The 72089-nt window shown below is 36.3% G+C and overlaps 4 protein-coding genes across 5 annotated transcripts in view; 3 read left to right on the top strand and 1 right to left on the bottom strand.

The window, feature by feature from the left end:
* The window catches only part of ube2z (ubiquitin-conjugating enzyme E2Z), a 12123-nt gene extending 7975 nt beyond the window's left edge, over nt 1-4148 (top strand). Inside the window, exons 6-7 of the mRNA XM_060892607.1 lie at nt 1867-1957; nt 2752-4148. Coding sequence (XP_060748590.1) covers nt 1867-1957; nt 2752-2928 — 268 coding nt within the window. The 3' untranslated portion in view covers nt 2929-4148. The remainder of the gene's footprint in view (nt 1-1866; nt 1958-2751) is intronic.
* A 10831-nt stretch (nt 4149-14979) lies between these two features.
* Nucleotides 14980-51800, top strand: igf2bp1 (insulin-like growth factor 2 mRNA binding protein 1). Its single transcript, XM_060892606.1, has 15 exons — nt 14980-15798; nt 16938-16998; nt 40504-40552; nt 41728-41779; nt 41916-41979; nt 42512-42802; nt 43079-43213; nt 43578-43700; nt 43791-43926; nt 44011-44133; nt 44737-44853; nt 44948-45022; nt 45281-45412; nt 45532-45645; nt 46179-51800. Exons 1-15 carry the CDS (start codon nt 15624-15626, stop codon nt 46323-46325), a joined length of 1794 nt encoding a protein of 597 aa, XP_060748589.1. The 5' UTR covers nt 14980-15623; the 3' UTR covers nt 46326-51800.
* Nucleotides 51801-54657: 2857 nt separating this feature from the next.
* Nucleotides 54658-60919, top strand: si:dkey-225f5.4 (uncharacterized). 2 transcript variants are annotated; one of them, XM_060893250.1, is made up of 10 exons: nt 54658-54723; nt 55854-55950; nt 56268-56391; nt 56521-56678; nt 56865-56912; nt 57623-57771; nt 58882-59047; nt 59186-59325; nt 59452-59614; nt 60523-60919. In XM_060893250.1, the coding sequence occupies exons 1-10, from the start codon at nt 54701-54703 to the stop codon at nt 60586-60588; spliced, it is 1134 nt and encodes a 377-aa protein (XP_060749233.1). In that variant the 5' UTR covers nt 54658-54700; the 3' UTR covers nt 60589-60919. The 2 variants fall into 2 exon arrangements, with proteins under 2 accessions (XP_060749233.1, XP_060749234.1); XM_060893251.1 differs by lacking the exon at nt 54658-54723 and adding an exon at nt 54743-54880.
* Nucleotides 60920-63827: 2908 nt separating this feature from the next.
* Nucleotides 63828-71215, bottom strand: nr1d1 (nuclear receptor subfamily 1, group d, member 1). The gene is made up of 8 exons (XM_060892470.1): nt 70861-71215; nt 68710-69015; nt 68521-68609; nt 68283-68427; nt 67501-68177; nt 67103-67288; nt 65686-65896; nt 63828-65162 (listed from the first exon to the last, which is right to left on the bottom strand). The coding sequence occupies exons 1-8, from the start codon at nt 70886-70888 to the stop codon at nt 64966-64968; spliced, it is 1839 nt and encodes a 612-aa protein (XP_060748453.1). The 5' UTR covers nt 70889-71215; the 3' UTR covers nt 63828-64965.
* Nucleotides 71216-72089: the final 874 nt, after the last annotated feature.

Below are 72089 nucleotides of genomic sequence, written 5' to 3'. Positions count from 1 at the left end.
AAAATCTTGTCAGAACATTTCTACCCTCACTGTGAAATCACAACATGTACAAATTAACTGAAAAAGAGAACCAGAATCACCTGGTTGCAAAATGTACACCATTTTAGAATTGGGCATGTGGCTGTTTTCAAATTGAACAAATCACAGTCAATCAAATTAAATGATCAAGATCAGCCATTTCTGTAGGATGTTCTTCAAATCTTCTTGGTTTCTTCTGACTGTTTCTAGCTACGGTCTGCAAAGATCTCACAAATCATGTGTGGTGCCTCACTACTTGAAAGGTATAAATCAGGACAGAGGTATTAAAGAATTTCAAAAACATTAGCAGAACCATAATCATAAAGACTGTCATCAACAAATAGAGAATATGGAGCACCACAATGACATCACCAAGAACAGGATGTTCTTCCAAAATAAGAACAAGAAAAAGTTTACCAGGAAAGATGGCAAGAGAACTACAGAAATATTAAAGGAGCCACAGGAATATCTCTCAATATTTCTGGTCTTCAGATGGATGGAGTAGAGTGGCTAGACAGAAGCACTTTTTCAAAAAAATAAAAACAAAAAGTGCAACACCATGTGGCAAAATGTGTCATGGTCTAATGAAAATAATTAAAAAAGGTACAGTATTTCATAATTCCACTTGATATATAAAAAAGACACCTCAGCATACCCATGGAGCATCCTGATGGTGGTAGCATCATGCTTTAGGGCTCGTTGTTCACCAATAACCGGGGCTTTTATCAAGGTGGAAGGAATCATGAACAGTTACAAATACCAGTCAATTTTAGTGCACAGCCTTCAAGGTGTCAGCTAGTAAGCTAAATCTAAAAAGGATTTAAAAGAAATTTTACCTTTTAGCATAACAATTACCCAAAGGATACATCCAAATCAACAAGGGGAATGGCTTAAACAAAAGAATCTCAATGTTTCTGAACAGTCTATCCAGAGCCCAAACCTATATCTAACACAACTGTGAGGTGACTTGAAGCAGGCTGTGTTTATAAGATGCCATTACAATTTGATGGATTTTGAATGTTTTGCAAGACAATAAGAAAATAAAAGAAAGAATAGATAAACACAGCCTTGTCTGATTAATCTCGATTTCTGCTGAGGGACACAGATGGTAGGATCAGACTTAGGCGACGTCATGATTCCATGATGTGTCAACAGTTCAGGCTGGTGGAGGTGGTGTGATAGAGAGGGGAATGTTTTCTTGGCAGACATTGAGGCCGTTAATAACAATCATCACTTGAATGCCACAGCCTAGCTGAGTATTTTTGCTGATCTTGTGAATCCCTTCATGGCCAGAATTTACCATCTTTTAATGGCTACCTCCAGCATGATAATGTTCACTGATTTTCAGTGGCTTCCCAAGTAACCAGATCTGAATCCACTAAGACATCTTTAGGATGTGGCACAACAGGAGATTCACACCATAAAGGTGCACTTGGAAAGTTTGCAGGAATTGTGTAATGCAATCATGTCAACATGGACCAAAATCTCATGTAGCAGTGTTTCCAACATCATGTAGAATCCAGGCCATGAAGTATTGAGGCTGTTTTGAGAGCAAATAGAGGCTCTAAGCTATTATTTTGAACACTGTATATATTGTTCATAATAAAGGCATGTGTATGTGTGTTTACATGTGGGTTTATATTGATAATGATCTATAGTGTTGAAAGTAACATTGTGAAAGGAAGTGTTAATTTCTCAGGGATACAGATCAGAAAGTCTGGGGTTCAAAACCCAGCACTGTTGAGCGCCCATTTTTTTGGTACTTAAGCAAGCCCTTTAACCCTCTCTACTCCACTGCATCTTGGCTGACCATGTAATCTTACCCCAATTTCTATTTCTATTTTTCAGGAGTGTGATGGAAAAGTCTTTTTTGGAGTACTATGACTTCTACGAAAGTGTTTGCAAAGAACGTCTTCACCTTCAAGGGCAAAACATGCAGGTATTGGTATATGAGTAAATACAATGATCAGTTTTCTGCATAAAGGAAGACATTTTAAATACATATTTTGCATACCAAGAAACACAGGAAAGAAGGAGCAAAGATTCACTGAAGCAAACTCAGCTGGAATAAAGCTAAATAAAGAACACACATCTTGACATATATTTAAACAGTTAGCTGCCCTAAGATTTATTGCAGCTCATAAATGTCACCCATCATCTCTTAAATTTTGCATTTGTTTACATACATAGCTTAACATCCTTAAAACACGTTGGTCAATTCCTTGCCAGTCTATTTTTTCACATCATCTTCACATAAAATAAAATCAATGTTTGCATGTCCTGTAGTGTTTTGCTGCCCCCAAACAAGCTACAAATGAAATTAATGTAAATGTTGTCTTTCAACACAAGAATCAAGAAGTCAATAAATAAAAGGTTTTTTGCTGTGATTTATACTGATTTGTAGAAGGCAGTGTATGACTTCTGGGAGCATTAAAGCAGAAATCTCAGGAAGAATCTTGGAAATATTTCAACTTAGACGACACAAAACAAGGTTGCAGATGTAAAGGCAATGGATAGCTAAACAATATTATATCCGATTTAGATGATAATCACATGCAAACCTGGCATCTTATCGTTTCTTTATAAAACATATACTATTTAATCATTAATCTGTAAGAGTTAAGGAACATCTAAAAAAAGTAACAGAATGTTTTGTTGGTACAAGCATCTTCATTTTGTCTTAAAGGTATGCAAACTTTTGCATATAACAATTCTGGCTTTTGCTCTTCCCAGGATCCTTTTGGAGAGAAGAGAGGCCGTTTTGATTACCAGGGTCTGTTGGCACGTCTCAGTGCCACACAGAGGCGATTGCGGGAAAAATGCCCTCCTGAGGACAATGACGGAGACTCAGATTCAGACACCAGCTCATCTGGAACAGACCCAGATAGCCAGGGCAGCTCCCAGCCATAGCATGGCACAAGGAGAATATGAGAAAGCACTTGTCTTTCCTCCACCTCTGGACGCTTTTTAATAAGCAAAACGCACAGAGCATTGAGAAAAGTTTTGAAGTCTGCTGATTAGCACAGGATTAGTCTAGTTCCTGTTTCTTTTGAATGGTTTGTTTTCCTCTCTTTCTCTGCTAGCCAGTGGTTGCCTCTTTTCCTCACTGAGGAAGAGATGTCAAGTCATTTATAGGAATGGGACTAGAAGATGCAATGTGTATGAGTGTAAGAGAGATGCTATGCGTGTCAGCAGTTCAGCACACACTCCACTTATCGGAGCACATATTTACTTACCCCATTATTCATTTCATCTGTTGGTCATTCTCTCACACACACACAGGTAGAATAAAAGCTACTGAACAGGACACCATACTGTGTAGTGCCCTGGTACCAATCCAGCACTCTGTTTCCTGAGCATATTTCTGTTCACTTAATGTCTTCATGGTAATCTCAACATTTATCCATTAAATCATTAAAAATATTTTGAATATTATGAATGGGGTCATAATTTTGACATGAATTCATAATAAATTGCTTTACCTGATCTAAGAAAAAAGTCTGATGCAACTAAATGTAAATACCTAAATATTGTGCATAGAAAAATCTTTATTTTACTGTTAATTGTGCATTAAATGCTTTTGGAGAGACTTAGTGTGTTGGTATATTTTGGTCAGTAGGCTCAGCAGCTCTTAATTTGGGTTATGTGTGTTGTTGGGGAGAGTCATCATATTTGTATTTTGTTTGTACAGTCAAAGAACCTTATTCATGTTTAGCCTGATTAAATATGTTGATTGAATAAGAAATTAAGGGCTCTCTTTCCTTTCTATAAAATGTTTAAACTCGCACGTTTTTGAGACCGCTAGTACATAATCTGTCTTATTGACCTGAAATACATGCTTTATTGGTAAAGTCTAACTCTATCCTTGTTTAAAGTTGTCTGTGGTCTTTTGTCTTGCACTGTACAAATTTCTAATGTAGAGAAATTCCTGTAAGAAATGCAAGATCTTTGAGATTTCCCGCATGTAATTTTGTATCGGGATTGTAATTATGGTTTTAAACCCAAGAGATCAGCTTTAAGGTGTTGTCTTTTAAACAAGCTTTTAAACAATATTCAATGTGATTGTTTAAAAATAAACAGTTTGGTTTGAGGGTGATGAAAATAGGAACAATAAATTGTTGGTTATTAAATCTGTCCAGCAGATGGTGCTACAAAACAACTGTTCCGTAACAGACCACTTTATTAAGAACATCATACTAATACTGTATAGGACCTTCCTAATCTGTTCTTTGTCACGTGGAATCCACACGTATGATTTTGGATATATTCATTTGAGATTCAACATATGAACATGATTTAAAAAGAGTCCAAATGTGAACCAAGAAAACATTCCCCACACCATTACACCACCAGCAGTGATCCAGAACTGTGGACACAAAGCAGATGGGGTCCATGAATTCATGTATTGGAGTAATGCCAAATTCTGACCCTACCATCTGCATGTCACAGCAGAAATCAGCATTCATCAGACCAGGTGATATTTTTCTAATCGTCACCTGTTCATGATCAGAGAGCCTGTGCCCACTGTAGCTGTCAGGAGTGGAGCCCATTTACTTCAAACATTCATGTGTGTTGTACCCTTCTGCTCAACATTGTTAGAATGTATGTTTGTAGAAAGAAACCATTTCTGCAGTTAGAGAATTGCCTTTAAATGATTTTTTTTTTGTTTGTTTGGTTAGGTTTTTTTTTTTTTTTTGTAAACTCCTTTTATGTAAACTCTACTAAATGTCAAAATAGCCCATCTGGTACAAGAAACCATGCTACATTCAAAGTCACTGACATCATATTTTTTCTCATCATAATCTTGCATTTTAACTAAAGCAAATGACTAGTTTGTTAGCTTTTATACGGTGCACTTCTGTCATTTTGAAACTTAACAGTACACATATTCCTAATAATGTTGCCATGAATTTGCCCATGGGGCTTGGAAAAAAAGGAAATGAATGTTTAGTGGATCTTAAGTGGTTTTGCACATACTAGTTGAATCCAGTTCTAACCAGACAATATTTTTTTAACAAATGGATCTTTTTTCCTGTCCTAACTTCAAAGAAAGCAGACATTAAAATCTATTTAAACAGTAAATGCTTATGTAATTGTAAATACTAAATTTTCCCATGTTTGATAATGAGACAATACATTTGTAAATAGTTTAATATATGCACTAATTACATATATATTCATTTAGTCAAATTAATTCTAGCTATCCAGACTTTCTTTTCATGGCACACAGAAGGAATCTTCGTAGATTTTGTTTTACTTAAGATACATGAGTAGAACCAATACAATTAGTATTTAGAAATAAATTTAGACATTTGTTAACTATAAAATATAAAGAAAAATGTTCTGTTTGACACTAACAGTTTTATTAATTGCATATATACATTTACTTATTTATATATTGAAGTATATATATATACTAACATATAGAAATAAAAATCAATCGTGTTTTGTATAATTTGAATTTTGAAACACCTTAAACTTTAATTTTCAAACAGGATACTGAATTATTTCTTCTTCTTCTTCTTCTTCTTCTTCTTATTATTATTATTATTATTATTATTATTAAATTGTTATATAGCTCTAATAAAAAGAAAAGCAAAGTCTTTAGAAGAAGTTAAATGTTACAGAAGTTACCATTCTAAAGAAGTTAATGTTGGAAACAAGTGTAAAAGTCATATAATGATAATGTTACAGCTGATAGCATTCTATAGTTCTAAAGTTTATTTAGATCAAATTCAGGTTCACTATTGAGATCTTGCTTTCCTAATAGAAAACCAGCTCTTGTTTATTATTATCATAAAACAAAATACAAGAATATTATTATAATCTGTCACTGTGGAATTTCATTACCAGTTATTTCAAACAATTTTAAATGAACTAACATTATGGTTAAAATGTTAGACTCACTTCATAGAATCTTACCAAATAATAATATTATTATTATAATAATATATAATCTACAGTATTTACTCATATTACTTATATACACTCATGGCAAAAAACAAGCAAACAAATAAATAAATGATTGCTATCAGCCATTAATAATAACAAGACCTATTGGTCTAAACAGAGAAATGTACACAACAATAAAGTTGTATTGAAATTGTATAAATAAGTGTATTACAATATAAAATACAAAACAACAGAATCAGAAACAAAACAACAGAAACAGACTTTAGCCTGTTGTGACACCACAGAAAATGTCAGAAACATGAATCTATGCTTACTTTGATGGAATAAGAACAGGGTTTGGAGCCCCATCAATTAACATGCTTTCTAAATATCATAATCTTATACATAAACATAAACATAAACAACAGAAGAAGAAGAAGAAGAAGAAGAAGAAGAAGAAGAAGAAGAAGAAGAAGAAGAAGAAGAAGAAGAAACACAAATAACTTAGAATAAGTAAAGAAAGTTTACATATTTTGTATATACTCAGATTAATCTATCAAGCTAGCAGATATCAATAATCATTCTGGACGATGTAGTGCAAGATATTACAGATTGATATTTGTTTTCTTTTCTCTTCGAAGACCAGGCTGAATGTGTAGTTGACTTTTATGATGTCAGTTTACCCTGAACAACAAAAGGATCATCAAATCATCAGATGTATTCTGCATACTGTGAAGTTAGTCCCAATTATATTTGCTTGTTTGAGGATGTAGTCACCCAGCAAATAGCATAAAACAATACTAGGTCAAAATCATGACTCTTTAAGCTTTAAAAACTCTTTAATGCTTTAAGCTATGTAGATGTTCACTTGTGATTATGAACTGGTGAGAATTGCGCTCAGTGCGGAGGAGGAGCGTCTTGACAATCGATCTGAACTGGAACTTAGCCTGTTTTTGTTGATTCACTACAGATTAACTCACTGCACAGAATAAAAATAAAAAAAAACAACAACACTGTGACAGAGACGCGATCACAACCGTCTAAGCCACAAAACAGAAGTTACAAATAAATGAATGGTTTTACAGCTAAACTGATTAAAGTATGTCGAACAATGTATTACACCATTTTAAGCATTGAGAGGCAACAAACTGGACTACAAGCTAATGGTTCCACTCCTAACCAGGCTGAGCTCATTAATAGTAGTAGTATTTCCGATTTCCATTTATAAACGTTTAACTAAATACTCTCATATTTATATATATACAGCCAAATAACGCGCATTAATTACAGTTTAATAGGCGTTTTATTAGTTTCCTTAACATGTATATACATTTAATTCATCGCGTCGTTGAATTACGATAATTGTGCATGGGTGATTAGATCATTCACGTCTTCGTGTAACTATTTAACCTGTTAGTTCTCTGAAAATACGTCACCTAACGACCCCTTTTACGTCTTACATTCAAGTTTTTTGTCATTTCCAAACGACGCTTGCGCTTAATTCGTTTGAATAGCATGCGTAAAGGTATAAGGTTATTTTTCTAGACATGTATTCGAAATATCTCTATTTACACAAGAAATGAAAAACATGAACTCGTTTATAGCCAGTGGCGTTACTGCTATAGTCCAGTGAAAAGGGTTTAACTAGCACAAACGAAATGTAAAACTAAGACACGAAGAGATGTGTGGTTTAAACACATTAACCTTTTACAGAATTGTGCTGGAACAGCATCGTTTTGGGGGAAAGATTTAGCTAAAACTTCAGTTTTGGTACGTGTTTACTTTCGAACACACTAGTACTATTGGCACACATGAAATGCAGCTGGGAAGAAACGGATTAGCAGCATGTCCATGTACGTGTGTGTTCATGTATGTAGGCTTTTGTATGTTCTTTATCCTCTGGCTTGAGCTGCTGAAGTTGCATTATCTTTGCGCGCCCGCTTGGTGGGAGCAGCTACTTCACTTTCTCCAGGTTACCAACGCGTGCTACAAATGATTACTGCCAAAATTCTCCAAGTAGTTTATGCGTTTGCAGTAGATAGAGATACATATTAACGACCCTTCAATACAATACAACGTTACAACGTGACTCTGGTCAGTTTGAACGACTTTATAAATTTGTTCATAATCTAATCATAATCTGAAATATAGGTGTGTGTGATGGTGTGGTGTCATCTAAAGAATACTGAAATGCTAGAATCAGTCAAGCACAAAAGTTTAATTTTCTAGCAAGATAATTCTAGCAAGATATTTGGTGATGTTTCTCAGATGTTTCTTTGTTACTTCTTTGTTAACATGTAGACCAAATATTGTTAAATTATATATGTTAAGACACATAAGCCTACTAATAAATAATATCACAAATGCTATAATAGTTCTCCATAAATTGGACATGGGTTAGCTGTAGATATAGACACAAACTATCAACTTTAAATTACAACAATTTTTAGATTTAGAATGCACCAAAATTTCAATTAGACTGTATTTGTCTATTTATAAGTGTATTCATAGTCTATGGTAATCTGTAGAAGTGTGTGGTAGGGTGCAAATGTTTTGACATTAGCACATAATAAAATGGTCCATTAATGCATGTTAAGATATTAATACTGTTAATAAATAACAAATACTATTAGTTTTCCATTAAATTTTCTAAACACAATTTTACATTAACAGTTCAAAACACTGGTAAGCAGTACATGTACACATACACTTAAATGAATCAATTTATAAGTTTGTTTCTAATCTCCAGTAACCTGTGGAGGTGCGGTATTCAAATGTTAAATGGAGCTGACAGCTCCTTATCACATATAACAACTAATGCTATAAATAACATCTCTAACAAATATTATTGAAGTTTTACAAAAACAGGACAACCGGACAGGCTGAAAATACATTTAAAAAATTTCAAAAATGAAATCTATCAATTTATCTATAAAAAAAATCAGTTTAATATAGCACGCTCAATATGTAGACTGTAGACAAATGTGGCTGGAGGTGACAGTAACTTCTTAGTAACACTAAGTTCAAATGTTTTATACAAGAAGTAAAGAGGTTAAAGTTATTTCAGCAACATTTGGTGTGTTAGGATTTATTTAATTCCAAATTAGGTTATGTAACAATGCAGAAGTGAGAGATGTGTAAGCTGTAAATATGTTTTCTAAACGAAATTTCAACAATGCAGCATTGTGGCAAACCCCTGGATAGTTGGAACAGTTAAGAATAAATGTTTAATTATACAAGTAGGACATTTGGCATGTTAGGTTACACAAATGTTTGATCATTTTTAAATAAATGGTCTAATGGTGTGTATTAAGATTCTATTAATGAAACCAAATAAAGCATATCAGTTCAATTTGTTTTTCCCTGTAAATATGCTCTAACAACTAATATGTCCACATTTATACATGACTTCAACTTATCTACATATCCTCTGAAAAGCTTTTGGAACCACTGGTTTTAATATTAATCCTGCCATTTGTCCAAAACTGTGCCACATTTGCTTTGGCAATCAGGAAGCCCATTCTTCCTGACAATTCAGTTATATATGCTGCTAGATATCATACACTGCCTTGTTCACATAAACTCTGCAGACCAAGAGGGAGAAAAAATCATTTTTTAGAATATGTGAAATCTAATTTTCATGTAAATCTTTTTTTTTTTTAACAAAAAACCCCTGTGCAAGCACACATTTGTACTTAAATGTTTGGTATATAGCCTGAAATTGGCTAGAGTGCTCCTACTTAGCAAAGCATGTTGTGTCTATAGTGTATAGTTTATTGTATGATTTATTATTATTTTTAATGTATGTATATTGTCTGTTTTTATTGTATGTATTTAATTTTGCACCTCTCTGTCTCCTTGTTATCTATCATCTTGTGTGAAATTGTTTCGTGTAGCACTGTAATTTGGGGGGAACTACATTTCGTTCCTAACGTTGCATCAGTCTGTGCTGAGAGGAACAACAATAAAGCTGACATGGCTTGACATGAGCAAGTTTAAACACAAAGTGTTCTCATTGTTTATCAAAAAACCTGATCCCCGAACTTTGCTGGTACATATTTACTTAAACAGTTCTCTTCACGAATGCATAATAATTACTATTAAACATTGATCAAGAAGAGTTACAGCTGAACGATTTTACCTCTTCGAATCAAAATGGGGGAAAGAGACTTTTAAATGGGAGGCGAGCCGTGAGATCGGGGGTGTGTTTATTACGTCTTAAGATTTTAAAGGAGAGCGCGTTTCTGATTGGCTCCTAAACACCCCGCCCCCGTCCCCAACCTCTCTCCATTTTGGGAGCAGTAAATGGGAGATGAAACAGTTTTGCAGTTGATCGTCGGAAAACTATATCGTTTATGATTTAAAATGAATTAACTTTATGCAACACTGGACCAGAGGAATTGGTCTGGATTGGTCAGGTAGTGCAGAATTACCCCGTGTACAGCATTACATATTATAATTTATTCTTTCCTTTTTCAATCGTTTCTTTTTTAGATATTAGTAATTTATCAGTTTAATTAGAATTAAATGCTGTTCAGGGTTCAGAGAGCTTTTATTTTTGAATGTATCACATGCATGTTATCTTTTCCTGCTTGCTTGTTTATAATAAATAAACAAGCTATAAATACAATCATATTTTTTTAATGTGATCTAAACTTCTCTTTCAATAAACTTTCTTTTTGGAAGACACTGTGAACTGTAGACAAAATGTTTTTGTTTTATTAAGTTTCAAGAGCTTTAAGTTTAATTCAACAAAAGCTCAGATTGTTGTGCATGCTTACATGTTTAAAAAGTGTTCATCAGGGAGTGATGTGGTTAAAAATCTCTGAATGTATTTGCACAGTCATGTCAATTGTGATTTATCTCCATATTTCAAAGATTATATTTTCCTGTATTCCTATTTTCTGAACCCCATCCATGCTACTATAATTGAACTGTCAAGAAGTATGACATTTAAATTCTGTTTAACCCAATTCTTTCTGGTAAAATTATATAAATCTAATTGATGTAGGATTTTTTAAAGCTTCTATTGTGAAATGGTGTATATGCTCATGTTAAATTAATGCAAAGTACTGGTTTATGTTCATGCTTAAACTAAAAGCTGCATTAGGAAATTATTTATACTGTACAAGTAACAAAAGAAAGATTAATGCTAATAGTTTTTACACAGGATTAAACAAATTGTCATTATTTCAATTATTTCAGTGTCTTTAAAACATAATTGTGTCTATGTATGTGCAATATAAAACTGTAGACTAAATGTCCCTGAAATGTACAATAGAAAATTAAAACAACAATTAAAATGAATTATTTATATTTGAAAGAAAAGTGGAAATATGAATGATTTTTCCCACATCTTATTTGTTTAATTTCTATACTACTGCACTGAACTGCATTTGCTTCAGCTGCTGTTAGTCCACTAATGTCACCAATACTAAAATACCAGCATTTCCCCTTTAACTTAGGCAGCACTCCTAACACTCCATTCTTTGGTCTCTGTAATCTGTGTCATGGTCTCTGAACATTTAAGTGAATATTAGATATACATAATTTGCTCAATCATTTTTTTTACTGAAATTTTTATTCCTGTAATGCACAAACTTAAACCATTGCATTGTTATCATTGTATATATTGTATTTCCAAGTCTTTAAAATTGCAGAAGAGTAATATGTTACATATGTAGTCTAAGCTTTAATGTAACCATGTAACCAGCCTTGTTTTTTTCCCCCAAGCAATGTTGGTTTTTATGTATTGTTATGAGTCCTTCATTTTAGTTTTGTTGCATTAATATTTATTTAAAGCAGAAAGATCTGAAAAATCTGTAAGATGTATATACTCTCCCACCCAATAAAAATTAGACATTCCCTTTGCCATTCAGTTATGCTATTCCCAACCCCCTTCCAGTATGTGGTCAGGTCACACCCACAAAGCTAATAAGAGCTGTTTTGGAGCTCTGGGGGCTGTAATGTCATGGTGATATCTTCAATAGGTTAAATAACTAAGTTTATAAAGTTTTTCACATTACACAATTCTATTCTTCAAAAAGAAGCATTTAAGTTTGATGTGACTTTATAGCAAAGGTCATTATGCTATATATATATATACCATAGTAATGTTAATTATGTTCATGCAATCAGAGTCCTTTCTGAAGTGCTTATATCAAGTTTTTATATCAGTTTTATTAGTTTTCTGATGTTACTCTGATATTTTAAAAAACAATTAACAATTACAGATTGCTTACACATTATTGTATAACTATAGCACTTATGACCCTCTGCCCGATTGATCCAAGTCCACCAGTGCATGCACTGTGCTATGAACTATGAAACCAAATCTATATGTATACTGAACAAGGGCCATTAAAGAACACACATATCATACATGAGTACACCATCCAATAGACACATAAAAGAATACAAGTGTATTACAGATAAAAACAAATTCTAACTGTACAGTATCCATGACTACACTTTAAGAAAAAGTTTGCATCTTTTTGTTTGTCATTTTAGAAGACACCCATAAAAAAATAAAGAACATTACAACACATGGTCCTATTCCCTTTCAAAGAGAAATCCATGTAGAACCCTTAGTTATTAAAAAAACATTTTTTAATAGATTTTCACTTCAATTCAGAAAATATAGAAAACATCATTGAATGAGTAGATTCTAAGAAGAGTGTATGAACTTCCATTTAACCTAAAGGCCAAAGTTTGTGCTTTTAATATTTAACTTTCTTGCTTAAACATAGTTATACTTACTGTACTTAATGTTCACAAAAGTGGGGCGTTCCTTCACTGCTGTTTTCACCTTTTAATTTTCAGTTGAAAACTCTGAGACTAATACTGGGGCACAGGTGACAGAATTCATTCCTAGAGGCCCTTCTAGTGGAGTTTAGTATTCCACCTCATTTATCATGATTTGCTCAATATGGTGTGTCAGAGCAGAAAGAATAGTTGTACATGGCCATAATTTTTCGCTCCTGTTTTAAAACAAAAAAATGCATGGGTTATCTGGTAGTGAAATTATCACCAACCCTTTAAAAGTTGCTTTGTTACAGAATTCACTACCATCCCTAATCCATCAGAGCTTATCAAACTAATAAAGTAGAATTATTAGCTGCAGTATGTGTGCGATATTAGGTTTGGAAAGTCAATCTGTAACACAGTCAATTTGCTGGTCACATTGCTGGTGATCGCTGTGTGCATTGATGTTAAATCACGTTACACCGTTGGTAGAAGTATTGCTTACTAGCACGGAAATTCAACAGTGTGAAATGCCGTAGCATTCACAGTCTGCTATGTAGTGGAAGGGGAAGAGGCATCAAAAGGCACCGTAGTCCTAAATTTTCCAAATGACATCAAGCCACAAAACTATCACTACTGCAAATACAATTAGTAGCAATTTTCTGGTGGTGTTCTCAGTTTAGGACAAAACAGTCATTTGTCATTTCTGCTTAGAACAAAGGGTCTGTATTTGATATGAGACATTAATGACCAAAAAATCCAGGAAGGCAAGTACACTATGTGTGATTAACTCATTTAACTAAGTATTCATGCACTCAAAAACTTTATTTTAAACAGCTGTATATTTAATTATATATTTGTTTCATCCACCTGTCCATAGGTAACCATCTGCTGAAGGGGTGGGGCAGGCATGAAAGTAATCGATCTGGGCATTTTTGATTGGCATATGAAACCATATTTCATATGCAAGATCTCTGCATTCTAGTTTACACTAAAGTTGTGTAAAGTTGTAGAGATGTACATACGCACACCCCCACGTGTGTGGGAGAGAGGGAGAGAGAGAGAGAGAGAGAGAGAGATCACTCGTATCATATCATCATGTATATCATGTATATGTATCATGATAATTCTATTCTGTTTATCAACACCTAACAGTAGGTGTAGAAGTCAAAACTGTAGGTAAAATACGCGCTGTGGCTAAACAAATTCACCTCGTTAGCAGTGTAATCTGAATACCAATTTAACAAGAATTTTGCTTTCAGTAAATAAGATATCTCGGCTGCATCACGACACAGGACGGGGTGGTGGGAGTGGCAACTACAGCGGACTATGAAAATGTATGAAGCTCGTGTTTTCATAGTATGTACAAGCGGTGAAGCAGCGTGCTTCATGGAGCACGAGAGGCCATTTTCTTTCAAACGAGGCTGGGGTGCTGCCGCCACGTGTACAAGTCCTCCAAGAACTATACTAAAGCGTCCCAGTGTTGTTTACTGACTCATAGCTTTGCCACGTGAGTTAATGATCACTTTTTGTGTCATATCACGGAAAGTAGCATAGAGAAACTACAGAACACACAGTTCGTATGTTGAAGGTCTTGTGCAACAGTTGATTCGCTCACTTCCTGAGGGTAGGCGGGATGCAGTAGCAGCAGGCCGTGCACTTTCACAGCCCTCCATTTTGACTCGATTGTCAAAGCCTATGGGCTATGGTATGTTGCTGGAAAGCTCCAGAAGAGCCGCTTAAACTCTCCATTACATGCAGAAAGCACGTTGAATTGTGCAGCACAGATCAAACAGCTGAAGGTTACTTATGTATCATATTTAACTGTAGTGCGAGATACATTGCTTCCGTTCAGTGTTTCAATGGAAGTTCAAAAATGTTACAGATTTTCACAGATATAGAAACTTTTACTACTTAAATGGACTTTTACCAATTCAATAAGAAGATAAAAATACAGTAAATATTTCATTTATTAAACAACATGTAGCCTATAAAAGATTCCACAGACGGCTCATGGAGCGCGCCCAAGACCAAATCTGGAGAGACCCACGCGTGTACAGCTATATAAGCTATACGACATATGAATGGGGAGAATTTTTTTATTATAAAAATACATTGATAGTATTTTAACACATTATGGCCTCATGTTCCTGTACAGCAGCTTGCATTTCGCTGTAATCCGAAAAAAAAAATTTCAACAGCGACTGGGCTATACAAAAGAAATCTGACTTTCAACCATTAGCCTACATGCAAATGCAATACCCATAGATATGTTGACTTCGTGATAGGGCACAAGCTTACTACTGCACGCTAGTGAAGAAAGCCCATTGCACAGAAGGACTAGCTGGCCCAACACACGCCCATCTGCTGCTGTGCTCTATACACACACATACACTCACACACGTCGATGAGGGCCGGCCCCTTCGCCAGCTACTCCGACAGACCACGTGGTTTCCTCTTTGCAAACAAAAAATTAGTAAATTCGAGTCGCTTTAGAGGCGGTGCCGTCGCCAGGCAGTAGGATCTGTATGACAGTGCAAGGGTACAGCTCTACGCTGAGGGGCAGATAGAGAGAAAAGAAATTCTCGCGATCCCGCCATACTTCTCTACCACTATTCAACCATAACCACCATCACATTAATACGGAGCAATACCGTTTGCTACACGGAGCAGGAAATTCGCCAGGATTGCTACAATCAAGGATCCTCCACTCGCTACCGGACTTCATCGGGCTGCAACGTTACAGTTGGGCGAACTTTCCCCGTATTCTTTTAAGATTTTTTTTTTCGAAATTCTTTCATTTTCAGTTGCAACTCGATCAAATTTACACGTGATTTTCATTTTTTATCAGCAGTCTCGGTATATATATTTTTTGACAAATAGCCCCCGGTTTGTAGAAAAGTTTTTTTTTTTTTTTTTTTGAGTTCTATTTTTTTTTTCGGGAGGAAGCATTGAATTGTTTTTCCACAATGAACAAGCTATATATTGGAAATCTGAATGAAAATGTGACCGCAGAGGACTTGGTTAAAACCTTTGAAGACTACAAGATTCCTTACTCTGGGCAGTTTCTTGTGAAAACGGGATACGCGTTTGTTGATTGCCCGGACGACCAATGGGCTATGAAAGCAATTGAAACATTTTCTGGTAAGTAATTTAGTCTAAAAGAATTACTGTTCCAGTTTTTTTTCTTTCCTTGTGTTGCTCCATGCATCAACTATTTCTAAATCTTTCCAAAAGTGCTATTCACGGGAGTCAAGTGAAATGTGCTAAACGGTGCGGGCTGTGACTCGTTAACCTATACATTTCTGCTCTTTGCGGTGTAAAGGAATGAAGTGGGCATTTCTTTGAGTCAAGGAGTGCAAAATAACTTTTATACTCCTAGGCTAGCCAAGACCTTTTAATATGAGCTACATCAACCTACTTTTCTTGGTCCTACTACCCGTATAGTGTTGTCTGAGTAGGAGCCTTACGATAATAACAGCAGTAATATGAATTTAAATGTACTTGCGAGAAGCTCTGAAACCTGTCTTCATATTCAGTAGAATTCACCAAGTCCAGCTACAGAGTGAAATCTCACCCCTCCCCCTTTTGGCTAATAGGCCGCTATAGTAAGATGAACCACGTTTCATGTAGCCTATAGGCCTGTTGTAGAACCACGTAAAAGAAATGGCTATGGAGTCCCCCTTCGAAGATAACAAAGCTAAATGCAACACTGATTTCTACATGTATACTTCTTGTCCATGTATAAAATATCTCTACACATATGTTGCATTTGATTGATATGTGGGTTCTCTACGCTGTGCGTTAGCAGTCTTACAATCTATAGACTAAGAAGGCGTATTTAACTATAATCTCCAGTGTCTGTAAAGTTTTTGTATACAGGTTCATTAAACATCGAGTCTAAAATCTCTGACGTCCATGACACAAATGGCGAGAACAGCCTATAGAGCCCATGTGTCCAGTGAAATGTGGACGTATAACACAAATGTTGCATGTTACAATGTGCTTTAACCAGAGTAACTCTGTCAAAAGTGTTTATTACTAACTTTTTATCCCAGTTCAAAGAAAATCATGTGAACCTATAGCCCTTCAATAGCTGTGTAGAGTATTTCTTTTTTTTTTCTTTAAATTATTGACACTGAAAGTGAACTAGGTTGTAATGCATCCAATTACTAGCATTAAAAATGTTAAATATAGCCAACATATGCAGTGAGGACCAATGAATGGATTCGGTGGCCTCATTTTGTGATTTTTTTTTTTTAATTATTATTATTTTTTTTTAGGCAAAGTGGAACTTCACGGCAAACGAATTGAAGTAGAACATTCTGTCCCTAAGAAACAAAGGTATTTGGTTTTACTTTAAATCCTTGCTCTGTTCCTGCAAACATGAATGTATGCATTGTATTGTATATGGTTTACATACGAGAGATATGTTTCGTTCATTTGCTTTATTCTTCATGGCTGTCAAATTTGTTGATTTGTTGGATTTAAAAAAAAAAATAGAAAAATAGCTTACTGCATTTAACTTTTGTTTCATTGCACCTTACTGATTTCCTCCATATCGACAAGAAATGATTCGTCTGCTTTGTGACATTGCAGCGTTTGATAGTTGAAGCACAAAAGACGGTAGGCTCTGAAAGGCGCATCACGTGATTTTACAGGAATATTTTCTTTAAGTTTGGATGCTATTTTTGGGTTTGTATTTGTTACATAAAATAATCTCGATGTTGTTGCTGCCGTTTACTGCAGTGCTTTCATTACTCCTGTTTCATACATTCAGAAAGGCCTTGGTCTGAAGTAAGGCCTAGGCTTCGAAGGATCTTTTGTTGAGTCATAAACTCTGATCTGTTGTGCATTAAGTATCGATGGAATAATAGCCTGTCGTTTTGCTTTAAAAAGCAATTATTAAGTTGATACGGCTCAAATATTGAATTGGGTGCATTGTGTTAGTAAATTTGACATTTCTTCGTATTGTTCCTTATATTTGTGATAGCATATGTTTAGCAGTTTGTTTACTACGAGAATCTAAAAGTGTTCAATAAATTAATTGAATGTATACGCGTTGTGTTCAGAGCTCGTAGAATAAGGTTAATGTGTGGCTGTTAATATGGTGGTGAGTTTGTGAAGATACATAGTTGGGATCTTTTAGAAGCTAGAACTGGGTCTACCATGGGTTTAATAGTAATAGCGAAAGGACTTTCCAACAGCCTATCGGACTGTTTACTAAAAACGAAAAAAAAAAAAAATCCGCCATACCCACTTTTTCTCACCACACTCGCAACCTGTTAAAAACTGGCATAGCCATTAAAAAAATTGATTAACTTAATAAATTAAGCCAGTGTGGAACATGCAGAACCACAGTTAGGAGACCAATAGACCATTGTGACTTAAAGCAGACCGTCTATAAAATGTGAGTCACAGCAGGTTATTATTATTATTTTGCCTTATTATTCAATCAAATCTAGTGGGTGCCAATGAACAGGTAGTCCTAAAAGCTTGATAGTGGCCACTGAATTAATTAATGAATTTATTTATTTGCATGCTGTTGAAGGTCTGCTATAAGCACGCGCCCACAATTTTCAACACGTGTCGGTGAATTGAATCAATTTGTTACTGAATATGTTCTTGTTTAATATTCAAGTTACCTGGGCATCTAAACACTGATGCTAATAGTTACATGTGGTGCTGTATAAAGTATTTTTGTACCGTTGAAAAAGTACCGTTTGTCGTCGTGCTCTGTCTTGGCTTCAATTTTTTTTATTTTATTTAATTAAAAGCCAGATTGAAATGACACGTGGTCGCCATCATTGCGAATAAGCAATCTAACGTCAGCAAATAAGAAAATGGCGGCCAATGCAGCCCTGTGTGGCGAAACCCACATGAATGGCTCATGCCTGTCTAGAGAGGACTATGTGGGAATGTCTAGAAATCCATTTATATTGATGCACGCACGTACGGGGGGAAAAAATCAGGTCGAATGAATGTTCTTTTTCTTATTCATCTTACTATCATTAATAGTAGTAGTGGAAAAGACGTTTTGCTGTGCTCGCTATCTGATAGACCCTATGTATTATAACTGATGGGGGGAAAAAGATTTCAGGTTTCCGTTTTTTATGGATTTCTTCTAAAACACATACGCTTCATCCCTAATTTTTGAAATAAACGTGGTCCAAAAAAAGACACAAGAAACTCATATGAGGGAGAAGAGGAATGATAATTAGGTCAAAGGTATCGTCGCTCTTTCGCCGCCATTTTGGCTTAGGTTTGAGCCTGAAACGAAAATTTATATCAAAATTAGCATTAAGATGTACTTGTGCATGCTGCTTAATACCATCTATTATATACCCTGTATATTTATATATATCTAACACATAGGTTTGGTCTAAATACAATATCAATTTAAAGAAAACTTTATCCTTAAAACAACAAAAGGGAAAATTGGACTCAACCGTTAGCGTATTTACCTGTGTGTGTGTGTGTGTGTGTGTGTGTGTATATATATATATATATATATATATATACACACGTGTGTGTGTATGTATGTGTATATATAAATACACACACATACATACACACTATATATATATATATGTGTGTGTATTTATATATACACACACATTATATATATATATATATATATGTGTGTGTAATATATATAAAATAAAATGCATGTGTGTAAGACTGAGAGAGAGTGTGAAGGCCATTGAAGCAGTAGAGATTATTCCTATTGTGTGTCTCTTCTGTATGCAAACATGGGTCTTCTATGAGTATTCTGAAGTGGGAAGAGAAATAAGCATGGGCATGGGTAAATTGAGCCTTTAACATTAAAATGATGGCAAACACACGTTCAGTTGGACCAAAAAGTTGAGCCTACTAATCATTGTGTCTTACAGCCAAAAGTAGACTAGAACAAAATATTTTGAGGAATTAATGTGGATATGCACACTATGTACAGGAGTGTAAGGCAGCGGGCACATGCTCTTACGTGGTGCCTTCCTATGTTTTGTTTTATGTTGAAACTACATGAACCGTTTTACATTTAAGGCTTCTATAATGAAATAAGTTTAGGGGTTGTCTCACATCTCCTGTTGAATGCCATTTACTTAGTGTATTGAGATCAGCCCGTATAGTTATACAATATAATTTCAAAAATTTTAAAAGTTTTAAAAGTCACTAATGCATTCTTCTAGTCTACTGATTTTTAAGTCTACTGATTTGACAAAATAATTGGGCTGATTATATATATATATATATATATATATATGTATATGTATGTATGTGTGTATGTATGTATGTATGTATGTATGTGTGTATGTATGTATGTATGTATGTATATGTGAGTATAGAAGTATGTTGACTTTAGGTAGTGAATTGAGTATTAGTAATTGAACCTCTACTAAAATGTTTGCATTCATACACAGCAAGAAATCTGCTTTACAAGTATGATGTGCACTTAGGACTTGTTATACTTTGTCTGTACTAAACCAGAATTTTTTTTGGAAGAAACCTTGCATATTGCTACATGACTTTATTCTTGGATAAGTATTGAATGAATACTTTTTGAATAAGTGTAGGAAAAAGTCCTGCTGCAGTGCTTATAGAAGAAAAAGGTAATCAATGATGCTTCAGTCAGTGCAGGAATGTGTGATTTGCTATGTTAGTCCATATAAGTTTCTTTATGGGGGTGTGTCATTAATTATATGATAATTGTTTTTGTAAAGCCATTTTGTACTTCTGAGCATTTCATTCCTAGGTCTCCATAAAGTGTTATCTGTCTTTTAGTCTTTGTAGTTCTAGACTGCCCTTTATGATGGAGAGTAGCAGGAAAGGTGTTGTTTTAGGGGCAGAAACTATTTTTTTTAAGATTGTGATTGGTCTGTTTTCTTTAAAGAGGAATTTAATGTTTAAGTAACAGTTTTGATATGCAATAAAATGAAAGCTTGTATCACAGTGTAACTATGGTATTTTTGGCTATATTGACCTTGTACCCCATTCCAATGAAGATTCTGCTTGAATCGTTGGTTGCATATTGTCCCCATATTGTATTTTCCTATCCACTGCATATTTCAGATTTTATCTGAAAGATGTGCAGTGAACATGGGTAATGGCAGTCTTAAACCATAGCATTTGCCTGCCTGCTCCCCCTCCCTTTTTTACTCTCGATCACCCTTCTTCCTCTCCATCTCCATTCGTGATCATAGTACTACAGAAGGCAGGGGGAGGAGCTAAAGCAAGAGGGGGAGCGACCAATCAGGAACCACGAACACCTGTGTGCACATTCTGAGAAGCAGTGTACTGTGTTGCATGAGAGGCCACCCCTCTCTTGCTCTCATACACATACATACATACATACATATTTGCACTCTTTCTTTCCTTCCCTGGTTCTCTTGCTCTCACATAATGAAGCTAGAACATCAGGCACAAACCCACACAAAATAAATGCATTTATTTTTCTAGGAATTTAGTTTAGCAATTTTATCATTTAGTTCCATGTGGTAGCTATAAGTATACCAGGCTAGTAGATTGTACATGTAGGCGTGTTTTCAGCTGGGTCATTTGGCCAGTGTGACTCTGAGGGCTTGCTTGTTCTGGGGAGGAGAAGAACTGCAAGAGCAAGGGAAGAGGAGAGGGGGAGGGGTATAGGGATTGTAGGGGTGTTGTACAATGACACTTCCTCCAGGGCTTCCCTTCTCTGCCATTGTGGATTGTCTCAAAATGAGGACTGGAGCTTTGGGTGTGGATATGAAAGCAATTAAAGATTGTAGGCATGAAAGACATATGTTTCATACTTGTATTTAGATGCTGTTAGTGCAGAAGGGTTAAATATAGGGTAAATATATGCTTCTGACTGTCCCCCCGTTAACCCCCTTCCCCATTTTTTTTCATCTGTCCTGTTTTGTATGTGGGGTGAACATGGCACCAGCATGTAGCCTACAAACAAGCAGGCCTTTTGGGAGGAAAAAATAGCATGAAACAAGGTAAATGGGTATATAGAGAAAGAGTGTGTAGAAGCATTGATAGTAAAGAAAGAAAAAACCTAGTGTGGTGATTTTTAGGCATTTGTTCGTGTCTAAACGTCAAGGAAGCAGTGAGAAACAGTAATGGAGAACTTTTCACTTCTCTAAATCTTTGGATTGTATGCAAGTGCCTACCTAAATGTGCATTTCACATATTCAAGCACTAAAATAATTGAATAATAGTCTGCACACTATCTGTAATCCTTAACTAGAGCTTTAAGTCATATATAAACTAGAGCACTATATGTAGTCAAATATACACACTATAATGAGGTCAAAGCTGTTGTGAAATAAAATTTACAGCTTCTCTACCTACTAAGAGAAATTTCAGGTTGGTGCAGAATGGCCAGAGAAATTTTTTTTCAGAGAACACGTCAAACAGGTGCTCCTGGGGGGAAAAATATTGCCACAAATATGAGGGTAAATGTTGTACAGAATTTGTAAACTGTGGGTAAGCCTTGTGAGAGAGTTTTAGAAAAGGCTTGTTGAAAAATGTTTGTTTATTTATGGTTTTTATACCTGTGAATATGTTGTTAATTAATTGTTTATATCTTTAAAAAACTGTTTTGGTCCAATTGTTTTATTTGCATTGTGTTGCTGCAGGTAGAAAATTGATAATACATTTTGGAGATCATAAAAACAGAACTTGGCTGTTCTGACAAATATATAGAAATTTAAATAAATGCTTTTAGTTAGAGTTATTACGCTGTTATGTTTCATAATTGATTTTGCTCATGGAACTGGTTAGAGGAGATGATATCTCAAATGATTTAAAATAATATCTATATATTTTTTTCCCTCTGATTTAAGGATTTTAGCATCTTGATAGGACACCCCCCTACAAACACACACACACACACCACGCACACACACCAGCTCTCATTGTGCTGCTGCTGAACTGGGTTCTCTGAAAGCATAGGCACGGTAAATACTTGCCAAGGAGGGGGAGGGCAAACACTGAACTTTAAAATTCTGTAACTTCTGTTTCTCAGACTGAGTGGCTGACAGTTCTACCATGTACCTATAGGCGAGAGAAAAGATGCCAGTGGCAGGAAGTCTCTGAAGGGTATAGAAACGGGATGGAAGGGTCACATTTTATACTGTTACCAGACAATGCTGGATTTAAATGTTTTGCCTATTCTAGTATTCAGTCATATCATGGTCCTAGTATGTGTTACTGTTCTCTACTAGCTACTATGTGGTACTTGCCTTCCTCCTATCTGAGAATGCAAACTTGGCATTCTGGCTAACAAATCAAAGCATCTACTGATGCAGATACTGAAACTAAAAGGAAATGATGACCTAAAGCAGAGAACAACTTATTATGATTGTAGAATCTTAACCATGAAATGTTAAAATGGTATAAACCTAACATGATTTCTTGGTTAATATGTTTATTATGACCTGGAGTGAACATTTAGTCAGGTTAGTAATGTAGAGAGCACAGTTTGCAATCTCTGCTGCTGCAGGTTTATCTTTTCTGCTTTGTGGAATTTGTACCTCAATGTAGTACATTTACTGATTAATCCAATAGATTTAAACAATTGCAATCTCAGTTCTATAGAAAGTGGGTGATCTTGTGGGATTTGCATTTATCAAATAGACAAAGATTACTGAATTCTTGAACTTTGAGCTGGCTGTTTGTTTCATCATGGACAAATTTTGGTGTCAACGCACTGCATTGATAAATATTAATTCATTTTTAAAAAATGTCTTGGGACGTGTGAAATAGTAGTTGTACCAGTTAGAGTGCCTTGCATAAGTTTGTAGTCCAATTTTGTTAATAGAAAACTGTATGTTTCAAAATGCAACACTTATATGGCCATTAGCAAGTGATTAAAATTATTTGTGTTGCTGACATGAGATTAGAATTGCGATGGTATTCTGAAATTAGACCTGGAGCTTTTGTTTACAGACCAAGACGGTCAGGATAAAATTGTGCAAACAGTCCAGTTTGAACACGCCTCAGGTGTCTTTCTGGTACGTTATGGCTGATGTCAAGATATTCAAATGACATTTTGCTTTGCTTTGTTCTATTATATTCCTAAATCTCTGCTTCACCTATTTTCTGCAGCCCAAAATTCTGCATTGTTTTTTAATTGAGGCAGCATGATGTCAGATATTCTAGTTAAAATTTGTCTTTGTACCATGCTACAAAAATGTACTTAGTACATTTTATTTGCCTAATACATAATGCATTATATTTTAATGCATAATTCTTTGTGTCAAGGACAGTTTATCAATCAATGACAGTAAATCAGTTATATTACTAAGCAAATATTTGTTAGATTCTTTATTCTTTAATAATGGCGATCTTTATGCGCATGATGTGAACAAAGTCAGCTGTCTTGTTAAAATATATTGTTATATAATGTAGACAGACATCCTTATTATTAGCTGTGAATTTTTGTATTGTTCTACTGTGATTTCTTTTTTTAATTATTGTACTTCTATTTATTGAAATTATGTACTTATTCTGCACATATAATTTCAACAACAGTGCAATTTGAATACATAATACATGTAACTTCAAGTAAAGGTTGTACTGTTAAGTGTGGAGCTTATAGGGTTTACTTATTTTTATTTATTTATTTTGTAATAATTATAAACTATTTTGGATTTCCTTATGATTGTATGTAATAGTGGTACATTGATTTGTTCAGCGTGTGTTGTCAAACTGGCATAAGATGGTGGAAGGATCGCCATATATGAACTGAATCAAGGATGTGTATGGAGACACACTTTGCATTAATGTCTAAGAAGTATAAGTGTAGCTTTATGCAGATTTTGCTTTTGCAGTTTCATGCATGCTGTTGACTCTTGATGAATCTGAAGTTTCCAGGAAAAGATGCTTTTCTAGACATAGCTTGAGAATTCATGATGGACAATAGAAAGGTAAAAGGTAATTAATTATTTAATCTTGACTGAGACTTTCACTTTCTCTTACTTTGATATGTGGGCTACTCATTCAGGGAAAAACAGATCATTCACATAATCATTTTCAGATGTTAATTTGAGTTCCTCTTAAGGGTATTTGTTAAGAACTTTAGTAAGGTGCTTTTGGACATATTGTTCATCTTTTAAATACACTTTAAAAGACCTGAAAAGATCTTTTTATGTAGATCGTTTGTATCCTTTTGGAACAGATCATGTAACTTGGCTAGAAATGTGTGTTGAGTTAGATGTTTGAATTGTGAGAATTTGTTGATTTTAAGTCAATTGGATTTTTGTTGTCATTCCTTACTTAACTCATAAACATAGGAATAAAATATAATTTCATCAAGAACCTGGTGCAATACATGGAAATACAGTAGCTCAGCACACAAGACTAACACATAACTACATGAAAGTCTGAAACGCATGCTAAATGTATAATATACATTACAGTGTATTCTAATTTTTATTTTCTTTCTATCATCCAATTGCTGTTGTAAAGCCAAGCTGATGTATAATTTTAATTGGATATAAGGTAAAATTGCTATTAAAACTTATCCACATATGAATTTGACTTTTTTGGCCATGCCATATGTACAACAATATGAGGAAGGGAGTGAAATTGAAGCAGAAACCCAAAATTCGAAATAGTTCTATTTGTATTTTCTATTTAATTTATCTAATGTATCTAATTTTTTTTAAATTGATACCAGATCAAATTGATCTGGTTTTTTTGGTATAATAGCAAATTGACAGGGTATTTTGTAAAAATGTGAAGCTATGAATTAGCATAGTGTTGCATTAAATTGATGTGATTTTATATTGATGTTTTTGTATTTATTTTTTTCATTTATTGCAATGCTTGTATAATTAATTTGAGGAAAAGTTTCATTAATTACCTTTTTAATTTTTATTTTATTTGCCAGAGACAGGACAGAGATTGTTTAGCAGTATTTGAATAGTATGTGAATTTTAAATGTTTGGGATAAATGTTCAAAGATCAGGGTGTGTGTGGTGCAAATATTCTTAATTTTCATTTTTGTGTGTAGTTTTTATACATCACACAGATTTCATTCTGCATTTGCTCAACAGCTTCTGTACTGGTTTGTCACAATTATACTGTTTGCATTTTTTGTAGATATCAAATAGCATTTTGTTGCTTTGTACCTGTGTAGATCTATGGATCTATCTCTACCTGCTTTTTGTTCAAAGAAATCACCCGATGACTGTTAAATTATAATAATGAATTGTTTTTTATTTCTCCAAGTTGTGTTCAGTCATCAGTGATGTGTGGCATGATTTTAGTGTTCTTAACAAAACCTGAGAACTAATACAAGTTACTTCAGTCCCTACTGTAGATTTGAAAGCTTAAAACTAAAGGTTCAGTCGTTTTATTTGATTTTAATTTTTTTACATTTTTTTTTTTTTTTAAATGTGTGGTGGTTTAAAAAATGCTTTAGTGAGAAGTATTATTTTGTTCACTTATGCTTTAAAATGTTCCTATTAACACAAGCCATAAGACCCTATAGGACCATATATCACCCATGGAAAGCGGTTATTTTTCTTCCTTCTACAATTCTTCTTTTTACCCTTACATCTTTGCAGCACCCTCCCACTCGGCCTCAATCAGTTAAAATGGAGCCGTTGTGTCACATGGCTTCCAAACAGGCATGTGCTGGTCTGATCATGCTATGTCCTCCTTCTGCACACACACTCCATCATGCTAAACCCACAGAGAGAGGGGGAAGGGCCAGCAAACCTCCACCCATGCTGCAAATCTCCCTCCTTCCAACCCAAACCTATATAACATCATGAGTTCCCCTCACATGATCACTGCATGAGCTTAAAACATGGCGCCTGCTAAGTTATAGGACCCTTTTGCATGTGTGCATGAGTTTGATGCATATAATGTCAAATAACGGTGCTTGGAGAATAGGATTGAGAAGTAATTTGCTATGTACAACAAGGAAATTTAAGGACTACCTAAAATGCAGACTACTAAAAATTTGTGTGCGTGTACAACTTGTGCCTCAAATTTGGAAACAATTGTAGGTGATTTGAAACTGTGTTTTGTCATTTTAAATAAATTTTAAAAAATCATTAATGTATGGAATTTTGTCATCTGCATTATACATTCTCAGATTCTCATGCTGACCAAAGGACGATTAAGTAATATCACTGTGATCTCAAGCGCCTTATTTATTTATTTATTTTTTAATACAGTCCAATGTTCAGTTTCCTTTTCAGCATATTTGACAAGTTATTACACACATCATTCATTTAAAAAGTTGAACACACCACAACCAGTTAAACAGAATACCTGTATAACCAGTGTAGTGTAAGTAGATACATTGCCAGACAGTGCTAGACAGTGATCTTTAACATGCAGGAATGAGCTGTAATATGAGCATATAAAAATGAGAGATGTCGGAGTGCAGTAGAGGCAGATAGGTTGGTGTTCCCAAGCTCTTGGCTACATATAACATTTGAAGTCCCTGCTGTTCTAAGCATTTGCTAATGTACAAGAATGAGGGTTTACTCCATGATGTCATGAAGATTGTTTTACCTCTCATAAAATACACATTGAGATTTAACATATAAATGTATGTATAACTTTAGGGAACTGTGTACATTTCAAGTGAACATGGGAAATGCGGACACTATTTATATACGCATTTTTCTATTTCCTTTATCCTAAACATTTAGAGGTGAATTGTGCTAAAAAATTGTTTTTTTAATCTAATTAAATCCATGCTATTTGTTTGGCTAATGTTGGAAATTACATATATTATGGATCTGTTTTTTTCCAGCATATACCTGTAACAAGTATGCTATATAAAGTGAAGAGTGCTATTTGAGTCTTGAAGTCTTCTTTTCCCTGTTACGTCTATTTTAAACAGAAAATAGTGATCTGATTAAAGATTCTCAAGTGGAGGTAATGTTTTTTATATTTTTGTGATGTTTTTTTAAAGGCAAGTGTGTGTGTCAGGCTTGTTTATAATATAATTATTGGAGTTTCATATATTCTTAAACTTTATTCAGCAGAGGAATACAGCAGATATGTATTGTGTTAAAGAGTCTGAAATATATATATAATATTTAAACTGAATAAATCCATTTTTTTGATACATTTTGTATTGTTGTTGGTGTGTGATTTAATCACTTGGTATCAAGATCTCCCCCCCCCAATGTCTTCATTCAGGGCACTTGCTTTTCGAAAAGGGTTAAGGGTTTCACTGCGAAAAACCCTTTTATCTTTGTTTTCATGCTCTTACTCAGTTACTAAGTTCAGGAATATTATATATAATATTATTAGAAATATATATTATAGTCTGGCTACTCTCTCAGATTTGTAAGACTCTTAAAGTGGGGGTGATCTATTTGAAGTAAAAGTATTTTTGGAGGAGATTTAATCAGATCTCGCCCAATATTTAAATGTTTTTTTTTATTATTTGTTAAATCTCATGTTAAGGCTGTAACACTGGGTTACCATCTTGTTTGGGGGAATCTTATTCAAATGGTTAGTGGTGATTATACCATTTAATAAAGAGATGACATGTATTTTTTTTCTAGAAAGCAAACCAGCCGTAACCACCGATTTACTTAAATAACTTTTCCAGAAGTGCTTGTTTTTTGTATTTAAAAAAAGGCGCACATTTCCTCTGTTCTTGTTATGTTAGGAATCACTTGGGTTTAGACATAACCTAGAATCTGTAGGGGTGTTTGCATTTACATATTGCTACATGATCATTAAAACTACATTGCAGTTTTTAGAAGCTCCTTGATTTGTGAGAGTGGAAAAAAGGCGGCGTATTTTTATTCGGTAGTACATGGAGCGTGGATGCACACGTTTCTATAGCGCTCTACTTTTACACACACACCCCTCCTGTGTGGGGGAGTGGGCGGGTCCGTGATTGCGCGCGCCGCCTCTTTCACGCTGCTGTAGTATTCTCGAGTAGCTCTGTGACTTTATGAATGAAGGCAGGTCTCCCCTTCTCCTCTGTGCCTGAACAGCGCTGCGTAAACGGTGGAGCATTGCAGAGACACGGGATTAAACAACACATTTTCTTCTTATGCTTTTCCCCTAGCACTCACTGCTGCCTTGTGGAATTTCCTCAACAGTTTGAAAATCATCTTGATTTAGCATAACTGGATCAGCGATTACTAATATAATCCTTTAATAATATCGAAAAATGGAACGACAAATGTACTAATAAAATCTTAGTCTATCAGACTAGTAGTAGTGTTTTGATAGTGTGTGTCTGGATACCATGTTTTTACAATTGATTCTTTAAAAATACCTACATTCAATCACAATCCAATGCAGCAGCTTTCAAATTTCACACACACACACAACAAAAAACCCCACAAAGGACGTAATGCACACATTTACATGTTGAATGTAATTACAGCAGTACTGACATGGTTGCTAAACAAAGTCTTCATGGTGTATGTGCCTGGAATAGTAGCTTGCGCGCGCGCATGTAAGCGCGATTCATTGTGGGTAATTGGGCGTTGTCATGAGAATATGGCTGCTTACACTCTAAAATGGCTGAGTGGATATTCGCTTGCTGTTATCCTCTCTGCTTGCAAGACTACTGAACAGAACAGATAGTGGATTTACCTTGGTGTTGGCGAGGTTGACCATTTAACCCCAAAATTTGGTTTATTTGCCCGAATGCTGGTTTAATTTGAAATTATACGATGCGTTTTTTTCTTATTGATTTACAGTAGGCCTGTTGTCTTATAAAAACATCTTATTTAGCCAAATACACCTGCTCTACTTATAAAGACTGTCCTCTTTTACTATTACTAAATAAATTGCTGTCTTTTACATTATACATTCTGATAAACACCTTTAAGTCAAGACCCTACAGGTAGAAGCAACAATTTTGGTCTCGCCAATGAGGTTTATTTATTTTTTTATTTTTTTAATGTAATACATTGTATATCTATAAGATATCTTCTTACTGTAATGTTAAACATCAAATGTCTCGGACCTCGTTCTTTAACTCATTTTGTCCACTCGCGGGCCACACCATCGTATTTAAATTTGCTCTATTAAATTAAAGTCCCGCCCAATATTCCTAAAACCTGAGGACATGTATCCCAGATGTGGTTTATAAACAGAAAACATTCGGTTTTCTATCATGCTCGTGTATGTGACGTGTGACATACATGTTAGTTTCCTTTATAAAGCGAATAAAAAACAATAGAGTGGAAACCCATGAAGTCACGTTGTGGTTTAAAACTGTTTCCTCAAATCCTTTTTTCCCTTGGATTTGTTTTGCATTGAATAATATTTGTACACGTTTGAACCATTGAAATTACATTGAAATTAGTGAAAAGGCAGAAATATTTTTTTATCTTTATTTTAATTTAACAGCCTGTAGCATTGTACTGGTTAAAGAAATTCCAGTAACCTTCATAGTGTGTGTGTGTGTGTGTGTGTGTGTGTGTGTGTGTGTAAATACACTATTCATATGTAGTGTCTTGCTTTTAAGGAAAAAGGCTTCTTGTTTCAGAAAACCGTAATTTATTTTGAAACTTTTGAATTAATATTTAATTTAAGAAATACATTTTAACAACAAGCTCATATAAAGTTACCGGAAGATTGTGGCTATTTATTTATTTATTCATTCATTCATTCATTCATTCATTCATTCTTTGCTTGCTTGTTTGTTCGTTTTTGTTCTATTAACATGGGGAAGATCAACTTTAACTACTTAGTTATTTTTTTCTGTTATTTAATGTAACGCAAGTCAGTGACGCCAATTAATATATGGCAGATTGAATCATGTTCATTTGCGGCCACTTAAGCCTGGAAAGGCGACATTACTCGTTAGCTTGTTGCTCCATATATATATATTGCTAGTGACTAGTAGTTAGTAAAGTTGATACTGCTATGATGTCTTATTTTTGCTACTATATTGCTTATGCAAGTTGACACAAGCCAATACTTTTAAACGTTACAAATTTAAAAGAGAAATCTTGTATGTGGTTAAGACTATGTTCTTCTGCACCTGTGCGCGAGACGATTCAGGGGAAAAACACGTCGTTAAGATGTCGAAGCGCCTTGTTACCTTCCACCTGCATGGTTCATTATGGGTGCTGAGGATTGCATGCACTATATTGGACGGATTTGATGGACATTTGGCACTGTATAATGGATGGGCGTGGCTTATCTAGAAGAAAGGTGGAGCCTATGTGCATTAAGTAAATCATGTAAATCAAGTAAAATTAAATGACCTACGGAATTTTACGTAAGAGTGCAGACTCTGTAACGTGTTTCAGATGTGCACGTTACTCATCTTAAGTTGTAATGAACCATAAAATCTGGCTTTACACGTGCTGAGGTCCTACGTGAAGCCTAAACGTAGTTTAATATCCACCAGTTCCTGTGTTGTACATGTTATTGCAAACTTCTACAGCCTGACGTGTGAAATGGGGGGAAAAGTATGTGATCACAAAATACAGTATGATACAGAATATAGACCTAAATCTGTGGTGCACTGTTCTCATTCATTAATCCAAATCCTCTCAAAAAGACTTCAGGTTAGACCAATAATAAAGTTAAAACAAATAGCTGATGTGGCGAGTTGCATTTAGTTAGTGTGGTAGGTTACACTAACCTGGGGAATTGATAAGATTTTGGCATGAAACGTTTTTTTTCCTCGTCTGGGTGGGTGTGGTGTACATGTGCTTTTGCCTGTAATCAGGATTAGTAACAAGAACAAACGACGAGAACTAGTTTTGTTTTATTCAACATGTAGGATCACCTGATTATATCCCTTTTAACCTTCTGCAAAGCAAATGCATCGGAACATGGTATATGTTCAAGATCCACGATTAATGTACGATTGTTTTTTTTTTTTGTAATTTATTTGTGCTTTACAAGGTGTCGTCGAGTGTAGTTTTTACTTTGCAATAGAGAATTACAAAAGCCTGTCAATAGCAAACGTACTTTTGTTAGTATTTTTTGGAATACGTGGCGACTTGCATGATTTTGCCCGAAAGAATGCAGATCAGGTTGAATAAGCGAGTTGATGCCATTTTAGTTCTCGCGCCACACTCACGAAATGGCGCACGCGAGACAGCGGGCCTGAGACAAGACTGCGTTTTGTTTTAATATCATTCCTAACATCATTATAGGCCTAAAATGAACATTTCTATCTAATGTTGCATGTACCTCGGTATATTCTACACACCGGCGCCTATTGCAACCATCATGACCGTATGAATCTTGAGACTCCTTTGATTTGTCTTATTAAAAACGTATATTCATGATTAGTTCGTTAGAAAGCACATATTTTCGATAAGGACTTGTAAAGCGGTGTGTCCTGGGGTTTTTGTAGCTCGCCTTAGAAAACAGACTATCGCACAATCTCTTCATACAGAGCTGCGTGCAATGTGTGCAGCAGAACGTGAACTTTGACCCGAAGCAAGGGTACATCGCCTTTTAAACCTAGAAAGGAATTCGGAGAGTTATTTTCTAACGGCCTGTGCTTTACCCAGCGCCCACCACAACCGACCCTCCGCCTAAGCAAACGGAAAGCCGAGGACACGCATGCGCATGAGCGGCTTTCCAACTATCCCCCACCCCCTTCTCTATGTAACGTGCGCGCGCGCACGCTTACATACATGTACACACGCGGTACATGGATCTGTTCACTCCTTACGATAAAGTCCCATTTTTCTGACATCACAATTTTGCTTTTCATCGTTTTAAACCCCTATTTAATATTATCGGTCACTTCTGCACACACCATGCGTGTGATAACACGTAACAGTTAAGTCCTTGAAATAAGTCATGTTTGTTTAATATCTGGAGTCATACTGTACACCTGATTGGGAAGAGAAATTAAAGCTTATATTATACCCTTGCTGACTTAAACATAGCTTTCCAAGAAGTTGTAAAACATCACTTGGTTTTAACCACAACCCCCTACCTTATCCTGCCCTGGCCTGTTGCCCTTTCAACCTCTGAGTTTCCCCCAACGGGGTTCAAAGGTTGAGATGCAATGCTAAGAGTAAATGAACTGGGGACCCCTTCCATACTATACCAAATTCCACAGTTCCCAAGACAAAAGGGAAAAAGAGGGAGAAGGAGGAGTTTTTCCACACGATAATGCAGCAGAAGGCCCCCCCACACACACAGTTACCAGTGCAGTGGCATTCCACAGTTGAGCAAGTTGCACCATGCTCATTGTAATGTGATGGTTGTCATATTACATTTGTGACCATAGGGGTTGACCTGTTCAACTCATTGGGAGAGCTCATAACATGCCTGCAAAGTTGTGATATTTGTCAATTTTCATGTATACATTTTTTTTATTATTAATTTTACAGACACCATTGAATGGCCATTACAGGCACCTATGTGTGTGTTCTGAAAATAAAATTTTGTGCATCTGGGATTTTTTTTTTTTTTAAGTCTGTATTTTTGGGGAAATATTTGGACGGTATAGTCAAGTTACTTAACCTTTGAAAGTGTTTTCCTTTGATAAGAAGACTGATCTGATTGTGTGGATGATGTACATACTAAGAGGAGGTAATCATTTGCATTTATCAGGTTAGGGCTTACAAATCTGTGTAGAAGAAGGGATGCTTCTTATTTAAAATCTCTAATTTGATTTTTAGTAGATGGCACTTTAAAATCTAAATCTAACAGAAAAGGCTAAAATTGTAGTGCCATACCAAGAGCAATTGTTTGCAATATTGAAGAGCAAGGCTAATAAGTGAGTACTTTGAAATACTATGCTTAAATTCTATTGAAGTTTCTAAACATATTTAAAATCGATTGCCTCATTTTTGTAGAAGTTGCATGTCATGTACATACCCAAAGTTTCAATTATTTTTTTTTTTCCATGTATCATTTTAGGGTGAGTGCAATTTCCCACTCTCACAATAATCAAATGGGTTGGACTAACTTATTTGGGCAATATGGAATTTTCTACCATTTTTCTTTTCTTTTCTTGGTGAAAAGAGGTTGAGTGTCCCCTCCTTTCCCTTTTTGCATGTTTACACTTGTATCTGCAGTACTGTTGTAGCTAGCATCTCTGATTTAGCTTCATGCTTTTTAATTAGTTTTGGCTGCAGTCATGATTTTAGAGCAAGCTCTGATTTCCCAAAAGCTTTGTAATTTTGGGACAAAGTACTGTCTCTCCAGGTTGTCATTTTTTTAGTAGTAATATATATATATATATATATATATATATATATATATATATATATATATATATATATATATATATATATATATATATATATATATATATATTGTTATTGAAACGTGTGTATAATAGTTTTTGGTTTTATCAATTAAGATTAGCTCTAGCTATCAATTTATATTCTTGACTAAGGTTTTTCTTTTTTCTTTTTAATTTATAGTATAAATACAGACAAGGATAAAGGTTTTTAAGTGATTTAAGTGAACTTGAATCATTCTCGTCCATGTTAAGCATATGCACATGTGGATAGACTTCCTTAGCCTTCCCTGTCTCGTAGAAAGCAGGCCATTGTAGTTAAGCGCCACCTTCTAAGCTTCTAAAGGGTTAATGCTGTATCAGCATGCCCTGATTGCCAAGCTTGTGGAATAACCTTTGACCTCTTCGTTGGGTGGGGTGAAAAAAAGAAAGCATAGCTGGGTGGGGGATGGTGGCCTATCAGGTACAACCAATGCAAAAAAAAATATATAAGGGGGAGGGGATGCTGCTGAGGCCAAAAGTTCCTCCTTCTTCACCAATTTGCATGGTTCACCATTAGCAAGAGAGGATAACCTAAAGTGTTTTTTATTCTGGATTACCATTCTTGCTGAAGTTCTGACCACTATCTGTGTGTGCATGTGCGTCACCCCTTCACCCACCCCTATAATGGACTGTGATCCAATTGCCTAACTAGGCTTCGGGGGTACATTTTCATTGACTTGAGAAACCTCTGGTTAAGCTTGCCTTCTCCACTTAGACAATAATCAGCTTAGAGTTTTCGTCCATAGACTCCTGTTATGAAGCTAGAGGGAAAGGGAGGGTATAAGGCTATGAAGATCATCACCTCCCCCCGCCTATGCCACACACACACAATTTTCCAGTATGGACTGGGAAAACTTGCTAGGCTTGTCCACTGAACTACATATTTACTTGATATCTTAAAAGCATAATTTTCTTCAGTCCCAGGTGAATTTGCTTTTGTGTCTTAAAGGACTTGTCACTAACTGCATTACCACATCAAATTCTACTATAAATTATTTTGATTGTTGGATAATATTAATGAATAAAAACCTTTTATCTCCATTTTCATTTTTAACAAAAAAAATTTGTATTGCTTTCTTAATTTAGATATATAAATTGTGAAATTATAATTGTGGAATTGTAATTATTCATTTTACCCTAGGATCAGCATCATTGTACAGATTCTTTTTTTTATTAATATTATTATTATTAATGTAGTGTAGGTTTGTTTTTTTGGAAAGAATTTGTCCTTGCTTTCTAGCTGACAACAGTTTTGCAATGTTATTTTTTTCCTTCAAGCATATAGTTTATGCAATTAAAACCTATGCTAAAATTTAGACTTTTATCAAACAGTAGTGGGAAAAGAAATTCAAAAATATTTCAAATGTGCATACACAGTTGCTAATATACTTATTTTATAAGTTGATAATGTTTAACATTTATGAAGCAATTAATCAGTCACACTAGGAGTGCTACAACAAAAGAGATAACACGCGCACACACACACACACACATACACACACACACACATACACACACACAAATTTGAAGTACATTTTCTTGTAGTTTTTCATAACTATCCTGGTTCATGATATTTAAAAAGGAAGGTGTGGGGGAGAGGAGAGATCAGTGTAAAGGTCTGTCAGGAGTACCTAGTTCTTGCCGGCCATATTGACTGATGAATTCCATGTTTCATTACTGCAGTCATTTTGTAGGCCGGCAAGAGCCAGTTTGACCTCAGCTCTTTAAAGTGCAATAATTACAATGAATTGAATACTATACAAATATATACAATGATTTTTTTGTGTGTGTGTTTTTACAATATATACCTGGAGAATGTAATATTTAGTGTGTTTGTGTGTTGGGTGACTTGGAAGGGGTGGGAATGGTTATTTCTGTCTTGGAAGCTCATTGTTTCTCCCTCCCTCCCCCTTTTCTCCCCGCCTTTTTGTCAGTACCTCCTTTCTCTCTTTTTAAACTACTACTGCTGATTGGCTGAATGAGAAACGGCTTACAGGAAGTGGCAAGGCAATGGGTGATTTATGCTAACACCATCTCTTGACTAGGATACTTCCTGTGCACTTAGTTTCCTGTCTAACCTTTCACCTTTTTATACCGTTAATATGTTTAATTGGTGGCTTTGTGGTTCAGCTCTTTTTAATTTAGTTTTTTAAACAAATTAGGCCTGATAGCCTGTTTTTTGTTTTTTTCTAATAAAGCTGAGAGGTGAAAAACGTCTTAAAACAACTGTCTGTGCTGTTAAGTTATGTAATAATTTCTGTGAAATTGAAAAAACTTTGAGCCGTTTGTTGTATTAACAGCGTATTGGCATTTAAATGTTATAATGCCAATTATGTTGAGTAATTTTGCCATGAAGAAATTTGTGCTTGTTTGTTTCTTGAATGATTCTGTACGACAATATTATGTATTGGGAAGAGTGTAGACACTTAAGGTTTAGGGCAAACACCTAGCTAGACCCCTTTGAGTAGGCAGCTAAACACCACTGGCACTTTGTGAATGATCTGATTGTATGTATAAGTCTCTCTCTCTCTCTTGCCTGTACATTTGAGGTGTCTTTGAGACAAAGGATTTAACTGTAAATTTGTGATTTTGTCTGGGAGGGAAAAAAAAGTCTTTTAATCTCAGAGGGACGTGTGAAGTTGAATGAGTTTGGTGTGAAAAATCTCACAAGCGCCGTCCTCATGTTTCACACACACGTGAAAAAGCCTGTCAAAAAGGAAAAGGAAAAAAAACAACTTCCATCTTAAAATGAGGCTGATATGGTGTACGGTTACACCTTAAATTGGGTAAACTGTATTCCTACATTTTTTTTTTTTGGCATTGCCGTTAGGAATCCTCACTATGGATTATGTACTTTTTTCTCAAAAAGCAGACATTTTGAAACCCAGACCAGTTCCTGCAGCTTTAACTTAATAGTAGTGCGAGTAGTGTAGTGCCCATGTGGGTGTGTAGTGTTAAATGTGCATTCTTTTTATATGTCAGGGTTGGAGTGCTGACTGCCTGATGTGTGTGAGTATTAAAAAATATATATCGCCATGGACATTCAGCATATTTATAGTGTATACCATTTGTGTATAGATGTTAAGTATTTGCTCATTAAATAAGGAAAGAAGAAAATGTTGGCTCTGTGGGTGTGTACAGAGAAGTGTATGTTAGCACTTCATGCGGTGGCCCTGTCTGAAAGCGTGTTTATAATTCGGAGCGATGGAATGCTGTCTGTGTGTGTGCACGTTGCTGAAGGATGGTGAGACCTGCTGAGTCCTCCAGAACAGCTGAGGCTGGCCCATCATGCACCAGCCTGCATGCATGTGGGCTCCCTCACATGTTCATTACCAAAGGGGCCTCCAGGGCAGTGAGCCTCTGTAACGGCTTCTTGAAGATGCACCTGCTTATGTGTTTGTGTGCATGGCTTCAATGTGTATGTTACTGAAAGTGTATGTGGGAGCTGCATGGTGCGTGTGTGTGAGTAGGAGTGCACATGTGCACACAGAGGAACGGGATGTACTCGTAACATGAAAGGGCGTAGGCTGTGTAGGTCTGCAAGCCTGCGCCATGTATGTGTGTGTGCCTGCATGTCTGCACCAGCAGTGACGAGAAGTGTGATGGCTTTTAGCTTGAAAGAGAGGGTTTTAAGAATTGTGAATGGAGATGGATATGAGAGGAAAGCATTGCACATGCAAGAGTATCTTCCAACTTGAGCTTCTCTGTGGGTGCAGTTTTATACCTTTGTGCATGTTGGCTTTTGGGTTTGTGCTTAAAATCTTTAAGATTGATTGACGAGCCTTTTGACCAAAGCCCTGATCTTTTGAAATGCTCTGCTTGACCCTGCCCCCAGCAATAGGACAATAGCACAGAATGACTCCTCTGTAGCAAACTGAATATGCCCCTCCTCTTACTTCTGGGTGTTCTAAAGAGCCTTCACCTTTGCCCTTCTCAAGAGGTGCATTCTCTTCTTCTTCGTTCTTCTGTTGTTCTTGTTCACTATAACTCAAGGCCTTTCTCTAGAGTCGGTTATTAAATGCTCTCGGCTCCCTAAACATTTTAACAGTATGTTTTCTTTTTTCTTAATTTCTCATGAACGCGCTCTTGCCTCTGCATTGAGTGAAATAGGAACTTCATGTGTATCTGAAAATTTAGTTTAGCATTTTTTGTACACTAACATCATATTTTGTGCCAGCAGTCAGTCATTTTTCTTACGCCAGGTTTCATGATGGCTATAATTGCTTTAAGGTGGTAGGGTCCTGCTCGTTTCATTAGCCGAAGCAATATGCAAATGTTAACTTTGAAATTTTAATTAAGAGCGGCTCTTCCACCCCCATTCTCCAAACAATGGAGGAAAACACAAAAAGACAGTCCTTCTCCACCCCTTAACTTCCATCCATCTTGTTTGTGTAAAGCAAAAGAGATGTTTTTGGTCTAACAGCCAATGATGCAAAGGTTCACCAGGGATCGTGTGTGGCCGAGAGGGGGATGGAGGTGTATACGTGCACGCCTGTGGATTGTTCAAGCATCAGGGTGGGGGATGTGTGCAGATAGCAGAGAGCCATTGATCAGCACCAGAGCATACTGGTGATTTTTTTTTTTTTTTTTTTTTTTTTGGCACATCCAGCTTGTGGTCTTAAATTGAATCATTAGACACTATCTTAAAGTTACGTATAAAATATGTATCACAGAAACCATGTGTGAATGCAGAATAGGTTTATTTGTTATTACTTTGCACATCTGATGGCTTATTTACAAGGAAGCCAACAAAATGGCTGTCATTGTGAGCGCCGACATGTTGTTTGAGTCTATTTTAAGGGGCGGATCCAAGATCAGATCATTGGCCGAGTTTTTTTTTTTTCTGAAAAACAACTGAGATGCATGCAGGCTGTATGGATTTTAAAACAGAGGTCATCTTTTTAACTTTTGGGACTTTTATCCTTTTATCCGGCATTTGCAATGAGCCTAAAGCAAACGACGAAGGGTGGGGAGAGTAAATCATTCTGTTTTTCCAACCAGTGGGTGGGTCTGAACTCCAAGGTTCAGAGGTCACCGGGGATTCTGGTTTTAACCCTTTACCAAACATAAGTGAGGACTTGGGCAGAGCACAGAGGTGAGCTCCTCCCTTTTGACCCCTGATGTGAACTTTTCCTCCTTGTTCCTCTGCACGCCATCTCCATCTAGAGGCTCTAGTGTACAACAGCAAGGGTTTAGAAGCCTTTGACTTTTAGTGCAAGGTTAAAGTCACATGACATTACAACCTGACTAGCATTTGTACCATGTCACGATTATACTCTGAGTGTCCTGCTGCTTCACACCAGCATTATGTTGTAGCAGAAGTACAATATATTATGTTGTTTTCACCCGTATCAGCTTATGCACTTTCCCTTGTTCTGTTATTTGCTTTCGTTTTTAAATTATGCTAGTGTCTCATGGTTTTTCTGTTGCTCCTCTTTTATTGCTTCCTCTCTCAAGCTTTCCTCTGATTCTCTCCATTCTCTCACCCTCCTCTTGCCCGTGCACTGGGATGGTTCCAGGACAGCTGGCAGCGTACTACAGTCATCAGTGTCCGGTTTCAATATCCCCATTCAATCTCCACTTGCCGTTTTCTCTCACTCTGCTCATGCTGGCACCCTGTCCTTCACCCCTACTGCTGCTTCTCTCTTTCTTCACCACATTTCACTTTATTAGCCACTTTGTACTTGGTTATATGTGTCTTACATATCCCTTTCCCTTATTCGTTTGCTGTTTTTGTTCAGCCTTAGCTCTACCGTGATGTTTCAAGCTTCAATTTTGTCATCCCTCTGAAATACCAAATGTACAAGAAAGTGGAAAAAATACATATGATCTTACCAAAAATAGCATATAATGGTACAAGGCGAGTGTTACTTTAATGGTATTGGTCATTCTGGGATTTTTTTTTCTTCACCTTGTTGCTGACTGAGTTGTCTTGATACCATATTTTTTCTAAGAAAACGCTTGGGAGGTATTAAAGGAAACACGTTCTTGTGGCTTCTGGTGCCATTTGTTTCACATGACCAGACAGAAGAACTCTTTATGTTGTGTTTGTGTGTAGTAGCAGTGAATCTGTGTGTCACATCATATCAAATGGAATCATAAAATAAATTAGCAGCATTTTCTTCAATTGAACATACTAATTGGTATGCTATACAGGGAATAAATACTACTACTGATAATTATGATAATACAATAAGAAGAAGAAGAATAGTAGTAGTAGTAGTAATAATACAAATAAATGTCATTACTTTTCACAATTTAAGTGTGTGGTTCCCAAGCTGGTCACACAAATAATCAATTCAATATGTTGATTTTAATTAGTAATTTTTTCCAGCATTTAATCCTTGCTAAAATTGGAAAAGAATCGTCTTGCCACTCCACAATTTAATGAATTTTGTGATGTGAAACAAAACTTGATTTGGTGGAAATATTTGTATTTTTCTTGGGGTTCTATCATTTGTTTGTTAGTCACATCTTTTATATATATATATATATATATATATATATATATATATATATATATATATATATATATATATATATATATATATATATATATATATATATATAAAATTCATAAATATAATTGTTAAAATCTGCATTAAGAGACATAATTATCTCACAATTGCTCTTTCTCTCTCCTCTTACAGGACCAGGAAACTCCAGATTAGAAACATTCCACCGGATTTACGATGGGAGGTGAGTGTGCTTACTGTATCTAGTAAATGAATCTGCCCTGTGCTGTATAGACAGGCCAGACACAGACTACTTTCGCTTCATGGAATTGGAAACGATTTTGTTGCTTATAGATGCTACAAATCCAAGTGCTCAGAGAAAAAAACAGGGCTTTTATAAACTGGTATATACAGACACAACAAAGACACCCTTTTGAGGAAAATGATTTGGGGTTGTCAAAAACTGAAATCTCTTTTGGTGTGATGAACGTATGGACAGAGATTAAAGCTTAAGCGGATAATGCAACATAAGAACTTGAGTGGGCTTCGTAGCAGACCGAAGAGAATTGTACTGTTCAAAATTCCATTCTTAAATATATCTGAATATTTTGCATATTTTAAGTTTATCTATTGGTACTTTTTTTAAATAAAAAAGCATATTTTATTAAAAATAAATAAATAAATAAAAAGTTCTCATGTATTCTATAACATTAAAATTATTGACCACATTTGGATTTTCTGAAAATGAATTTTAGTCTACCTATAGATTGCATTGCCTTGCAATTATTAAGATAAATAAATTAATTAAAATAATTTAAGTATCAACGTTTGTGATATTTTATATCCGATTTTTTTTTTATCTGATTGTTGGAGAAAAACCCCCCAAAAACAAACAAAAAAAACAAAACGTAAATATGGCACTGTTTGTGGCTTTCATGCACCATTGTGCCACATGTGTGTATGAGATGTAAGTTGCGGGGCGTGGCACTGAGCACGAGCACGCTGCAGCACCAGGTGGGCCGGGTCTTTCACGGCCAGCCCCCATTGGTCCACGTGTTTCGCTCTCTCCACTTCCCATGTGAGCCACAAGGGGGCGATGTATTCGATTTCTGACCCGTGTTCAGTTTAGGAACCTGTACATATCACACACATTAATATGCACATATGATAGCTTGGAATCTGGACAGATTCAAAGACTGATTGAGGCTCATGGTGTACACAAATAATTTATTTGGGTTAGGGTTAGGGTTTGTTGTCACTGATATCCAGATGAGCTTTATATCCCACCTTGAGCTCAGTCGCACAGATTGTGTTAACCTAGAGTATATTGATGCATCTATGTTGGTGTCTGGTTTTAGTTTGAGCCATTCAAAAGTCGAAATGTTTTTTCTAACACGGTCCTTTCTTTTACTTTCTCAGGTGCTTGATGGTCTACTTGCACAGTATGGAACCGTTGAAAACTGTGAACAAGGTGAACAAACTATTCACTTGTCCTTGATCTATTTTAAATCAGTGTTCATCAAACATCTAATGAATTTTTTTTATTATTTCGTTTCTCTCTCTCTCTCTCTCTCTCTCTCTCTCGCTGGCTGGCTGGCTGGCTGTAGTTAACACAGAAAGTGAGACAGCTGTGGTGAATGTCACTTATGGGACTCGGGAACATGCCAGACAGTGAGTGCACTTTTTTGTGTATTATTTATTTTTCCCATAATTTTTTATTTATTTTTATAAAATAAATTTTTATTTATTTTCATTGGCTCAGTGGTTTGTTATTTTAACATTTTTAGAAGTATTCATGACCGATAATTAAAAAAGAAATAATTAACATTAATTAATTGACGATAATTAAAAAAGAAAACTTAGTTCATTACAAACATATAAGCAGATAATGCTCTGCATGTCTGTGTGCCATAAACTGTCAACTTCACACCGTGTTAGCGTTTTCTATTTACAACCTGCAAGTTTACATTCATTCCAAAGGATGTCATCAGTCAGGAATTAAACCCCACTTTAGTTTTATAGCAGAAATTAAACTATCTGGGCTGCGCTTTTCCAATGGCTTGCCGATTTCGGTTCTGCACAGCTCTGACACCTTGTGGTGATTCAGCTGTGCTGCAAGGCCATCTCTAAACTATCAGAATTGAATCAAACATCCAGTATAGTTTTTCTAATAATCTAAATTCTTTTTATTTTGATGTTCCAGAGCAATCCAAAAACTGAATGGCTATCAGTTTGAGAACAACACTTTGCGTGTGTCCTACATACCTGATGAGAGTTTGGATGTTGACTCCCAGCGCAGCCCTGACAACGGACGCCGCTCTGGATATGGTGGCCGTGTCAACTCTAGGCAGGGTGCTCCTGGCACAGGGATGCCCTCCAAGCATCAGCACACCGATATACCTCTCCGTTTGCTTGTACCAACCCAGTATGTGGGCGCAATCATCGGCAAAGAGGGTGCCACCATCCGCAACATCACCAAGCAGACTCAGAGCAAGTGAGTGCCTGCTGCATGCTGTGGTCATAATCATCATAATATCTTTTGAATACATGTTTATTCATCCATACACACTCAGAACCACAGTGCAACCTAACAAACAATATAAGCATTCATACCTGTACAGTATGGTACGCATTTACAACAACAATTAGCATACAAGTTATATGTCCAATATTCCAGTCTCGGGCAATTGCATAACACAGTAAGACCTTAGATTCTTAGATCACAATTTTCGAACTACAGTTTTATTTTACCCTTTTAATCCCTTTTTAGGATTGATGTCCACCGTAAAGAGAATGCCGGAGCAGCAGAAAAGCCCATCAGTATCCACTCGACTCCTGAGGGCTGCTCGGCGGCCTGCCGTATGATCCTTGACATCATGCACCAGGAAGCCAAAGACACCAAAACGTAAATGAGCTTTAAAATTTATAAAATCTTAACAGAGGTGTTATTCCATCATCCCTTTTCCCTTAATGCCATATGACTTCTGCAGGCATATATATATATATATATATATATATATATATATATATATATATATATATATATATGTATGTGTGTATATATATATATATGTATATGTATGTATACATATATATATATATATATATATAATATATATATATTAAATAATGTGTGTGTGAGAGACAGAGAGAGAAATAGATGATCTGAGCATTTTAACCTGTCATAACCTTAATTAAAGCTTAGGTAAAATTGTAATGTTTGTGCACTGGTCTTAGATGAGTAAAAAAAAATTTGTATTTTTTTCCAGTGCTGATGAGGTACCTCTTAAGATACTTGCCCACAACAACTTTGTAGGTCGTTTGATTGGAAAAGAGGGGCGTAATTTGAAGAAAGTGGAACAAGACACTGACACTAAGATCACCATCTCACCGTAAGTCAGCAAACACATTTTTCGTCTCATTACTTGCCACATGACTGGCCTTAACTGTTTGAGGTTTTGAGTGGTGTTCTTTCTGTGCAGGCTGCAGGATCTGACCCTGTATAATCCTGAGAGGACCATCACCGTGAAAGGTGCCATTGAGGCCTGCTGCCTGGCTGAGCAGGAAATCATGAAGAAAGTGCGAGAGGCCTATGATAATGACATCGCTGCCATGAATGTAAGTTTGTGATGAAACTTTAATTTTTTTTTTGTAGTATTAGATTGACTCCAGTGCTCATGTTTAATTTTTGTCTACCGCCAGCAACAGACACACCTCATCCCTGGACTGAACCTTGGAGCACTTGGCCTTTTCCCTCCGTCCTCCTCCATGCCTCCTCCTCCCCCTGGAAACCCTGGGGTTTGTCCCCCATATGGTTCCTTTGGGGTAAGACAACTTGCATAAATGTAAACGTCCAAGAAATTAAATTTACAGTAACTTGGTCCGCAAAGCAAATCACAGGTTTATATCAGTGCGTTCATTCTCAAATGTGGATGCTGCAGATTACCAAAGCTTAATAACATAAATTAACATGTGCAGTTCATGATTGATAACATGTGACACTTTTTAAGGGAAGATGTTTAACATTTCTGGAAAGAATCTCAGTAAAAAGTCAGTGCTTTCTGACACCGGAGGGTCATTTTCTCTGAAACATTACAAGCTGCATTTTTGTTGTGTTATCTTCAAGATATAGAAAAAGAGGCTAGTGAGGGAATGACTGTTATGTAGCTGCTATACCGTAAGTGATAAGTCATGGACGTTTCACAATATTAGAATTACAACAGTTTACAATTTCTTTAAATAATACAAATAAAAAAATTATTATTTAGTATTGCTGTTTTTTTTTAAAAAAAAAAAAAAAAAAAACTTTTTCCCATCATGCTGAATCCCATTACTAATTCAGTTGGTTATCTTCCTGTAACGGACACGCATTAAATTGTTTTACTGCTTACTTATTGCCTTGCCTGATTCTATACATTATGCACATAGGCTCCTGAGCAGGAGACGGTCCATGTGTACATCCCAGCACAAGCAGTGGGAGCCATCATTGGCAAGAAGGGCCAGCACATTAAGCAGCTGAGTCGCTTTGCTGGAGCCTCCATTAAGGTGTGGAGCTGCTAACACATTAAAACACACAAGGCCATTAGGATGTTGATTCTAATTCACTGATTGTCTTTTTTTTTTTTTTTTTCTTTCTCAGATTGCACCAGCAGAGACACCTGATTCGAAGATGCGCATGGTCATTGTTACTGGTCCACCTGAGGCCCAGTTTAAGGTACTAATATCTAAACAATAGCCAAGCATTCATCACACTGTTCCCCAATATAACCCAGACACGAATGATGTGAAGAATAATCACAAATATCTTTTAATATTCTTGAACATCATGTTCTAACATTATTATACAAATATGAAAGAAATCTTGTCTTTCAGCATCTTTGTATTGAGTTTCTTTTTATGATAGTTTTTAGTACCCAAGTACAGGCAACTATCCGTTTATCAATACATAAAGCATCTGTCTGTTCTGCTTTAGGCTCAGGGAAGAATATACGGCAAGCTGAAGGAGGAGAACTTCTTTGGGCCAAAGGAAGAGGTGAAGCTAGAGACACACATCAAAGTAGCAGCAGCAGCTGCTGGCAGAGTTATTGGAAAGGGTGGAAAGACGGTGAGGCATATTTTAAAAGATTGCATCACAGAGACACCTGTATGCTCTAAAGGGAAAACCTTAGTTCTATCTGCTTGTTAAGGTTACAGGATGTTAATTATTTAAACTGTACTCTGTAGGTGAACGAGCTACAGAACCTAACTGCTGCTGAGGTGGTGGTTCCTAGAGAACAGACTCCTGATGAGCAGGACCAGGTTATTGTCAAAATCATCGGCCACTTTTATGCAAGTCAGGTAAGTTTCACACAGGAGCACGTTGTCTCTCTTAACTCTTTGACCCTGTTAGCATGACAAACGCATTAAAATCCAGGTGCCTTGAGCTACTAAATATTTCCTTACTGCTAGACAACGTCCTAAAATGGACCGATGGGTGATGGTGGGACACAAGAATAGCTCTAAAACACTTACAATTCTCAAGAATGAATTTTGAAAGATGAAGAGCATTCTTCCAAAACATCAACTTTCTTGCTGTTGTTTTACTGAAGTATGGATTTGGTTACACTTCTTACACAACAGCAAAAAAGTTGATGTTATGTGGCAGTCAACATTGTGAAGGATTATTGGTCCACAAATACTGTAATAAAACACCTACAAACATGCACATAGTATAAAGTTACGAGTGAACAGAGGTACAGACAAGATGTTCCTTATAAAGTAAATGAGTGTAAATATTTCTTAATTCTCCTAACATTCTCTTGATACTTAAAGCTGTATTTGATTTGTACTGACTTTAAATGGAGTTGTCTTGTTGTTTATTTATTTTTTAGCTTGCCCAGAGGAAGATCAGAGACATTTTGACACAAGTTAAGCAGCAGCAGAAAAGTGGCATGGGAGGCTCTCAGGCATCTAACCCACAGAACCTGTCAGAGATTAGGCCCCAACCAGGAATGACCCAAGAGCCTAGAAGGAAGTGACCGGCTCCAGCCCAAATCTGGACGGACAGACGGATGGACAGACAGAAGAGAAACAGCGGACTGACTGAGAGAGAGCGACACACAGACCCAGTGCTAGACAGGGAGAAATGAGCATTTAACAAGATGGGAATAAAAAGGAAATAAAAATGCATGAGAGAGTACAAAAGTTTAGAGAAAAGAAACTAGAACTTTGAGTGATTTAAAAATAGGGAAAAAATAGAAAAGAGCGAGAGAACTAGGAAACAGAGACCAGATGCCAGGTCGACTGACTGGGGATGGCAGGGATTCCTTGTGGCAGCTTATGAAATAATCATGGCTACATGGCCTTGAGAGCGACATGCTTAAGGCAGCCCTGCCATCACCAGTCACTCAAGTATTTTAAGGGTGTTTTTTTAAGAAGAGCTATATGTATAGAAATGTTTATTCAGAGGTATTATAATGAAATGCAGTGAGGCAGAGGTGGGGAGAGGGGAGTGGAGAACCCATCACATTGAGTCAATAAGGTGGCTCATTCTTTGCCTACAGAAAACTACGAGAGGGGTCAAAGCTGTTAACACTGCTCTTTAAGTCCCTGGCAGTAAACTGTTGGGGGTAAGGACAAATAAAGAAGAAGAAAAATGAGGTTGTAAATATAATCTTCATGAATTTGTATTGAAGCACTGTTGAAGCACAGTGAGGGTACAGTAAGTGGGCGGGCCGAGGCTGACCCTGCAGTTCTATTGCAGAGGCTCAGCTCCGAGACGTAAACTTCACCTCCAGCCCTGAACTACGCCCGCCATGCTAGCCGGTGCGTGGCCCACGCCCAAATGGCATATTTTATATATATTATATATATATGATATGTGAGTTAACCTGGCCCCTCAGAGAGCAGAGAAAACGGCAGCGGGAAGGAATTGCGGCACTGGGATTAGACCATCATTCACAGATATTTTGAGAGATTTAAAATTAGAGCTCAGTATCTGGGTTTTGCTGGTGTATGTTTTGAACCAAGATCTAACTAAAAACCACTGAGAGCACAGTGAACTGCTGAGTTCTGATAAAAAAAATAAATAAATAAAAATCGGATGAGGAAATGGGATTAGAGGATCATCTGGATACAAATTTCATTGACCTTAACAGCAGAAGCTGATCTTTGATCAGTCTTTTTAATTTGATGAATTTGACCTTTGATATAAGATCCTATGAAAGTTGCAACACTCCCGTGGCCCAGCACTCCACCCTGCCTTTAGGTCAGAGGTCAACAGCAGGTGATGTTTAAATGGCTTCTGCACTCTCGCTCTCTCCCCTACTCCATTCGATGTATGCTGATGAGGAGGCCAGAAATATGGCTTTCTTCACTCATCTTCGAACAGATTAGATAGAAAAAAAATAGAAACCTACCTCAGGGTATTGTTACCTCAGTATTCCTAATGGCTTTTTTTCTTTTCCTTTTATTTTTTGGCTTGCTGGTGTTTTATATAAAAGCTGATAGTCCTGAATATTTTATTTTTTTAAGGAAATAATATTTAGTTATTGTTGGATATTTTTTTTCCCCTAGTTTTTGCGTGTATGTGAGTATGTATGGATGGTACCCCACACCTTTCCACATTTAATTCAGAAGGATCCATACAGGCAAGATGCCAGAGTTTCTTGTTATTGGATGAATCTGTCCTGGCCGAATCAAAGTTGTCTTTGGATCTATATCCAACTGAATAAGAATAATGGCTTTTTTGTGTAGTGGTGCGACACAGTCATGGCATTTTATCTCCTGACTTAAATGAGCATGAAAAGCTTACAAGTGCTTGACATGCTAACTTTTTTTTTTTTATTAATATCTGACTGAAGGATGAATTGCATATCAATCTGGCTCTATTTCGTTGGTTTCTCCAGCAGTGTTGCCATGAATGTTATGCACTGAAGACCTGGAGTCTTGGTTGCCTTGGTTGTCAGGTTTGTGCCATGACTGTATATTGAGAAGCAGCCCAGTGGCATCTCAGTTACTACATCGAATTATACATCAAGTTTAGGTTCAACGTAGTACATATTCATCATCCTATATGTACGTGTGATGGGATGAGTGTTTTTTTTTTTTTTCTTTTCTTTTCTTTTTTTTCTTTTTCTTTTCTTTTTCTAAAAAAAAAAAAATAGAAAGGAAAGGAAAACAGTTTAAGTGTATAGTTTTTTTTGTTGTTGAGGAAAAGTGGTTTGGGTGTTACAAAAGACAGAAAAATAGACATCTTATCCTATAGTCTCAGTTAAGCATTTTTTTTAACTGATCGAGAATACTTTGGAAAATGGGAGCGGAAAATGAAGAAAGCAGTCAATTCACAAGCGAGACAGATTTAACCTGTATATAAATTGCTAAAAAAAAATAAGCAACTGAAACCTTTTGTATTTTTAGAATAAAAAAAGGAGACATGGACAAAGCTGGGCAATATGTAGCGATTTAAATGCAAAAGACTAATAGATACTGCCAGAATCCTTTTTTGATGAGTACACATTCCACCTGCACATGGTTAGATGATACATATTTTTGTGTGCTCGTTTTCACTCACAGGTTGAAATCGTTGCTTTTTTTTTACGCTTCCCTTTTTCTCAGTAGACAGCAGTGTTCCGTTTGCATCGACATGGATAATTTACTCCTCCTCAGGTGGGAAGGAAGTCTCGTCTATCTAGTCTGTAGCTTTCGGATTTCTGTCAGACCCTAAGACACACACACCACTTTAGATTTGTTCAGACTGCAGCCTTTTGTTTAACAGCAAGCTTTATTTGGGCATGACATCTGGTTGTGTACTGTTTCATCAGTTTTAGACAAAACAAAAAAAAGTAACATAACTGAAAAATCTCTAGGATCTTTGTAAACTGGCGAAATATGGAGTCAAGCAGTTCAATTTTATATTGGAATGTAAGGTGTAAGAGTTGAGAGGAAGATGGGCCAATTTTTTTTATTTAATTTCTTTTTTAATAAAGATAGACATTTATGAAAGCTAACTTAAACAGAGTTTAGGCTTTTATGTTCTCACAGGTTTGCTGGATATTAATTCTAGGTTACTAAAACGAGTAGTCATGCAGTGCTGCCGAATGTATGATGAATACTACACTCATCTCCCTTCTCTCCTTTTCACTTGTTTTGTCCTCCATCTGTTTCTCCTTTCATCTCTGAACACAAGTCGCAATTTTGTTTTTCCTTTACTCACTTTATTTGCTAGATATGAATGATATTTTTGTTGTTTGGGTTTGGTATAGACCTTCACGCTCTCTCACGCTGGCCTTGTTTGTGTCTTTTCTCAGTTCTGTTCAGTCGTTCGACTCTTGTTTTCAGTTTTAATTTCTCCCCACCCCAAAAATCAAAATCTTGTATTGCCTTCAATTGGATCATTTATTTTCTCTCTCTCTCTCTCTCTCTCTCTCTCGATCAGGTTTCTTTAGAAAAGCACAGAGATCTCTTATACTGCTATTAGATCATTTAAAATACTAACCAGTTATTTGTAATGCAGTTAACACCTGTGCCAAACAGATTTTTTTTTTATTTACTCTGTTATGACCCGATCTAGGTTGTGCAAGCTGTTTAGGCGTAGTGTGAAGACTAATAACTTCCACTTCAGCACTCGCTCTGTTTAAGAAAGAAATAAAAAAAAATTTAATACAACATGCCACCTAAACCTGTATACTACAAGTTTCAGGAACACAACTGCATGTTTTTTGTGATTCTTATGCAATTCCTTCACAAGGACTGTTAATACTCTGGAAATCATAGAATTATTAAAGGATTAAAAAGTCTATCCATTTCAGTGCACAGATTTACACATAGGCAACAGATCTAACCTCATACTAGTCAGGTGTAGCAGACACACATGCACACCACAGGAATTTCATCCTGCTAGTTTCTGGCCTTCGCTCAAAGAAACCATTTGGGTGCTAATGACGAATTAAACCTCACATAACTAGGAAACGCTACCTCAAGACTTAGCCATAAGATTGTTTTATCAACCTGACAAGAGCGAAAGTGCATGTTACTTTTTTCACTTTAATTTCTTTAATTTATTATTTTTTTCCTTTTGCTTCTCTCTTTTTTTTTTTTTTTTTTCTTTTTTTTTTGTTTTCCCTCACTCATTATTTTACAGTTGAGGCCGTGATAGAGGGAAGGGAGGTGAGGATTTGGTGAGCAGAGATGATCTGGGTGTTTGGTGTTGGGAGGACTTGGTTTGTAGACAAGCAGTGAAGGATCAGGTACATGGAGAATCCTCTAGTTTAAACTACACGTATTGTCACTACTCGGTTGTTTGTAGAGAGCACGTGAAAGTGTGAAGTACTGCCCTCACTCATGATCTGTAAATACTCACTAAAGGAGAAGTGCTCAATAACCCTCGAACACATTATTCTACCTCCCGATTCTGCTTATTATTAACCTCCCATCAAACCTAGTGCTCCATACAGACAGCCACAGAATTCACTTTCTCGCATTGTTAGTTACCTGGATACCTGTACTGGTGTTTCTTTTGTTATAACTGATGTTGGATGTGGTCGAGTCTCAGATCAGTGTTGAGGGAAACGGGAGTCCCTCTCATCCTCAGCTTTCCACCCCACAGTCCTTCCTTTTTCATTTTATCTTCTTCAATCAAGGAGCACGATACCTATATTCAAGTAACTTTTTTTTTTTGTTGATCTACCTCTTAGAGAACAAATGAATAAATAGGACAAATGTAAAATGGGGGAAAAAAGGACACAAGAAAAGTAAAAAAAAAAAATTAAAATGAAAAATAACTAAGAAAATGATTAATTATGTAAACAACTGGGTAGAAGCATCTCCATATACTGTAGTGGATATAGTGTATTAAAATAAAAGAATACTTTTTCTTCCAAAGATAAATTTTTTTTTTCCATTGTTTAGACCATTATTCAAGATTGATTGTTAAGTAAAAATAAAAAGAACGGGGAGGGAAAGTAAAATATCAATTTCATTATTCAGTTTCTTTTTTTTCATTCCTCATTAGATTAAATTACGTTCTTGTTTGCAATTCTTCATTCTTTATTTTGTTTCATTTTTCTGATTGCTTTTTTTGGAATGACATAGGATTGTATCTTGTTTTGGATGCATTAGAATTCTCTCTCTCTGTCTTTCTCTCTCTCGCTCTCTCTGTGAACTGCAACATAGTACTCGTTGAGACATTGCAGAGCAGCATGAAACTGAAATAATTTCTTTATCTTTTTTTTTTTTTTTTTTTTTATCTTTATTGATGCAACAGGCAAGTAAGGGCCTATTTAGCTGACTAGGGCACAGTTTAGGAGGAGGAGAGGAAGAAGAGTGATGTATCATGTTTAACCCCAACCCACAGCCCCCTCTTATAGCAGGTGCCATGGACACTATCTGGACTTTCCCCTTTCTGCCTGCCAATTTTCTTTCATTCTTCTCATTCACATTTGTTCTGAACTTTGTGTAAAACAATACCGAGCATAGATATGAATGTGTTATTAAAAGATGAGAAAACCGGTAAATGTGTCCTAGCTGTATTTCAGTGAGGAATGTGAGTGAGAGAGTGGGGTGGGGTGAGAGAGGAGTGAGAGTGGCTGGGGGTGAGAGTGGAGTGCCTCCTGAATTTACTAACCCACTGCACTCCATTCTTATCGTGTGGTTTAGAATGCAGGTACCATAAAAGCCATACTGATGCACAACTCTGTGCATGTATCTGTCAGCTCTCTAGCTTCCTTGGACCTGAATCACTATATTGTATTCATGAGTTCGGGCACTGGTAAGGACTCTGTCTCACTACACATCGGGATGATGAAATACTCATTGACATGATGAAATACTCATTGTAATATCTTTGACATTATTTTAATGAAACATTTGGCATAATACTTCAAGCAGGATCACAGCCTAGCTAGTGTTTTATTTTTTTATATATATATAAATAATATAAAAAAATTAAACACTAAAGTCATTAGACTCAAATGAAGTTAAAAATAATTAAGTATCCACACCTATTAGTGAGCTACAACAATGGCCATAAGCTATTTATATGTATCTTATATCTGTCATATCTTACATGCTGCTAACTATTGCAAACAATCCTTTTACACTTCATTACATAGTGTCACAGCAGGACTATTCTAATCATTTCGGTTATAAAAATTATATAATCATTTGTCAAATCAAATTATAGACATGGTTATTGGTTTTATAATAAGCGATGAGTTTTAATGTGATGAGCTACAGTTTAAAAGATGTCACATTTTCATTCATTTAGCAGAACAGCATCATCAGAAGTAGTATTGAGTTTATAGCATTGGGTTTGATGTAGCACACACTTTTCTTTTTACGACAGTGAGATTCTTTTCGGCATCTTCAGCAGATGGCGAGCATCATCTGGATCACACACTGAAAACAACTCTTGGGCTGATGAGCTGTCAGAAAAGTGCCACATATTCCATGAATCCAGCCTTTCCATTCCTCGGTACAGCGTGGAAATGACCTCAAAGTTACTTTAAATGAACATATCATGGCATTTAGATACTAATAATAATAATAATAACAACAATTTTAATAGCCGAGTTTGTTATTACTGGGATTTTGGAGCATTACGTCTACACAGGTAGCGACACTAAAATCTAACCTAACTATTTCTAACCATAATATTATGGAAATGTAATTAAAACAACTTTAATTAAAACAACAAGGCTTGAATTCTATTTACAATAAGCGGCTATGTTGTTTTCAATCATTTGTTTGAAATCAAAATGATACTGGGATCATTGGGATTATTTTTATGGTTGATTTATTCATTCATTTATTTTTTGTAAGGAAATGCTTGAGACAGTAAAGCTTTTCAACTAAATTAACGAACTAAACTAGCACATGCATGGATGATTCCTTAAATGCTTAAGAAACACGGTTTAAAAGTGTTTAGCATTTTTCTAGAAAGCGGTGTGTAACTACATGGATGTATAAATAAATGTTTATTGTTCCTGAAATAGAATGAGGGGGGAAATAACAAATAAATCAAACATTTTCAATAACCTTCGTTAGGATTTGTTTGTAAACTGATTAGATATTGTTCTTTTATCGACAGAAAATTAGGGATCGATATAATTTGAGAAATTTAAATTTGGTCTTAATGTATTTACCCCAGCAGGTAAGTATATACATTTATAAATAAATAGACATGATTTTTTTAAGAGTATGAATTATATAATCAGACTTTTTTGTAGAAAAAGGGTCGAATTTATTTAATTTGTACAAAATTTGTAGAATTTTACGTAATTTTTAAAAAAAAATCTATTTCATTACGTTTGCATTGGACAAATTGTTTGCATTGCACTGCGTTTTATTTAAAGCCAACACAAAATCTTAAACCATTTATACTATTTAAATGCATAATGTAAATGATTCAATTGTAACGCTCCAGTTTCTAAGGATGCAGAAGGTTTATTTATATATTCTTTTCATCATTAAATGCGTTTTATTTATATATTTCCCCAGATATAGCGCATAACCACCAGCTCAACAGGAATAAAAGCAGCAAATCCAAATAAAAATATGGATCTTACTAAGCATTCATGCAACAGTAGACAAGTAGACAGCCATGTTTTTGCTCATATATTTACTAAACAGGTCCTCAGAAATATTGTTCCTATGATGGAAACATCTCTGCATGCGAGTTAGAAAGGGTTGAAAAAACTAATAATGAAAACTTTTACATGGGATAAAAATATGCTCATGGACATTTAGACTACATGTTTGGGACCGACTTGAAATTTCAGTGGCTTTGAGGGATGAATAGTTTCGGTGGATAGCTAAAGACCTGCAGAATTTATCTAGACGACCAAGAGCACACGAAGTATTCATATATTTTCATCATGGTGTTGACAGAAGGTCTGCAGTTTTACTACTACTTTTTAATGTAGTGGTGGGAAATTTAAGGTAAATTTCTCTATTCAATAACCGCTGAAAGTTGTTATTGTAGTTACTGTAGCTGTAATCTAATGTTATTGTTGTTGTGTTAAAAAGTTTAAAATCTGTCACAAGGGTTCTTTTAAGACGCACATCTTATCTATTTATCTATCTATGCCTAGAATAAAAGACAAGGAACATCACTCATCAGTGAAAAGCAGAAAATTGATTGACTGACTGATTCATTCATTCATGCATTTATGCATGCATTTATTCATGCATTCATTTTTACTTCCATGCACGCGAGCTACAAATATTAAAAAAAAAAACCTTACAGAAGACACATCCGCGATGCGATACGCTTCAGTCCACATGGTGGCGACAATGATCCGAGTAGCTGGTTTTGCAAGCCGTAGTAAAAATTTTAAACAAGAAGAAAACCAAAAACTTAGAGGCGGGAATAATTCTGACCAATGAGAATCGCGCGGGTTAGATTCAAAACAAAATGGCGACAGAAAGAGGAGTTGCGTACGTATGTTTTTGGGAATACACTAAAAAAAAACTATGATAAAAGCAAACAGTACAAGTATACATTTAATATATACAATTTAAATCTAGTTATTTTATTCATAAAGTACAGTATCTACATTATTTTGAGTAGCTTGAAGGATTTTATAATGGCTGTGTAAGTAATGCTAACTTCTTGTTAGTTCTCTAGTGTTATTGTCTGGCAAATGTGCGTCTTATAGAGCTGTAAAACGTTAGACTCTACTGTACTAAAGAGGAGATGTGAACTCCATGTGGTCTTTTGCATCAATACAACATTTGTCAGACTGTATATATATATATATATATATATATATATATATAATATATAATATCACACCCTCCAGTGTCACCCACATGAGGATGAGGTTCCCTTTTGAGTCTGGTTCCTCTCAAGGGTTCTTCCTCTTCTATCTAAGGGAGTTTTTCCTCACCACAGTCACCTGAGTCACATCAGGCTTGTTCATTGGTGATAAATGAACAAGAGGTATACTACAAGTATACTACAAGACTCTTTCTGACTATTCTGTTCTGGCACCAAGGTGGTGGAATGAACTTCCCCTAGAGGTCCGGACAGCTGAGTCACTGGTTATTTTCAAGCGGCGGTTGAAGACCTACTTATTCAGGAAACACTTCAGTAGCACTTCTTTCCCTATCTTCTGAAAAAGAGAAAAAAACCAAACTTTTGAAACTTTTTCATTGTAACTTTTGAACAATGTTTTAAACTCATGGTATCTTAAGTATGTAACCTTGTGAACCAACATTAATGTATCCAAAGATAGAAACTTAAGCACTTATGTACGTCGCTCTGGATAAGGGCGTCTGCCAAATGCTGTAAACGTAATACAAACACATTTAAATATGTATAATAATAATAATCTTTAATTTTTGTATTATATTAATCTTTATATGAATCTTTATAATAACCTTTTGTTCTATGTTTGTGTTCTGTAAAGCTGCTTTGAGACAATGTCAATTGTAAAAAGTGCTATAGAAATACATTTGAATTGAATTGAATTAAAAGTGGTGTTACAAGTGCGTCAGGATTATATATATATTGTTCTTTTTCTTTCTTTTTTTTTATACTTGGTAATTGTTTTACCTGAATGCAGGTTACTTGAACGAACAGACTCTGTTCTGCAGAAAACATGCAATTCCACCGAGGTTCAGGACGCTGGCGAGGGAAAGGTTATGACAGCTTATTTAATGGTAAGTGTTGGTGTAGGTCACAGTTTTCAGTCCTTGTCCAGTGAACAGTGGACAGTGCCCTGGCTCTGTTCTTAAAATGTTACTGTTTTTTTGCACCAGACTCAGAAGGTCTCCTAAATCTTGAATTAATTGTTAGCTCAGGGAAAATACTAAAATATTCAGGATAATGTATCTGTGGTCTCTGTGAATATAAATAGTTAGAAAAATACTTAAAACCAATGATGTAATTGTTTGTTTATTTAATTCTTTACATTGTCTTGTAATCTGTATTTGTATGCTTTTTATTTGTGTACCTGTGTCTTGTTTCTATTGTATAGGACTGCAGGCGGAAACAGAAGATCATGTGCCAGCAGTATGGTGTGATGGATGATATGTTGAAGCTTCTTGCCTTTCTGGAGTCAGCAGAGCAGTTTCTGAATGAACCCTGTCCACCTAAACCTGGTGAGAGGGATTTTTTTGGGTTTAGGGGTCCTGGGGTGAGGGTTTTTTCCCCACTGTTTAGTTGAATAGTGTTACATGCACTAGTTGAACATTGGTGAATGATAATTGACTGTGTACTCGTGTATGCAGACACTGAGGCCAGCACTCCTTGGAAGGCTTTGAAGGCAGAGTGTCTTGAGCAAGTCCAGGAAGTGGATGGGTTAATAGGCACGCTGGTGGAGGCCATGGAAGAGCTACTTAAAAAACGGCAACGGCTGGAGGCTCTTCTGGTATCCCTGGAAAAAAAAGTACTTCTAGCATTTGTTCCCCAGTACTTTTTGTGTCTCTCTCTCTTTTGCTTTTTAACTGAAATGAACTTTAACTTTTGTTGAAGTAAATTTTCGAAGAGAAATAACATCAATAACAGATTTTTCTTTTGGCAAAACCTTTTTTTTTTTTTTTTGCACCCACTTAATATATATGATCTCTTTCAGAAAGAGGAACAGGAGAGAGTTGCACTACAGTCAAAGCAAAGAGCTGAGGTAAGTTTTTATTTAATAGTTAATCATAATGCAACACACAATGGCAACAAGGAAAAGGTGACTGGTTTTAAAAGGTGAAAGAAAATCCATGACTACTGTCATCCATGATTACTGGGTCAGGGGACAAAAAAATCTGCGGTGGGTCACTTTGACAACTTAAATAGCAATTCCCAATCAGAGCGGTGTCTCATGGTTGTCAGGTTAGAATGAAATCACACCCCAGTATCAATCGTTGGAAAAGGTCAGACTACCCTTTGACTGGCTGTAGCTGAAACCAATCAGGAGAGAGAAAGTGAGAGCATGTGACTGTAAATGTAGAGGAGTCAAGGAGGGAATGAGTCTAATATTATTCTTAACAATTTAAAATGCAACATTTTTAAGCTGTTGAATAATTGATATAGCTATCCTGACATAAAGTTAAATAACTTTGTGTGATGGACAAATAGTGACTAATGGAAGGTGTGAGTGATTCAAGGCCTCTGCTTGAAACCTGTGTGCACTGGGCAGTCTTAAATTCTATCAGAATGTGTGCATGCAACAAAACTCCTGAAACAAATAATAATTTTTGCAAGTATCAAATTTTCTACCAGAGTGTAACATTTCAAAATCCTCTGTGCAATAGTCTTAACATTTTTCCTTCTTGTGTAAATTTTATTTTGCTCTGCTATGATTTTATGCTTACTTTCACACATTTATTTTCTGACACACAGAAACAGATGCATCTGCAACTAGACGATTCCCTGCAGAAAGCCCAGGATGCTTTGCGTGTTTGTGACAGGCGGCTTTGTGAACTCAAAATCCAAGTAAACAAACAGATAGCAAACGTGGCTAGTAACACAATGACAGCGTTTAGAGACAGGTGAGGAGCATCTTAGAAAACCTTTGAATGTGAGAAAAAATACAGTATGTTGATTTGATTGCAGTCTCTAGAATAGCAAACTGCTTATCCACACAAATCAGACACATATGGTGAATTTAGACATGGTTTGGTTAACCGCAGTCATCAGACATGCTCACACTAGGCACAGAAAACAGTGCTTACTGACACAGACATTTAAATCCATTACCATTCCGGCATGAAATATTTTTGTATAAAAGATGGCAACAAATGCCAATGTATATGATTCCCAGTGTATGATTCTGTGTGTATATGATTCCCAGTGTATGATTCTGTGTGTACATGCATGCATCATGCAAGAAACAAATGTAAAATAGTAATACATAAAATCCCTAAAATGGTGAAGATGATTTTCAGAGATTGAAACTTAAGAATAATTTTATAATTGGAAAAAATGGATGAAGCGCAAACTAGACCAAATCTAGTTTTGCAGTCCAGTCATTCATAAGCTTCAGTTCAGTCATTATTACCTCATATCAGTATGATCAAGTATTTCATTCATTCATTCATTTTCTACCGCTTATCCGAACTACTTCGGGTCACGGGGAGCCTGTGCCTATCTCAGGCGAGATCGGGCATCAAGGCAGGATACACCCTGGACGGAGTGCCAACCCATCGCAGGGCGCACACACACACACACTCTCATTCGCTCACGCAATCACACACTACAGACAATTTTCCAGAGATGCCAATCAACCTACCATGCATGTCTTTGGATCGGAGGAGGAAACCGGAGGAAACCCCCGAGGCACGGAGAGAACATGCAAACTCCACACACACACAAGGTGGAGGCGGGAATTGAACCCCCAACCCTGGAGGTGTGAGGCGAACGTGCTAACCACTAAGCCACCGTGCCCCCTGATCAAGTATTTAAACATCATTATTTACTATTGACCTTTTAGCCCCTTACTCTAATTTAACAGAGTGTACCTAAAAATACAATAAGGGCTTACTAGCAACAGAAATTAGATTTTAAATTAGAAATAGCTGACAATCTGGCTGGATTCTTTCAGTACATAACCCACTTTGAGGATCCCGTATCAGCTTGACTGGAACTGTGTCCTCTTTCAGGTTGCAGGCTACCCTGAAAGTCACTCAGGCTAATATGCAGTACAGGTTGTTATCTGCGAACCCCTCTGAGCTGCATCTAGAGCTTCTGCCCCGCACCACCCAACAGTCCCTGCAGCCTCTGCATCTGTCTGTTACCATGACAACAGAAGATCACTTCCGCCTGCAGGTGAAATTATTTATTGTTTTTTTGTTTGTTTGTTGTTTTTTTGGGGGGATTTTTTTGGAGTTCGAGTTTTTTTTATTTGTGCTGGTTTTGTGACTCTGAGTACAAGAGAAAAGGTGTTGTTTGTGTTGTCCGATCCAGGTGTTTCAGGGCACTGCAGGCCTTATAGAGGAGTCAGTGGGAGGGACTGTAAGAGAGTTGAGTGCTGCACTGTTGGACGTGATGGAGTGCTACATTAGTCAAGGAAAGATGCTTGCTGAAATCCAGGCTCTGCATTCCAGGTACAGAGACCATAGTGTATATATATATAAGTTAATACTTACTTAATATAAATTAACTGCCTTACACAGTTTAGATAGTTATTATTTACTATGTGAGTTGTTTAACACACCAGAAATATATCTCAGGTTTGCAATCGACTGGTGTCCAGCAATGCGCCTGCTGACCTTTCTCAAGTCCGCCACCACAGTGTGCCAGCTGGAGCTGGACGAGGGCTACCCATTAAGTGGCCATGCCAAACTGCTTTCTGTTCGCAAAGATGGCAACCTTCTCGACCTCTCTGCTCTGCAGGTAAAAATGTTAGGAAAGATCTGCCCTGCAATATTGTGAAGGTATTCAGTGCAGGATGTCTCCTTAAAGACTAAAAATGTCTTAACTAACCTTAATAGAACTCTGTAGTAAATTGTGCTAGTTTTCCATAGGTCCATATATATTTGGACATCACCAAAGTTATTGTTATTTCATGCTGTCTATCAATGTATATACTATAGGAGTTTAAATTAAATAATGGCCGTGAGCAAGCTTTCAGGCTTAATTGATTTTTAAGTGATTTAAATTAATTTTAAGTCAAACTAAACAGAGTATCTCTGCTGCACCAAATTTGGATGAATAGTGCAGGAATCGCTGCACTTTTTATATGTTGTCACCCCCTTTTAAGGGACCAAATGTAATTGGACAATTAGCTTTTCCATGGCCAGGTGTGTGTTATTCCCACCAAACTTCACTGACAAATATGCAGATAAAGAGCTAGAGTTAATTTGAAGTATGATGTTTGCCTCTCAAGCCATTAATTGGCTGAAAAAATCAAAACAAACCAAATAGAGAGATAGCAAAAAAATTAGGTATGGCCAATCTATTTTGTGCATTCATTAAAAGGGACCCAAAGGGTCCAGAATGGCCTCAGATGTGAGTTTGCTCTGTTTTACTGTTTTTGTGGAAACCCAATTTTTTTAAGTGGTACAGATTCAGAGTTTCTACATCAAACATGTTTCATTTTGGAAAATATTCTGTGGGGTTTTGATTGAGTCACCCAAATCTGAAACCTTCTAAAAAGATGCATATAGTGAAAGAACTCTACAGTATGACACACATTTGTATGTAACTGCATTACAAAAAACTGCATGTAACTGTAACTACAAAATAACATTTGTATACATATACGTTACTACATTCACTGATTTGATTGCTCTGCTTTTCAGCCCCGTGTGATGAATCCTACTCTGACAGATTGGCTTGAGTTTCTTTCTTCATGTCCACATTTCTAAGCACTGCCTGCAGCATCATGCCAAGTCAGGTGGAATTTGCTCAGTACAAAAACTTTTACTATTGCTTCATCTCAACTGTATTCGTATGTCAATGTAGTCTGGTTTCAAGTGGAAATGTATACACACTTAATACATATGTTAATACATCTAATGTTATTAACTAGAAGTCAACCAGGACAGATTTTGAGCATTACCAAGTACATCAAATGTCTTTTCTATGTTTGTTTTGTTCTGTGTATTTTATTTTCCTTTCTTCATATAGAAAACTCTTGTAGGATTTACATACACTCTGTGTTTTTTTTCTTTTCTATAATAAATTGAATATCCCTCAGTAGTTTAAAAAACTTATTTTTAAAAGCTTATGATAGTAAATATTGTATATGGTGTAGAATTGATACAATGGTATATCTCATTATATATCTCTATATATATTAATATAACTGACTGGTTTAAGCTTACAAAATAAAACGGGTTAGATCAGGTAACGGGCTGTCCATGCAGATCTATCTCCATCAGAGTGCACGACCATGCAACTCAACCAGGGGTATGGATGTATCCAGTCTGTCCTGAAAGAAGAATCAGTGACACATATAGATAGATCGAGAGAGAATTATTAGGTATGTTTGTAATAACGTGATGGTCAAAAACAATGTACTTTATGTGCAAAATACAGGCAGGCATTCTGCCAAGACTAGCTATGACAGTATAACTAAAAGTGAGAGCCAGAACATGAGGGCTTCCTGGGACATAAAATAAACCTGAGCGAGTTGTGAGAGTGGTAAGGCAAAAGCATCCAAACATACCAGTTCAACAAATACTCTATGACCAAGAAACCTCCATGAAACAAATGTGTTTTTAGCCTGGATTTAAACTGAGACTGTCTGTGTCCCGAACACTAATTGGAAGGCTGCTCCATAACTGCTTGGCTTTGTAATAAAAAGCTGTGCCCTCTGCTGTAGCCTTTACTACATGATGTACTACAAAGAGCCTGCACTGTTTGAATGAAGAAGGTGTGAAGGATCTTAAAAAAGCCAACCAAAGGTTTGCTCAGGTACTGTGGCACATGACCATTCAGTGCTGTATAGTTCAGTAATGGTATTTTATAAACAATGCAAAATTTGACTGGGAGCCAAAGCAGAGTGGATAAGAGAGGAGTGATGTGTTCACATCTTCTGGTTCTAGTTAGGACTAATACTGAACTAACTGAATGCTCTTACTGGAACATCCAGATATTAAATCATTAAAATTATCCAACCTAGACGTAACAAAAGCATGAAGTGATATTATGAATATGGCTCTGGACATCTGCAAATAAGCATTAGTAGAAATTGTCTTAATTGCATGTGCATGAACACACTTCATCACTAGGAGGCAGCACACACCAATTTGTGTTTATAATTATCTTCTCATAGAGAATAAGGGCTTATGAAATGTTATTTGAACAGATGAAGGTTTCAAGATTCCTCCTACAGTGGATTTATTTGTGATTTTCTGAACCAAAAGCCCCAATGTTGTAGGTTTGTACATGGTGTCATCAAGGTTTCTATCAAGAGACAAACCAAAGAAAGCGTTCAGTTTCTAGATTTAAGCTTTATTTCAAGAGTGTGGAATTTCTGCTGGTCTATTTGTCAACCTCTTTTTCATTCATTTTATTCATCATTTTATCATTTTATTCCACAAAACATGGGAAAAGAATAAGTCGCATGTCTAGTTAACTTCACGTTCATTCAATCATTGTTATCTTGACAGCAAAATCTATTTCCTAGAAAGTGTTTCCTCATTCCTTCAGTCATACCTGCTGTTGAGCTAATGAACAGCTTTGTTACACTCACAAGGTCTTTGCTCATCAGTTATTGGCTAAAAGAGCTGTGAAGCAGACACCGGCACTGACCAATAGGAAGAGGCTGTGAAAGGTTGGTTATGAGGACATATTGACCCACTTCTGTTTTTCACATGTGAGGAAGGAAAGCCTCTTCACTTTGACATATTTGCTCTGTTTCTGTGTAGTTCCTGAAGAACTGATTTGATAATCCTTACATAAGGTTTTACATAAATAAAATCTAAATAAAACAAAGTCAAAGTGTGTGATTGGTCTCAGCTTTTAAGCTAAAAATAATTTGGCTTAATCTAAATAAAAATGCAGAAATATTCTTTGATTGTAAAGTGGAAATACTATTAGCCTTGTGGTCTTAATGGAAGTTTTACTCAAAGCAAATTCCATCAGTATGTCAGACTTATTTCAACACTTCATATACTCCGTTGTTATGTCTTTTTTATGGATAAGTGTAAAGCTTAGCTTGCCTTGGTCATTACTATTGGACAAGCCAAATGAATTCAAATGGCTTATCAGTGATAGAAAAATAAACACTAATTACACTCACCATCCACTTTATTAGGAACATCTGTAAACCTGAACATTTTATTCATTTATCAGATCAACTCTCTGGAGCAGTACAATGTCAAAATATTATGCATTCGGTTATTGTTTACATCAAACATCAGAATGAAGAGAAAGTTTAATCTCTGCATGTGCCATAGGTGGTGGTGTTCAGACTGGCTGGTGTGAGTATTTAAGAAACTGATGATCTCCTGGGAATTTCATATACAACTGTTTACACAGAACAATGCAACAAAACATTCAAATACTATATTGGTTTTTTACCAATATTGTATGGTAAATATTGTTGTATGTTGTAGTTGCCACTTAGAGATTTTTATCCTTTTATTACGGTATAGTTCAGGGTTGTTTCATTTAATTAGTGCATTTTATAAACAGAACCTGAAACCCTGAATAATCAGTGATTAGGACATAAAGACAGACTTATGAAGTGGCCATCTGATGAGCACATTAAGGTAGTGTTCATGTATTAATATAGGAAGCAACAGACACATCCAATTGTTCTTATCCTAAAAACATGAACTTGTAAAAAACTATGTAAGAATATTTTTTGTTATTTTATAGAAAATGGCTATTTTTCTCATCACATTTTGTTTGTAACCAGGGTACTTGTATACTGAAAGTTAAATGTTTTTTTTAATTTCAAATTATGTTTTTTTTTTCTCCCTCTGACTTTATGTGAAGGAAAAGGCACAAATGTGCCTGATAAATGCAAAAGTTTAAGTGGACTCATAGCCATTTTTTTATCATTTTGAAGTATAAGAAAATAGAAAATAACACATACTACAGGAACAAAAACTGTTATGTAGTGTAATCAAAGAAGACAAAACATACACAAACATAAAATGTTTCAGAGTAAGTCTTTATGCTGTAAATGAGATCTGACTACACTTATACATTTATATCATATATAACTTTGTATTGAGCAGTTACACTTTACAAAAAATATATTTATGTATACAATATATACATTTTGGAACATTTCAAATAAGTATAGATTCACATTTACATATTTTTACAAAGTTACATGGACTTAAGCAGAGGTGGGATGAGGTCCCTTGCATGACTTATTTTTCTCTTGATCTGGTCCATTTTTTAATTGGTGGATGTGTTGTGTCTCTCGTAGCCTCTTTGTGGTACTCAATTCACACTGCACTTAGAAAGTTTTGTTCTGTTCTATCTGCCTCTATCCTTTGTCCCAGCTCTCTGGCTATGATTGATTCCAGCACTTGGTAATGCCAGATTGTTTGAGGTTTTGGCTCCATTTATCCCTTGCATGCTCAATGTTAGAGTTTGGCTCTCTCTGTTATCAGATAAAAGGTAAGTATAAAAACAGTTCTCAGACATCAGGCTGGTATAAGGAAGAAAAGTACCGTGATGCATCTAAAAAAACAGTATTTGAAAAACAGTATTTAAAAAACAGCAAAGAGCCTGTCTGTAAGTAGAGACTGTACAATATAATCACCTAACCCCCGGTTATGTATAGAGATAAAAGCAAGAATGAAATCAAATACAGATTGTATGTTAATTCCTTCATCTTCAGTAACTGCTTTATCCGGGTCAGGGTTGCAGTGGATCTGGAGCCCATCCTCAGAATGTTAAACATGAGGCAGGAACACACCTTGGATGGGATGGGCACCATTTACATCAGCATGTTTTTGGGAGGTAGGAGGAAACCCACAGACATTAGGAGAACATGCAAAACTCCACACAGACAGTAAACTGAGTTCTGAATCAAACCAGGGACATTGGTGCTGTGATGTGACATAAAAAAATATGGCCTTGACACCATTCTGATGCATTTACTGCTTGTGCGTCCCTATGAGCCTGTTGTCATTGTTCAAGTCTTTGAGCACCATCAGAGCAGGGCATATGCTGGTGGAGCAGCAATGGTAAATTTGAAGCCTTCAATTAAACCCTCCAGTAGAGACCACTCCCATAGACTCAGCTGGTTTGTGGTATTAGCTACCAAAGGATTCTCATGCATCGATGCGAAAAGAGAGAAGCTTTTCGGAGTGCATGCTGTTAAGTGTGCGCAGATCTGGCAGTTTGAGCAGTAGCTTAGTGAAACGAGAGACGTCACCAGGGGCGTTCTTGCTGACCAATGTGCGAAGGGCTTTAATCAGGCTGTCCTGGAGCATCTCCACTGACTTCACATTTTTTATACCAGAGCGATCTGAACAATGGGAAAGAATAAATAAGAATAATTATAAATAATAGTAAAAACAATAATACTATAATACTATAAAAACAATAATACTATAAAACTGCTGATATAAAAGCACTTTTTACATGATGATTTTTCATTGACAAAATGTTGACAGATATACATTTCTGGCATTTAACAGACACCCTTATCCAGAGTGACTTACATTTTATTTCATTTTATACAACTGAGCAATCAGAGGTTAAGGGCCTTTCTCTGGGGTGCAGCAGTGGCAGCATGGTGGACCTGGGATTCGAACTCTTGACCTTCCGATCAGTAGTCCAACACCTTAACCACTGAGCTACCACATCCAATAAATTGGATGGTGAGTGTAATTACAGTGTTTATTTTTCTATCACTGCTAAGCCATTTGACTTTTTTGGCTTGTCCAAAAGAAATGTCCAAGGCAAGCTAAGCTTTACAGTTATCCATAAAAACAGATATAACAACAGAGTATATAAGTATATAACATAAAAACCATTAAGATGCTAACCTGTAGAAACCAGCACCACAGCAGTAAAAAGACCTAGTTCCTCTGCAGAGAGCTCTAGTTCACTGAGTTTCTCACTGAAGTCGAACATGGTTCCCAACAGGGCTCCCATTCCCATGTTCTTCAAAGCTTCTAGGCTGTAGGTGGTGCCAGAAATAAATGTGACAGTCTTCTCCTTGACATTGAACAAGGATGCAAAACGTACCATCAGCACCTAAGAAAAGAATCAAGAAGGAAAATAGACAGGATATGTCAATTCTAAGGATGGAGAATTGTAGATCATGTGTATATGCATATCAATCAATGATGTCTTGAATTTCATCAAACAAATTTGCAAGGAACAAATTTATATGTTTCTAATGCTTTTAATGACTTCCATTATAAATTAAACTGAGCTCTAGGTCAAACAAGGTCTGTGATAAACAAGAACTGTAACATCAGGGCTATATATCAGGGCTAATTCTAAACAGTCTCTCCTACATAAAGATCTGGGTTTCATAGCATGGACCTTATATAATCATGTTTACATGGCCTATGGTTCATGGATAGTGAGTTATGCACCCTGCTTCTCTCACGCGATTGCAAGTTTATTTACAGTGAACTGGAGCAATAACTGTTTAAGGGTTGCCTTTATTATGAAGTAATTACATGATGGCTTTACATCATAAGTGTGATGTTGATAGCAAAACTATCCAACCACACTGATCAGCAAAGATAAATTCTGACTAAAACTTGGATTGTGTGGCTTTGGAACATAAAACAAAAAGAGACTGGAAAACTGGCTGGAAGCATCAAACATTGTCAGTGAAATAGTCTGTATCCAATTCTATATGATTTGGAGTCAGATGGAAAACTATTTTTAAGGCAATACATCTAGGTTAGAAGCTACTGGATGCCTTCAGCTTTCCAACCTAGTGACTCTAATAACCCCACTAGAACACGAGGCTAAAGTGTTCCTTAGATTCACCAAGTATGACAGAAGGGACACATGCATTTAGAACAATCCTAAAACTAGAGAAAACACTGCTGCCTTGGGAAAACCAGGCAAACCATTCAGACATCTACAAACTGAGTTCTACACAGCACACAACATGTACAATTACAGTTAGGAAAAAACTAGTCTCAGTCTCAAACATTATGCCTTCAGGAAAAAGAACACCTGATATATTTGTACACTTTTATGGCCATGACCTTCATGTTGAGAACAGAGTAAACAAGATAATTCTGTGTTTAATGTTTAATGATAAGCAATAAAAAAGGCATGTGGTAAGAAATATGCAATGTCAATCTAATGGCCTCTTTCGTTAAAAACAGGCAGATCATAGCTGCATTTTGATGAAACAGTAGATTGTCTATTGTATATTTAACATTAAGTATATTTTGTTTAATTATTTAAATCAGCACACAGTCAAGAACCCACCTCAAAAGTTCCTGCTTTCAGCAAGGTGATCTGGTCATTTTGGGACAGAGAGCTGAAACCTGGGATATGCTTGGCAAATTCCACCACCTCACGTACAGCTGGTGTGAAGCTCAGGGAGAAATCTTCCCAAATCTCCTGTGGTGTCTTGTTACTATCTGTCTGAGGGTGCATATTCATTGGACAAGCCTGGAAATGGTAAAGAGAAAAGCATTTGGAAAATTTGTTAAAAAGAGGTTAATTTTTTGTACCAGTGAGAAAGTTGGTCCTGTTTACATTTGGTTAGGATCCCATGAGTTAGAATCATTAAACAGTTTGGTAATCATCTATTCTAAGTTCTACTAGTCTTTGATGTGTTTCAGAAGTCTGCTTTTAATCAGAACAAATTACTGCAGACTCACCAGCAATATATCCTTGCGGTTCTTCCATCTTACATCTTGCTGCGCCCCATACCAATTAATATTGGGGATGTGCTGCGTATTGTTTTGTTGTGGCAGCCTCTGATGCTGCTGGTTGGATAAAGGTGAGGATTGAAGGTCTTGTTTATTATCTGTTTGGAAACCATTGCACTGTAGGCCTGAATTAGATCGATGTACTGAATTGTGGCTATTCATATTATAGCCAGATGCAAAGCAATTACTGCTGTGGCCATCCAGATCATCCCCATTTTGGGGCTGCAGTGCTGCGCTTAACTTATCATGAGCATAGACAAAGGTCTCACGATGAGCTTTGGTAATTGCAGTGATGGTGCTGTCCAGGCCAGGACTAGGGCACAGTGGTGGAGAGGTGGCAATCTGAGTATAGCTCTGAGCATTTTGAGGAGAAGGCGATCCTGGGGCTGGGGGAGAGGGGGAAGGAGCTACAGGCACAGCAGAAGGCTGTGGCTGAGAAGCCACTGTCAGACCTGGGCAGGGAGATGAAGATGATGAGGATGATGAAGAGAATGAAGTGCTGGTTTTAAGAGAAGCCAGTTGGAATTCATTCTGCAGCTGGTTGTTCACCATGTTGTTCATAGCGCTCTGCATCTCAGCTAGCATGCGCTGTTTTTCACGTTTCGGGATGCGACCAAAACGGACAGCTATAATTGAAAAGAAAACAGAAAGTTTATATAGGCTTGTATTTATTTATTTATTTATTTTAACTATTTTGTTTTTATTCTTTTTTTATTTTCAGTGAAACTCACCATCACGAGACATGCCAACAGACAAACACTTCTTGAAACGGCACTGCTGACACCGATTTCGGTTAATCCTCATAATAGTACATGTTTCATTCTTCAGGCACTTTTTGTACTGGATATTCTGCTGGATGCTCCGACGGAAGAACCCCTGCCAAATGTGAAATGAATAATGTTTCTGTTTTTGAAATTTAAATCTGAATGTAGTCTTCCAAGTGGAAAGTCACAATAACAACATTCTCACCTTGCAGCCTTCACAGGCATGGACACCATAATGAAAGCCTGATGCCACATCTCCACAGACTTTGCAGAGTAGCACCATTCCATTTAGCTCTTAAAAGAAATGATAGGTTGATTAAAATCAGAATGATATCAGTCTCAATTATGAATGAATCACCAAGGGCGCTGTTAAACAGGAGGCTATGTTACTCACTTGTAAGAGTAGCAACTGATTTGTTTGGTGAGTTGTATGTGATGCTGCTTTCATCACGCCCCCTTGGGGAACCTCCTGAGCTTGATGAGCTCCCATCGTCACCAAATGCTGAACTGCTGGAGCTACTGCTGCTGGTGTACATACGTGAAGAATCATGGGAACCATTAGGTGAAGGTGGGAAAGATGAACCCAAGCATGGCTGTGTCAGTGACTGCAGACTGCTGTTGGAATTCTCGCTGTACATGGATACTGGGCTGATGTGGTTAGGAGAGCCTCCACATGAACCGATGTAAGAGATTACCCCTCCTAGTCAAATGGAAAATTGAAAATACATTTCAGAGCTATGCTAACAAAGAAGGCTAAGAACATAAAATAATTATGTGCAGTAATATGTTGTACAAGGGTTATTTATGTGACTGCAACTTGACTACGCTGCTGATTTATTTCAAGCTGTTATTCAGATGCAGATCTGTCTGTAATTACATTTCTGCATTATGATGACAGCAGAAGTTAGTATACTCTTAACATGGTGCAAGCAAGTAAATCCCATTGAACATATTAACAAATACATTTCCTCTAGCATCATTTTGTGTGCAGAATGTGTGTGATTGACTTGTTCTTCCTCCAACTCTCCACTCCTCTTCTTCATCAGTCTTAATTATTCCTTTGGGTTTTATATAATGTTTCTTTTTCTATGCAATGAAAACTTACAAAGAATGTTTAACCCTGTTTAACCTGGGTATGACACGGATACAGTATTCTCTCGAGACGCCAAATAACTAAAAATTACATAACCGTTGTGCACCAGAACAAAAGGTCAAAGGGTCACGGTGTCAGGTGGAAAACATCAGCAACACGTGCAGTCACATGTGCCAGACCAAATCCTCCTATCTGTTTACTCTCTTAACTTTTACAGTATCATTATTAATGGCGTCGAACACGAGAAATAACTAAATAAAAACATCGTGAAATTACAAAACCTTGACGGAGTTCCACTTCAGGTAAATCTCATACCTGCAACGCGCATGCGTGTAATGTGCCGAGCGCATCATCCGAGCACGCTGGCGCGCCACGTGCGCCTCTCCAACACACGGCTCCACAACGAGACTGAATCTCAATGTGGATCCGCCTTCCATATGATACCCTGAGTGCTGTCATTCTAGCTCTATTCATTAAATTACTAATCACTACCTTCTCAGAATCTCAGATGCATTAAATATTATTTGGCTTAATAAGTGGATGTGTTATAAAAAAAAAATACGCAACATGAAATATACTTTTTTAGGAATAACAAAAGGAATAAATTCTGTTTTATAAAATTCTGTGTGTACGTTACAAAAAAAAAACATCCAAATCTATATAAATAGTGGCATGTTGAGATTTTCAAAATGTTATAACGTAATGTGTAATATGAATACAAGTCAAATAAAGGTGGGGAGAAAAAAAAATGGGATCGTTACCACGTCCTACTTTTAAAACTAACGTGGGTTTTGAGGTGCAAATCCGCATCGCTGTGTTAATTAAGTCTGGAAATGCCCAATTACAGCGCGCGCGTGGCTCACGTGGCCACTTCACAGTAGGCTCGTCGGAAACATTATGTAATGAGCGAGAGCGCGCCAATGGTTGAAGCAGGAAGGCTGGACTGAAAACAAAGCGCACATGGCGCTCCATGTGAACACGCCCTGACACGCGATGCTGCCTGCATCGCAACGACGTCTGTACACCTGACTTCTCTGTCCTGACCTATTTCCCCATACTGTCTTACCGCGTGATAAGAACATTACCTTACCGCTGTTGACGTGTTTTTGTTTTTTTTTTTTACTGCTAATATGCATTAATCCACAAAATGAATAATCTCTAGACAGTTTCCCACTTATAATTCCGTACTGAATCGATTAGGGTTCAGGAGTCGGAGATTTAAGCTCTTTATGTATTAAAAAACATTAAGAGAAGACTTTCATCTCATCTCACTGTCTAGTATATTAATAATGTATCATCAACAAATCCGGATGTCCGGTTGTGATCAATGGCTCAACTCTGGTCAGAAAATAATTATTTCCATTATAACGTCTAGTAAACATGAATAGAAACGCGTCTAAACACACATTCATTAACAGTACGATAAAGCTTTGGGCTTGCAATATTTCTTACCGGTGTTGTTGTTGTTGTTCGAGTCCATTGTAGTCAATGTGTGCTTCAGTCATACAGGTGTGGAAACGAACAGTGAAATCTAAAACTGTATTCTTCAGGAAAACGGGAAAAACGCGCACTGTCGGTTGTTTTAGCTGAAAGAAATGTCCATTTAGATTCTGTTTTAGATGTTGAGACCGGTTTCTTGTCAGCTTGAGAGGCTGAAGTGCGCCTGTGCTGTCACTCTCGCGGTGTGTCGCTATGAAGCGCTCCGAGAGGACGCCCGGTTTTGCTGATGCTGGTGCACCTACGCCGCACGAGGCGCGAAATGTGTCCATGTGACCAGATGAAGAGCCTCGTGGCCCAGTGACACACTTTCAAAGCACTTAACAAAAGTCCTTGAGTCTTTAGCTGAGGGATCTCTACTTTTTGGATATATCCAAATACCTAAGCAGAATGCACTGACTCACTGACCATTTAATGTATGCATACTGTATATGCATACTGTATATTCTATATTTAATGATATACATACTGTGGATTTTACCACTTGGAAACCATGAAAACGGCTTTGAACAGCAGTTGATTCCTAAGCAAAATGTATACAGTTTATGTACCCCATACATCAATATATTTTGAAGACTACAGTATCACCTATGTCCAGATACTTGGACCATATTTAATTCAATTCAATTCAATTTATTTGTATAGTGCTTTTTAACAATTTCCCATTGTCTCAAAGCAGCTTTACAGAAGTATGGAAACAGAAGAAAGAAAAAAAGAAATAAATATAATAATAATAATAATAATAATAATAATAATAATAATAATAATAATAAGAAGAAGAAGAAGAAGAAGAAGAAGAAGAAGAAGAAATAAGAATAAAAATAAATAAGTGAATATATACAATTAAAGTTTAAAATGAATTAAAAATAAAATTAACTTAAAATTTTAAATACTATATATCTATCCCTATCCTTAATTAGCAAGCCAGAGGTGATGACGGCAAGGAAAAACTCCCTGAGGTGATAAGAGGAAGAAACCTTGAGAGGAACTAGGCTCAGAAGGGAACCCATCCTCATTTGGGTGATACTGGAAAGTAAATAATGTCCTTTCTACAACGGGTTATAATAGTGCAACCGAGAGCTCCTGAGGAACTAATGGGTCATCGTAAACTCTGAGTTCAGCACAGACCTAATTGCTGAGAAAGACCAGACCAAACAGCTGACTGACACCATATTGGTTCAAAA

This window comes from Tachysurus vachellii, chromosome 18 (genome assembly GCF_030014155.1).
Source record: "Tachysurus vachellii isolate PV-2020 chromosome 18, HZAU_Pvac_v1, whole genome shotgun sequence".
Lineage (NCBI taxonomy): Eukaryota > Metazoa > Chordata > Actinopteri > Siluriformes > Bagridae > Tachysurus > Tachysurus vachellii.
Note: the sequence above shows the minus strand (reverse complement) of the source record. Positions and strands in the feature narration are given on the sequence as shown.

Bases quoted from the DNA above. Each gene is read 5' to 3' on its own strand.
- si:dkey-225f5.4 (XM_060893250.1), top strand. From the start codon at position 54,701: ATGGCGACAGAAAGAGGAGTTGC. The intron at 54,724-55,853 runs GTACGTATGTTT...ACCTGAATGCAG, and splicing joins GCGACAGAAAGAGGAGTTGC to GTTACTTGAACGAACAGACT. The intron at 55,951-56,267 runs GTAAGTGTTGGT...TCTATTGTATAG, and splicing joins TTATGACAGCTTATTTAATG to GACTGCAGGCGGAAACAGAA.
- nr1d1 (XM_060892470.1), bottom strand. From the start codon at position 70,888: ATGGACTCGAACAACAACAACAACACCG. The intron at 68,428-68,520 runs GTGAGAATGTTG...CACATTTGGCAG, and splicing joins ATGCCTGTGAAGGCTGCAAG to GGGTTCTTCCGTCGGAGCAT. The intron at 68,178-68,282 runs GTGAGTTTCACT...TTTCAATTATAG, and splicing joins TGTTGGCATGTCTCGTGATG to CTGTCCGTTTTGGTCGCATC.
- igf2bp1 (XM_060892606.1), top strand. From the start codon at position 15,624: ATGAACAAGCTATATATTGGAAATCTGAATGAAAATGTGACCGCAGAG. The intron at 42,803-43,078 runs GTGAGTGCCTGC...ATCCCTTTTTAG, and splicing joins ACCAAGCAGACTCAGAGCAA to GATTGATGTCCACCGTAAAG. The intron at 43,927-44,010 runs GTAAGTTTGTGA...GTCTACCGCCAG, and splicing joins ATGACATCGCTGCCATGAAT to CAACAGACACACCTCATCCC.